Genomic DNA, 72,089 nt, shown 5'->3' with positions numbered 1-72,089 from the left:
AATCATACCACCATCCCCTCATTAAATACTTGTTGCAGATGTATCGTCTGGAAAAAAATCAAAGGTTCCTTCCAAGATCTACTCTCGTTTAGATTGGCCTGCCCCTTTCATATCTGGAGTTGAAATATTGTGGCGAAGATTCAACCGTAAAGGAGCTTTAGTCCATTATCTCAAGAATACCAAATTCCTTAATCATTGAATGAGTAGATTTACGCCACACATGCAACCAAGGGTTTGACACGGGCATTGACCCATTGTTAGATCTTTTAGTGTCCTCCTTAGGTCATAGGTGGGCCCACAGACATGAGATGGGAGACAGGTTATTCCTTGCCTTCGTGCCAACTTTTGTGGCAGAAGAACCTAATCCAAGGAAACATGGTTTCCGAATAGGAAATCAACAAAATGAAAAATTATAATAAAAATGTGTGTATACATGGAGCCATGAAAAAATCTATAGTTTTGCACCCCTTGATTTCCTTGATTACCATATAGTCGATAAAATTCTCATGCCTGCAGCTTGAGAAGATTAGCATGACCCTTGCGCAAGTATAACATGCACGAAAAAAGCTTAGTAGATAACTCCTCAAAATATAAACATTTATTCTTTTTTTACCTTTTAGAATTACTAGTGCTTGAGTCGATGTTAATCCCTATTGTATGTATTCAGCCGCATATGATCGATCTTTTTTTTAAAAGAAAAAAAAGAAAGAAAAAAATTGAAGGTAGCCCCATTATAGATTAACTTCCAAAAGACAATTCCAATCTCAAAAACTCAACCTAAGCCAGAATTATAGCATATGAAAGATGCAGTAGCTCTGTTGTTGTTTAGAGCGTTCATTGGAATTGAACTAGAATGTAAATGGAGTCATTGTAACTAGAGATATTTGCCCTATGTGGCTTCCGTTTCCAGGCAAACCTATTACTCGCAAATTGGGTTTCTACTAATCTCATCTTTAAAGATATCGACAGGCGTTGACTTCAGTGTGTCAATTTTAGGTCATCTTATGCGGATTGTGACGTAGGGGTCGCATAAGAGGGGATGTTGGTGTGAAGCTGCTACCTGGATTTGTTAGAGAGGTTTAAATTCATTGACCCGTGAAATAATTTGAGGGTCTCCTGGTCTCATGATGGCGAGATGGGAGACTGAAGGATGGGTTGGACCTACTCTTCGCATCTCCTTTCCCTTCGGCCATCATTGCAATTGGAAGAATAAGATTAGCTTGTTCATACTTGCGTGTCCCTATACACACTACTTTTTCTTTCTAGTTCTCAGATAAGTTTGCTTTGTCCGCAAGCGTAAGCTAATAGTGTTGGCTCCTCTAGTTTAATGTGTATGAGATTGTTTTGGGTGCTTACGGCTATCGAGGTTCACCTCTGAAAACAAAAATGTGAGACAATTTGGGTCACCAACTGTCCCATTCCATTCAATAAAAACGAAAATAGTGTTAATGATAATATTCGTGAATGGTTTAAGGACAGTATAGCATGATTGGTTCTTTTTACAGAAGAATATAAGAATGAAATGCTGTTACAGGAAGATCCCACCGATGTTTATTAAATACAACTTCGCCTAGTAGATCCTGGGGGAAGAAATTAAAGAGAAGATTAAGTGAAAGAGCGAGACTCTGAGAGAAGTTTATCAAAGGTTCCAATGTATAATTAAAGAGAAAATTATTCCAAAAGATGAAATGTCATCTAACTTTGATAAAGCTAACACCTTGTGAGGGTCCCAGATCGCATTTCAGATGTTTTCATTATATACAACAGAATAAATAAGAGAATATGGTGACTCTAATGGAACTATGAAAATTATTGAGTAAAGCGGATTGAAGGTTTTGTGAGGACCCAATCTAGCTTGCTCCTAAAACAATGGCACAATATTGGAAAAGAGACTATACGTGACCAGATTCTAAATTGATAAAAAAACATAAATAATAGCAATTTGAACAGATATGATAATAGCATATTTGTTGCTTCTGATCAGAGTTCATTGATGTAACTCCAATACCAGGAGTTAACCACATTTGCTGAAGTCAGGCTAATAAACTTTTTCTTTCGCCCTCTTTTCCTTTAAATATTTTATACAGTTTGGAACCAAAACAATATATATATATATATATATATATATATATATATATAAAATTCAGTTCTCAGGTTTCATGATTTAGATATATCAAAAGAGATATGTGCAAGAAGATTTAGAAAATAATCTGCAGGTATAAAAGTCCTTGCACTTAGAAAATAATCTGCAGGCATAAAAGTTGGAGAGATGTGAAGGACACTTTATGTTTTAATTAAAATGCATAATTTGACTTTGGAAGTCCTTTATACCTTATTTGAAGCACATCATATGCTTCGTCCGAACCTTATCTTCTTTATATTTCTGGTGAAGGCAAGCCGCTGATTAAGATGTTTAAGTTCACCCTTGCACTGCATCTTATCACAGACAAGCCACCACCCACCAAAAAAAACTATTTGAGGCAAATTTCCAAACCTTCTTTCGTGTAAATTAAGAGTCTCTGGCCTAGAGTAAACAAAGGAACCATGATGAGAACTTCATCATCAGTTCAAGACAAAAAGGCTTGCCCTTTATTCTCTCACTAATCCATGGAATAGACAGAATTAGCTCTGGAACTGAAAATCCACTAAAATCCAAAGGCTTGTTACAGCTGCTCCGGAAGAATACCATATTCTATAGAGAATTTCACCTGCCTTCAAGGGAAAAAATAAATAAGTACAGCTCTCATGGTACGACTTTGGGTGCCTAATTTGAGCAGCATTTCCGGCATCTTAATTATTATATTAGGCCATATTGACGGAGACACCCATTTAGAAACAATAGCATTTAGTCTGCCGGATGAAAAATATTGGGATGCTAGTTGTCTGCTTAGGTTGTCAGGATCTTTTGCTCTCTTGGATTATGCAACTGTTAGGACTAAGATTCTTTTGGCCAGCTGTGGTCCTTGAGGGATTAAAAATCAAATAGATGACCAGATGAGTCCAAGTGAGTCTTCAGCTCTGGACTAAGCCTCGTTGTATAATATTCAAGATAGGAACTTCTTGTTTTAGAGAATGACAAGTTAACATGAGTGACCAATATCCAAATCACATGACTGGCCCTTGCCAAACTGAAGTCATTCGGGTTAATTTAGAGAACTAGACATATGTTTAACAAAAATGCAAATGATTAATACTGTAATTATAGCTGATTTTGTTTCCGGGTTGCAGATATATTGGGTCCATTGTGGTGCCATTTGCACCAGAGGATCTGAATTTTAGATCATATAAAGGACTTCTCGATTGGGTTTCGGTCCGAAGTCCAAACCCATGGTAGTTACCTTATGTGGGCTGGGTCTTTTATAACTTAAGTCAGAAATAATTGGTGATGCAGTTGGCTGACAATAGATCAGGCCAGGTCAGGCTGATCTACTGAAGGAGACCTAAACTTCAGATCAGACTTTATAATTTAAGTGAATCCAAATTCTTACTATCAGGTAAGGTTGGTACAAAATCATGGATTTGGTTATCACTCAATCTTGCTGGGGTAGGTATAAAAAAATGTTTTAAGCTTCTTTTTTTTATCAAATTGAACCCTATTCAATCGATTGGCATAACCTATATGGTCCTCGATGCTTAACAAGATTTGCCTACGGACCATTTCAGGCTAGGGTCAACAGCAATAGAGAGCCCTGGTTCGGATGCAAACAATTTCTCTTCAATCATTGACCGATTTGTCAAATGAGCATAAGAATAATATAGGGTTAAGGCCTTCCTAAAATATCTCCGTCGAAATTTTTTAACTGGTTTGCAGATGTCGGCTTCCCAGATACCTTAATCCAAGAGAACAAATTTTGCTGAATATGGTTTTGGTTAATCTAAGTTTATAGTCATGTCAAAAAATCTTCAACATAGATTCTCTTTGGCATGCAAGGTCCTCCATCAAAGGAGGATTTGGAAATCTATTTCCTCGAGGAGATCTCACACAAATGGATGGCCCTGGTTCATCTAGCAGTCATCTTCTTTCACAATCACCTCCAAATGTTGACTAAAGAGAATCAGGCACGCCTTAACCTTCAAGAGGATCCTTGTTATGAGAAAATATGCTTCTTGTGTTTCTCCTATATGCTTTTCTCCCAACCCTTTGCTTGGGACAAGTAACATGAGATGTCAACAATATGTCAAAATGGAAGGAGTCTTGCACCAACACTGGCACCGTCAAGAGCAACTTTAGGCACATCTGATGCACATGAAATCAAAAGAAAAACATCTTCAGTGGGTCCCACCAAGAAAGCGTTGTGTGGGGTGCGGTTTAGCTGGATGGATGTGACCTCGCAAGAAAGATGATGTGGGGAAGGAATTTTGTACCGAATGCAGCATCACCTCAAGTGGGTGTTGAATGACCATGATACGCATGGCAAAAAGCTATTTCAACCATAACATAGGATGATGCAGCACAGCAAAGCATGCCACCAATTTGAGGGGAAGGAATATTTGATTGATGGCTATGATCCCGTAGTCATGAGCCTTTTTAGAAATTAGATTCAGGTACTCAAAAACAATATTCAAAATTTTTGTCCTTCCTGTTTAAGAGAGGTGTGTGAAAGTCTAGAAATGGAATTCTTTTGATCCTTGAAATCTCTTTTAAGTGTTCCATGAGCATACATTTCATGAGCATACCCTGAAATCTGCCTTATCCTGCCAACTGAGTTGTAACTTAGCAAAGTTTAAGCAAAGATAAGCCAACCACCTTTCCCTAAAACAAGATCTCAACCATCATCTGTACTACGTCCCTTTTCTCTCTCATTAGTAGATATTACGAAGTAGATGGTTGGGCAATTCATTGGTCCAACAGTATCTAGTTACCGGGATGCATTATATAAACAATCATATCATGCCTAATAAATACCCATACAGCTCCTATATTGTTTCTCCCAACTCTCGTTATATATTTTCCTCTCTACCAAAGGATTTTAAGGGACTGAATGTAAGTTGACCGAAATACATGTCATTTCTATAAATAAATGGTGTGCAATCTTAACACATCCCAGGCAGGGCGGCAAGTGGATTGGGTGGACCTGGACTGACCAAAACATAACAAAACTAACAAGATCCATGCCCATGGTTAAAGACCGATGGATCGGGCATGGTTCCCAAATTAGGACCTAACTTCCAATCAGACCAGGTAAGGATCACATAAAATTAAACTGAGCTAGATCGAATCCAAATATACCCAATTTGACCTCCAAGAGTTAATTCCAAAATCCAGATCTCAACTTAAAAACTTATACATCTGAACATAACAAAACTAACAGGATCCATGCCCAAGGTTAAGACAAATAGATCGGGCATGGGTCCCAAATTAGGATCTAACTTCCAATCAGACCAGGCATGGATCTCATAAAATTAAACCGAGCTAGATCAAACCCAAATGTGTACCAATTTGACCAGCATGAGTTAATTCCAAAACCCAGATCTTAAAAACTTATCCTCAAACCAGCAAAGAGATCAAACCAGACCTAGGCCCAGCAACTGATAGTCTAGAAGTTGGTCTAAATCTTAAACCCAGAACCCAACGGGTTTGGTCTGGGTCAAGCTGGACCCAGATGTGACCCCACACTTTTGCAGTCCTAACCCCATGAAGGATGGTAAATTGATAAATACGCATTTAGTTTCTGGTTATACTTCTATCTTTTTCCCTTTCTTAAAACATTGTCTAGAGGACAGAGCCAAGATTAATCATATTTACTGTTGATTAGAATGTCTCATGATGCAATGAGTCATACAGGTGCTGTATGACTGTCGTCAGCTCGTGTTTGATCAAGTCCTATAACGAGCGAAACCCTCGTTTTGTGTTGCTGAGACATGCACCTAAGGAGAAATTGCCACCGAAGTACAAGTTGTAATTCTAATGGGAGCCATGAAAGCCTTATAGCAGCATGCAAACATCTAGACACAGTAGGGTTATTGCATCGTATATGGTATATGGAGGTTACCCCCTCACACAAGTATAGAACATGTACGCATAGTTGTTACAGGCGATTGCCTGGAGCCCAAGTGGTCGCGTGGCTGCCCAAATAGGCCTCCAGCACCTAGGCGAGGCCTACCTGGGCGGGCCATTAGGAGGTGAATTCGGTGCCTGCTTAGGCAAGTGGGTGTCAATTGCATGGCCCATCACCATTGAGTGCCCGCTTAGCCCAAGCTAAGCAAATCCAATCAGATATATTTCTCACATTTAACATGATACAAACCAGAACAAAATTGGAAAAGAAAAAAGAAAGGGGAATGCAATCTTTTGATTCTCTCGGTGACCATCTTTCTGCTCTTCGCTCTTTGACCTAAAGGAAAGTCTCAGCCGACAAATTGGGAACGAAGGCAAGTCTTGCCTTGGCCCTTGAGGCAAGACAACAACCCTCCCCATACACGCGCGTGCGCGCGCCATTTTTTTTGTTAGGAATATACTTGCTACCATTTGACATCTTTTCTTTATTTTGCTTTAGAAAGAGAAATTATGTACAAATGATACAATTGCAATAAGCTTGGGAGTTTTATCAAGTTCAAATTAGAACTTATACATTACTTGTTAGCATGTATGCTACGGTCATGTATCATGGATGATTTATTGAAATATTGCAAGTTTTGCACAACACTTGAAATATATCCAGGCATAAATCATTTTATGAATTTTGCACAAAGTTTGCCGCCTGGGCAGTCACCTAATCTTGGGTACTCTCCTAGGCTGTAGGAGGGTCCATCACCTAGGCTATGTGATAACTATGCATGTAGCGGACAATCTAGAATATGAAAAGGAGAAACTTTCTGGATATAATAGAAACAACTAGAGAAGCTTATGATAGAAATTTGACTGGAACTGTATATAAGAAAGCATAGAGTTAGAAAATAATCTGATAGCACGAAAACTACAAATTTGATCTTGTTCATATAAAATTAAAGATCAAGAGTAATGTCACATGAATCAGATGAACAAGCAGCCAATAGTTGATGTAAACATTGATTAAGAGGATGTCAAAATTATCTTCTATCTGTATAATTTGCTTCAAAATTTTGGCATGTAAGTACAGAAATAAGTTATATTATAGAGGTGATGTAGCAAAGCTGTTGCGCACATCTTTAATTAAAAAAAAAAAAAAAAAGGAAGACACCTTAATAGTTATCTCATTATGTACATATCAAGATTCCTGGTCGTTCCATGTTGGCTAAAAGATAGCCATGCTACAAAAACTTAAATACCAATCCTCTAATGGTCGTAAAACAGCAAAGGAAGATCAGGCCAGTCAGGAACTCCCATCATGAGTAGCATTTAAGCGATCCTCCACATTATTTAGTTTATAATCACCTTAATTGAAGTAGACAAACTGGCTTGTTTGGGCGGAAGAGACCCATTCAATTGTTAGGAAGGAAACAAAGCAATGGAATTCCTGTCTGTCAGTTCCTTGCATACATACTAAGGCTACAAAATAGCATGAAAAAAATTTTCAGCCAATTGAATGAGATTTTGGCAAGAAATACCTGATATGACAACAATTAGAACCATTAGCAAACTTTAGTACGAATGAATCATTTTAAATCAGCTGTTGCAAATGAGATGGATTCATCTGTCCATGAACAATCGACGCATGAACAAGATCCAGTAGAGACTAATTCTTTAACTACTCTTAATTAAAAGCAACACATAAGTGACTATATTCAAACCAGGTCCGTGAGAGTCTATTGACAATTAAAGCAGAAGTAATTTATACATACATGTACAGGCACAATATATGCAACAATTAACATGGGCAAATCAGCACCAAAGGAAAACTAACCTTTGTGGTGAAGTATTTCATTTCATCTGATTTGATTACAACTGTCCTCTGATTCATGTCTGAGCAATTTATTGTTTCAAAGACCAACATCAGGCCTCCACTAATAATGAATATTTCCAGTCTGACCCAAAAAAATAGCAGGTATGGCAGCATATCCTGAAAGTAAATATAAGGATTTCTATTACATCAAGTAGCATCAACAAAGCAGAGACTTTGGTCAACAAGTATGATGTAAACAGAGAAACAACAGCTGCTCACAATAGCTCATACATATTTGAACTAAGCACATAAAATCTTTAAAATGTTATAAGTTCCTGCCATTAGCTAATGTTAATATAGTAATATGTGGTACCTGCATATTGTGTTTCATGTTTTGAGCTTTAATCAGGATGTCTGAAACATAGCTAATACCAAAGACTAGAAAATCTCAGAAAGTATACATTGGCAATATACACAACCAACATAAACTAAGTCATAAGGATTGATTATCAAGCACAAATCTCAAGAAGATATAAAAAGATCTTATAATGTGTCCCTCAACTTGCCAAGCATATGGTGCTAGCATGCCTTGCTTATACCAGTTAGAGAGGAAGAAATATTGTGAACGAAATGTAAAAATTTTACTTGTAAGGACAAGAACAAGCTAGATAGCTAAAACACACTAATCAACTAGAACAAAAACAACAGATTCCATTTGAAAAATGGGGATCAGTCCTCTCATGGGTGACAAAAATCAAGATAAACCAAGATCATGGTTTGCCTTGGCCAAGAAGGAAGGTGGGGAAATTTGGAAAGGTTCACAATTTCTCAAGATCTTGGCCAATATTTTAGAACAAACGTTGAAATCTAAGCTGATATAGTAAGAGGCATTGGTTCTGAAATTTATTAATTAAAATATCAATTTACAGAAGTAAAAAATGTGATTGGAAAATATCGGCCAGTACAGATATCCACCGGACAGTATCTCAGAATATATTGGTTCATATTTGCTGCGATAATACAGGCTGAGATTTTCTATATTTCATATTGGGTCACAGTAGTTTCTCAATCTTCTTGATCCATAAGCAACTTGGGAAGATGGGAGCTTTAGACTGTATCAAGACCATCCACCAACCCAACACAAAAATGGTATGTTAGATTGAAGTGGGATTAAGTGTAACTGCAAAATCCACGAACAATTGATTTTCCCTTTCAGATAATATGCAGCAGGTGGACAATTAAAGCCCTGTCAGACTGGAGGCAAAGATTGATACACGTAGTGTGCATGAATGATTGATAATTATGGTTTCAATTAGAGTTTCTAGCTTTGCCTCTTATGATGTTACCAAGTTCTCACCATAAAATTGAAAAACTTCTTCCCCTCAAAAAAAAAAATCACAACACAGAAAACATTAAGGATTTGATCACTTTGCAGGGCACAGACTCCATGAAATCTTGCACAAGGCTGAAAACCTATACTGCAGAACTCTTATTCCGACAGTTAAAGATGCCTAAGCCATAAGGAAACAATATTGACTCTTCTGAATTTTTGATCTTTCTAGCAGCAGTCATCTAGGTTTCTTTAGAAGTCTAGATAAAAGAGTAAACATAACAAAACAAAACAAAAAAAAGACTTGCATTCATAAGCATGTTGTCCATAAAAATAAGTATTTAGATAAGTATTATCTTTTCTCAAAAAAAATACAGTTTTCTAACAATTAATTCTATGTATATAAAGGATTAAGTGAACCTTTAATGGGTATTTAGGAATTGAAGCAGCAGCTTGAATCCATGTGACTTGGTCCCTAAGTGACCAGATGTGCTGCCTGTGCTATGAATCCCGTGTCTGTTTCATGTATCGCAGAGCTGAGCGCAGCATTGCTCTAGCTTTCCTATCAGGTGTGCATCCAGATGAAATCATTTCTTCATAGACAGCTGGAACCTGTTCATAGTGCATGAATGAGGACACTTGTAAACAGGATCGTAGACAAACTTAAAGAAAAAAGTAACTTCATTATCAACTAAGCATATTATAGGAATAAGAAAACAAGTACAGAAGTAGACATAATGATGAAATAAAAAGGTACAGAAGTAGACATAATGATGAAATAAAAGTGCAACATCCTGACTATCATAAGATAGTGCATGCAATAAGCTACACCCCTTGTTATGCATGTGCTGTTACAGGATCGTAGTACAAGGGTTAAGATGCAATTCCTTCAAAGTTCTCTTATTTATAATGGAGTTAAAAAGCACAGATCAATGAAGATCACGAAGTCATCACCAGCAATATGCAAGCAGCTCTAAAGGCTCATCACAGATCTTCAGGATTAGACAAATTATGCTCTCATACTCACATTTGCTTTAATTTGATCTTCAAGGAAAGGGTGAGGATAAGAGGTCAGTTTTGAAAGGAGGACCAAGCATCTACCATGCTCTCATAAACCACTTTGCAAGCTGGCCCCTATGTGTATATCAAGGGTAGAGAGGAGGTGAATACTTACCTTCATACAAAATCACTTAAATCTAGTGCCACATAACTAGTGCATCACAAATAAAAAAGCATCCCGTGAATCTAAAATTATATTGGAACCTCTTGGGTGTAGGTATAGTCACCAGCCAGACCTGCTTCAACACAAGTAGGGGTGGCAATGGCTCAGGTCAGGTCAAGTTCAAGTAGGGTCAAGTAAGGATGACAACAAGCAAAACCTTGACCCATACTCAAACCGACCCGACATGGGGTCAAAACCTCTCGATCCATACTCCCTTGTGGTCAACATCCATGACCCAAAATGATCCATTTGACCTCACCAAATTCATTATGCAAGGCTCAATCTCTAATGGACCCAACCTAACATACTGAATCCGATCCTTACAATATTGCTGGCTCCTTTCTAAGCTGATATAAATAATTAGTATTAAAAAAAGAGCAAGGACTTGAAATATTCTTATCCAAGATATTGACTTAAGCCAACCTAATTTTTTTCAAACCAAATAGAACTCTACCCTCATAATCCAAGTTGGTTCAAATCCCTAATCCATACCCAATCCATTAAAAGTTTTTGTCTGAAAATTTGACCCAAACCCATTCCTAATTAAAAAACATCGGGCTAAAACTCAGCCCAAATAGAATCAGGTCAGCTTGGCTTTCTGGATAGGCCAATTTTTACCATGCCTGACACAAGTTTCCATGCAACTATAAGCTTTTATGATACAGTATGCACAGCAGTCTTTGGATAATTACAAGAACATTATCTAATACATAGTAGGGACTCCTCATCTACAATATATAAAGAAAACACTTAAAAACTAGACATGTGAAGCTAGGGTCCACAAATGTAAAACCATTCCCCCAAAATGTTCATGCCCAAGTTCTCTTAGAAAAATCTTTTAGCATGCGCATTGCATGCAGTGTTCTGAACCTGCTGACCTAACCCAACTTGTTGTCATTGTCAGATCATGGTTATTAGTCCAATTGTGGATCAATCGCAGTTAAAATGGGTCAATCTTTTATCTGCTTCTCCCAGTTTCAATAGTTACGATGGGGTCTACACTTCAGATTTGTTGTTGAACCAAACCAAAAAGAAGCAGAGAGGGGGGGGGGTACTAAGAAAGGAAGAAGGGATATGTTGTCAGTCCATCAACTCGTTCTTCATGGATTATTGGAGGCATCATCCGCTATGGATCGCTGGCCCTCCTCCCATATCTAATTAATAGTTGTCCATCTATCTGGAGACGATGGACATTCTCCACCATTGATGCACAAGGAGGACATTCTTCATCATGGATTTGGTGACAAAATGTTGTTGATCTAGCAATATTGAGCACCTCTACTGCGAATCTGGTGACAATGGGCTCCTCCATCACAGATCTAGCAATGGAACCACATATCCAACAATGGTTTTCGGTGACAGCAATCAGCTATCTTCCATGGATGCCATAAGAGGGGCTCCTTCCTCCTCTCCCCTTCTCATGGATCTCATGAAGGCCTCAGTCTTCTCTCTCTCACTTAGATCGAACCCTAATAAGGTTTATTCATATTTAACATATGAGTTGGAAGGGTGAACAGCAATCAGAACCACACAGGTGGTGCAGCTCAACCATTTGATGCACCTAAACAGATTTTCAGATATCCAGGTTTTTTGGTGGGCCGACCCAGCAAAGCTCCGAAGTGATGGTCCAGCCAAGTTGATCGGGCTCAAAACATTTGCATGTGCTGACAATAGCCAGTGGCCATTAAGACCTGGGATGAGATCAGACACTAGAGAAAGAGTACCATCAAAAAAATAATAATAAAACCATAATCACAAGTTCACTATCTAGGAACAACTTAGCAAGATTAGGAGGTTCAAAATTCAGAAAAAATCTGACAAATTCAAATAAAAAGTTTGAGAGAAATTTATTATATTTATAAAAAAGTATAATGTTTATAACATTATTTATATTATGTTATATAAAATACTATATATAGCAATGATATATGATATTATACGATATAATATATACTTGATTATATATTATATATGATAGTTGTATATAATATACATATATTAATACAACATATATGACTGATCAAAAGTTAAATAGGAGAAGATTTTTCTTTAGGGAACAAAAATAGATGATGAGTTGTGGAACCATGGAAGGATGGGGCAAATGAGATGAAGAGAAGGAAAAAAAAGAATAACGATAGAAGAGGGTGAGAGAAAGAAGTAAAACAAAGAGCGATATAGAGTTGCTTTTAATGCTTCTTTCAAAAAAGAAAAGCAGAAAGAAAATTGATTCTCAACTCAAAAGTCAAAACCCAATTTCTCAACCCTAATTTCCTTTATGACTGCAGCCAACTTTAGCACCTCAAAGCACGAGCATGGTGATGAAATCATTTCTAAAGTGATTATCAATGTAATATATATCTTATTATATACAAGCATGGTCCAGCCAGTTTCCTTGTAGCTGGATAGATTTTACGTTATTTAATTTTGTTTATTTTATGTTGACTGGGCTTGTTTGCATATTGTCATTGTAGGGCCTTTTTGGGATTTTTTTTTGTATGATTTTTTTTGTTATTTCTTGACCCTATATATATATATATATGAGTCCATGCACTTGTTTAGGGCTAATGAATGATTAAATGAAATTAGCCTCCTTTCTCTAAAATTCTGGTGCACAGCCATGGCCAGAGTCAAGTGAAAAGCCTAGTTCTTCTTCCTTCCCTCTTCTTCTCTTCTTCTTCCTTCTTCCCTCTCCTCCGTACAGTTGTCCTACATCAACTTTGGTATCAGAGCAAGCCCGGCTTTGCCTCTGTTGCTAAAGCCTCGAAATTCAGTTTACGGATGGACAACCCCCAATCTCTTTTCTCTACCTACTGCACAAGATCATTGCTGGAGCCCTCGCACCGCAGACACCGGATCGTGTTGAAGGCCGTCGCACAGCGCACGCTGCAAAGGAAAAGGAAAATTTTATTTTCCTTTTCTCTTCCCTCTCTCTCTCGACTCTCACACGAAGAAAAGGGGAATAGCCCCTTCCTCTGTTCCCCTTTCTCCTCCCAACGTCCTGACGACAGAGACCGCCGCAGCGGCCTACACCCCAGTTATGACCACCGCATGCCAGATTCGGGAGATAAGGAATCTCCCGCTGCCGAGGAGCTCCACTGTGTCCCTCCCCAAGCCCGTTCGCACGCCTCTGCAGCGCGCCGAATTCGGGGAAGAAGAGGCCCTGCGCGTCGTCACCGCAAGCCTTTGCTACCGAACCACCGCCACTTGCGGCGCCGCACTTGGCCACCACCGCAGGTAATCCTCCCCACTCAGCCCACAAAAAAAACCCGAATCTAATTGGGTTGAAAAAAAAAAAGAGAAAAAGAAGACGTGACGGACCCGTAACGGATTATTAGAGCGGGTCATCCCCGACAACCCAAATCCTAACGGATCCAAGTTAAAAAAAAACAAAAAAAGAAACATGCATGTTCATCTTCTTCCTCCTTTCGCTTCCACTTCCGCTTCCGCCACCACCGCCCGAGCGCCGCCAGCCACCTCCGCCTCCCCGTTCTCCCCCCCCCACCCCCGTCCGTTCGCAACGCCGCTTCGCTCTTGCCGCGACTGGCCGCAGTGCCGCTCCATCCCCATCGCCTCCGTCGTCAACGCCTCCGCCATCAACGCCTCCGCCTCTCTCGTTTCCTCTATCGCCACATCCACCTTCTCCTTCCCCTCGCTCGCCGCCTGAAACCCCCACCGGTTCCGCATCTCTCAACTCTCTTCCTTCCCCCCCGAACACCACTCTCCGTGTTTCCCCAAGCCCAGCCACCCGTCACCCTCCCGATTCTTCCCCTCTTCACAAGTGGGAGCCGGCTGCAACCCTAAGCAGGGTCGGCTCGACAGGAAAACCCTCACGATCTCCCCCCCCCCTCGGGCCCCCAGCCCCCTCTTTTTCGGGCCCAACAGGCCCTACCGCACCCGGTCCACCCCCATCCCTCTTTCGGTTCATGGCCAACAGGCCCACCCCTCTTTTAACAGGCCCACCGCCCTCCTTCCACGCCCCACTAGGCCCATATTGCTTCCCCCCTTCTTCAGCCCGCCGGCCTAACAGGCCCATCTGCACATCTGCACAAATTCTTTTCCCCTCATCTGCCGGCCCACAGTCGCAGGCCCGCAGGCCATTCAGGCCCCACAATTTGCTGATTTTCGCTCCACCGAGTTGCTATGATCAAACCAGATTCGCGTCGATTGGCGAGCCGGCTTGCCGCACTTGGATCATCGCCCTCCACCAGATCAGGTTTGTCCCCTCCTGAAAATTTAGTTTGCTTGCTTAAATTTGGCATTTAATAGTTGTTTTTGTGCTTGGTGGTATACCCTGAACATCCAAAACACATGCTTTCACACACCTCCACAAAACACAAAGAAACCCTAGTAGTAACCCTCTTTATTATTAATTGTAGAGCTAAACCCTTGTTGGGAGACCTACGAGGCCCTGTGACACCCGACAACCCACTGGATACCTGAATTATTTGACTACAGCTACTTGTTGGCTTGCATCATTTACTGGTTTCCAGTTTGGAATATTTCTCTGCTAGGAAATAGTATTGAGTTATATTAAGCATACATATTGAAATTTAAATTCATTGCATGCATTAGGTCTACCTCGAAGTCAATTTTGTCCTCATTTGGTAGGGTAGTACCTATTTGAGTTCATTCATCATATGTACCTTTGTAGTGGTCGTGTCGTCCCGCATTCCAAGGCCCAATCTACCATGGATGCCCGCATCGTTGCCCTAATAAAGGCAGTCGAAGACTTAACCACGATGTCTGCCCAAACCAATGCCCGATTCGATTCAGATGAAACCTCCCAATCATTGGATCCAAAGAAGATAGTGTCACCCACTACCCAGGTCTAAACCAAGAGGATGAAGCCCTAGATCCACAAGGCTCTAATCAGCAAGATAATTTTGACAATATACCTTTACCAGGCCGTCCCCATACCTACCCTCACCCTAGAAAACTGGGTCTCTTCCATAATGCTGAAAGAGGTCACCGCCATAATGTCGAACCCAGGGAGCCTCGAGACCACAACGATGATGTCATAAGAGGTATTAAGGTTGAAACCCCCACCTTTGATGGTCGTCTTGACCCAAAAGCCTTCTCACACTGGGTGCACGAGATGGACCATTTCTTTGAGTGGTATAATTTGTCTGAAGAAAAGAAGGTTTGATTCGCCAAAATGAAGCTCATCTGTCGAGCTAAACTTTTCTAGCAAAGCACTAAACAACTGCTAGCTAGAAGACATCAACCTACAATAACTGATTGGGTAGAGATGAAAGAAAAACTTACAGAAAAATACCTACCCTTAAGCTACCAAGATGACCTCCGGGACTGATGGAATAATTTGCGATAGGGTAATCGGTCTGCTACTGATTACATCGCCCAGTTTGACGAATTTATGATGTGATGTAATGTGGAAGGAAATGAACGAATGGTCCTGAGCCGGTTTCGACGAGGTCTTAATGATGAGCTAAGGAAGAAACTTGTCCTTCGCGAAATATTCACCCTTGACCAGGTCTACCCTCGACCAGGCCTACATATTCGTACCAAACTATGAGCAGGTATCCAGGCCTACATTTGTTAGACGTTCTGACACTAGAGGGACTCCCGCCAGTGCTCTATAGGATCCCGACCTTCAATTGGGTCCACGCCACCTAGATCTTCTCCTTCCACTCCTATCCCAAGCAGGGACACTAAGGGCAAGGGGATTCTTGGTGAACCTCCCAAGCCTAGTTCTAGAATCCAATATTTTAAGTGCTAGGATTTTGGACATGTCGCCTCACAATGTGCAAATAAATCTCTTGTTATTAAGGCGCAAGAACAAGAGGGTGATACAACCAACTTGGAAGAACAAGTACATGAACCAAATTTAGACGACATCCATGACGTCGATGACGAACATAAGGAAAGTCCCGACACTTTAGGCTGTATCCGGACCACGCCTCCAACAGTTATGACCGAACTTGCCCAGTACACCATGAATGTAGTTAGGTGTGCCCTCGCCCAACCTACAGAGCATGATGACTAGAGAAGAACTTCGATCTTCCACACTTATATTAAGCGCGGAGATAAGGACTATAAGGTTATCATTGATAGCAGGAGTTGCATTAATACAATATCTTCAAACATTGTCTTCCGTTTGGGTTTGACTCTAGTTCCTCAGACCCAACCTTATAAGGTCTAATGGATTGACACGTCCTCTATCCAAATCAAAAAAAGGTGTCTCGTACCAATTCAAATTTTTTCTTATAAAGACACTATCTGGTGTGACGTGATCCCGATGGATGTGGGTCACCTAATATTCGGAAGACCTTGGCTGTTTGACCTTGATGTCACCATCTATGGTCGATCTAATTCTTGCTCATTCATATTCGAGGGCAAGAGGATTAAACTTAACCCCTTGAGGCCCAAGATGCTTGACAAGGATAAGAAGAATGAGCCAAAGAGCAAGAAACTCCATATCCTGAGCTCCTCCGAATTTGAAAGAGAAGTCATTAGCGATTCTTTGGTGTTCGCTTTACTTGTCCTAGAAAACCATCTGAATCCACAAAGCGAGTTACCATCAAAGGGTCGGTTTATCCTTGAAGAATTTTCAGAAGTTTTTCCTGAGGACCTCCCGAATCATCTGCCACCTTTGCGTGATATACAGCACGCCATTGATCTGATTCCGGAAGCTACTCTGCCTAACCTACCCCACTATCGAATGAATCCTTCTGAGCATGCTGAGCTGCAAAGACAAATTAACAAGCTCATACGAAAAGGGTTCATTCGTGAAAGCTTAAGTCTGTGCCATACCTGCACTCCTCACTCCAAAGAAAGATGGCACGTGGAGGTGTGTTGACAGCCGGACAATCAACAGGATCACGGTTAAATACTGTTTCCCCATTCCTTGACTCGACACTATGCTGGACATGATGGCAGGCACCACGATCTTCTCCAAGATTGATTTAAAAAGTGGATACCGTCAAATTCGAATCCACCCAGGTGATGAGTGGAAAACAACTTTTAAAACAAAAGATGGCCTGCATAAATGGTTGGTCATGCCTTTTGGCCTCTTGAATTCTCCTAATACTTTTATGCGGGTGATGCCGCAAGTCCTGCGACTTTTATGAGCAAATTTTTAATCGTGTACTTTGATGACATCCTCATCTACAGCTAATCAAAGGAGCATCACTTAGATCATTTGCGACAGGTATGCACAACCCTGCGGAATGCGAAACTGTATGCTTACTTTAAGAAGTGTTCATTCTTCACTTCTCATGTCAACTTCTTGGGTTACATTATCTCCTCGGAGGGCTTGTTTGCTGACCTTAATAAGGTCACTGCGATAGTCGAGTGGCCCGAGCCCAAAACCCTCAGTGAGGTTCGCAGTTTCGTGGGCTGGCTACTTTCTGTCGTCGTTTCATTAAGGAGTTTAGCATGCTTATGTCCCCAATCACTGATTGCCTCAAGAAAGGCGACTTCCATTGGACTAACACTACTGCTAAAGCATTTAACGACATCAAGAAGAAGATGACTGAGGCACCAGTTATGCGCCTGCCCGACTTCAGTAAGGCTTTTGAAGTGGTGTGTGATGCATCCGGCCTTAGTATAGGTGGAGTGCTCAGCCAAGAATGCCATCCCATAGCATATTTTAGTGAAAAGTTAAACGAAGTTAAGCAGAAATATTCCACCTATGATAAAAAATTTTATGCCGTAGTCCAGGCCCTCCAATATTGGCGCCGTTATCTGCTACCCAATGAATTCGTCCTTTACTCTGATCATGAAGCTCGTCGCTATCTCAATTTCCAAAAGAAATTGAACTCTAGGCATGCCAAATGGGTTGAGTTTCTCCAGGAATATACGTTTGTCCTAAAATACACATCAGGTGCCTCCAACACAGCTGTTGATGCACTGAGCCGTCGAGTGACCCCACTCTCGACCATGTCTGTGAATGTCACGGGCTTCGACAGACTCATAGAGGACTATCTATCTTGCCCTGATTTTGGGAAAATCTACAAAGCCCTCGCTGATGGACAAGGACCCTCAATCGATGAGTTTCATCTTTAAGATGGTTATTTGTTTAAGGCAGCAAGGCTCTGTATCCTACGAACATCAGTAAGGAATTGTTTGCTGTGGAAAGTACATGCAAGTGGCCTTTCCGAGCATTTCGAACAGGATAAGACCATGAACGTCAATTCTTCTGACCTAGCCTAAAAAGTGACGTTGCTAAAATCATTGGCCAATGTCGAACTTGTCAATTAGCCAAACACCGAAAACTGAACACTAGCCTATATATCCCTTTACCGGTACCAGACCGTCCGTGGCATGACATTATTTGGACTTCGTGCTTGGTCTTCCCCGTACCGTCAAGAAACATGATTCCATTCTTGTAGTCGTGGACCGTTTTTCAAAAATGGCCCACTTTATTCCTTGTTCAAAAACCTCAGATGCCTCCAAAGTGGCCAAACTCTTCTTTGATGAGATTGTCAAACTCTATGGCCTTCCAAACACCATCGTGTCCGACCGAGATGTACGTTTCATGAGTTACTTCTGAAAAACTTTGTGGCACATGGTTGGTACAAAACTCAAATTTTCCACTGCTTATCATCCACAAACTGATGGCCAAACCGAAGTAGTGAACCGAAGTCTTGGTAACCTCTTACGGTGCCTTGTGGGCGAACACACTCGTAATTGGGACTTAGTTCTTCCTGTAGCACAGTTTGCATACAATAATTCAGTCAATAGGTCCATAGGCATGAGTCCATTTGAGGTCATGCATGGTTACAAAGCCAGAAAACCTATAGATCTTTTATCCATGTCACCACATGTTAAAATTTCTGAGTCTGCATATGCATTTGCACAACAAATTCATGAATTACATCAAAAAATCCACAAGTGCATCCATGCAAGTCGTGCTCAATATAAACTACAAGCTGATTCCCATCGGCAGGATAAGATAGTCCAACCTGAAGATTATGTTATGGTACGTATTCGGCCGGAGCGGTTTCCGCATGGAACCGTTAAGAAACTGCAGGCTCGTAGTGCTGGGCTATTTTAGGTATTGCATCGGGTTGGCACAAATGCTTATGTTATTGATCTTCTATCTGATTTTGATATCAGCTCTGCTTTTAATATTGAAGATTTGGTTGCTTTCAAGGGTCAACCGTCCATTCCTGATGATTCTTTCACTGAGCCCTCTCTTGAGCCCGATGATTCTCCATCCCTGATTTCATACCATCCCCACTTTCTTTGCCTCTCCCACCAGCACAAAAAGAACTCATTGATGCCATTTTAGACGAGCAGACCATTTTATCCAATGATGGAAGCATTCAGGGCTTCTTGGTTCGTTGGCGAGGACGACTGGAGTCCGATTTCACTTGGATCACACGGGAGGAGTTTCAGCAGATTGATCCGAACCTATTAAAGTACTACCAGAGCTACACTGAATCGTGTTCGTCGAGGTCGACTTCTTCTCATCTAGAGGGAGTTGGTGCGGACATCAGTACCGGACCGCCTGTAACGCGAAGCCACGGTCATCGCAGAAGAATGGTCCAGCCAGTTTCGTTGTAGCTGGATTGATTTTATATTATTTTATTTTGTTTATTTTATGTTGACTGGGCTTGTTTGCATATTGTCATTTTAGGACCTTTTTGGAATTATTTTTTTTGTAAGGGTCTTTTTTGTTATTTTTTGACCTTATATATATGGGTCCATGCACTTGTTTAGGGTTAATGAATGATTGAATGAAATTAGCCTCCTTTTCTCTAAAATCCTGGTGCGAAGCCATGGCCAGAGCAAGGTGAAAAGTCTGGTTCTTCTTCCTCCCCTCTTCTCTTCTTCCTTCTTCCCTCTCCTCTCTGCAGTTGTCCTGCATCAAGAGTTGGATTACACACTTTACATTAACTCCTTTTCAAGGATTTAATGTTTCAAAATCAACGATGAACCATTCAAATTGAAGATCTGTCGCTGAACATGATCTACACTCTAAATAATGCCTAGAAACCAAAATTCATGTGTTTTTCTGTCTCTAACCTAATCATCAAATAAATATCAACATGGAGGGTTTTAACAACATGAAACTACCTTTTATTATTTAGTCATTTAAATCTTGTGAATTTAAATCCACCCATGTTTTAGGATATTTAGATCATGATCCATAAAGCAGATTTTCAATTTATATGCCCTATCATGTATTTTACCATACTAGTGGAATTGATACCATTCATTTTGTACCGATTTGTTGCAACGGTTAGAGACCACCCAAATATATAAATTTTGACTTCTAAGCATTTTTTTTAGTATAGGTCATGTTCAACTATTTGGATTTTCAATTTGGGTAGTTATCACTAATTTTGAATCATTAATTCCTTTTTAAAGAAGTTAATATAATCCGACTCTATATGCAAGATGATATATATTTTACCATTACGATATGATATATAAGTACGCCACACCATACCGAACCGGACGGTATGAGGCATATTGTACTATACTGGTACCGAACCGATATGCGGTACCGAACATTCGGTACACTGAATCGGCCTCCATACTAGACGTATCAACACAATAATAAAATGACACCGATATGCATGGTACATCATAGAGTATGAAACTGGACGGTACGAGACGTACCGTACTGTACCAGTTCGATATTGGTACATGGTATAGAAAGCGTGTCGGCACTTGGTACATCGAACTGGCCCCTTTACCGAGCGTAACGACACAATGGTAGGACGGCACCAATACAAGGCCCGGTACCAAGACAGCATGCCTTGATGTATACTATTTATTTATTGTCGTAATATATACTAATATAGTATACAACTAAGATTGCAAATGGGTTGGGTTGACCTGTAACCCCACCCGACCTGCTTATATGCGATCCGGACCTGATTTGAGGATACGTGGGGCCAGGTCAAGCTACAAATTTGGACTCATTCCAAATTTCGAGTCGGGTCTGGGTCTGGGTCTAATTTGGACCTTCTAACCTATTAACTGATCCAACCCAACCCAACACAAGTTATGTGGTTTTTGTGGACAGACTTCAATTGTGATAGTTTGATGTTAAGAATGTAAATTGATATTGCGATTGATTTCGCATTCTACCCATACTCTGTTTCAATCTATTAAATATGTTTAAATATAACATAATCCATAGGGAATGCTTGATTTTTGGAACTCTTTTCAATTATTTTTTGAGCCTTGTTGGAAAAAAATTGTCATGCTGAATATATCATAACATGCTTCCAAAGAGATTCATATTTTATGATAAAGTTAGAATTTTCTTTTGTCCAAATTTAACTTTCACTTTAGAACTCCATATGTGTTTTTCGAACCCGATCCCGATCTAAATTCTTTGGTTTCGGATCAAGTTATACATGGACCCGACCCGACCGATGACCCGTTGGGTCAAAAATTTTAGCTAGGGACCTGATCCGACCCGACCCGATATTCTATTGGGTTGGGTGCGGGTCCAACATTAAAACCCAAATAAGAAACTAGGTCAGGTCGGGGACCCTGACCTGACCCGACCTATTTGCACCCCTATATACAACTGATTCAACTTGAAAAGAAGATGATTTTTCTTTGAGAAAAGCAAGGGATGAGTTGCGATTGTGGATGGTTGGAGCTTAGGAAGGATGAGAATAAACGAAAGAAAAAAAAAAGGAATGGTGAAGGAGAACATAGAGAATGGAAGAGAGCTAGAGAGTAGCTTCAAATGCTCCTTTTCAAAAAAAAAATATTTTGATTCTCAAGTCAAAACCTTGCTTTCCCAATCCCAATTTACTCTATGATCATGTCCCGCTTCGGGGCCTCGAAATGCAAGCATGGAGGTGAAATCATTTGCAAAGCACTTGTCAACATGTTATTAATGAAATTTGTAGGTTCACGAATTACTCACAAATATCATGAATTTCGTGATATATTGATGACAAACTCATGCATTGATGAATTATTCATCAAATTTTTCGATTAAGTTCTTGAACATGAAAAATTCACGAGTTTTACATAAGTTTGGCAAATTCTGTAATTGTAGGTAAAACTAAGTACAAACCAGAACCACTTGCTTCAGTGATCTAGTTTATATAAATTCATCTGCTTTGACCATCAAACTTGATAGATCTATTTCAAGAAATTTAAATCAGACAAGTCAACCTGGTCTGACCCAAAAACAGTAAGATGCTAGGCTAATGATGCATATCAAAATAAATAAGCATAGTTCAGACAATTGACCACTTAGAAATGAAAACAAAAACAAATTCAGAATTTACTAATGAAAAGAAGAAAACAAATTTCACATCTGGTTCAACAAGATAGACCATCCAATGAACAAGTTTCAAAAACAGACATTTTATCGGTTTGAGGCGAACTCCTAAATCATGTGCATAGCAAGTGATGCGGAGCAGAGATTTTCTTATGTACATCTTATAGCTTGTGAAATTTCATTCTAACTGATATGGACAGCATGTGAGCATGGAATACTTACATGAAGTCAAGTGCTTAGCATGCAGAGCAGAGCTAGCATTTATTCCTTGAAGGGGCCAATGTAATTAATAATTTGAAAATCTCTACATTACAAAGGTCAAACATTTAACTTAAATCTAGAATTCTAGCTGTTGGATATATTTATATATCTTCAGTTCTAAATATTTTTCTTTTTTATGGGACAGTATGATCTCAAAATTTACTACCGAAAAGGTGATGTCTGTCAAGTGCTACCTAAGTTTTCTAAATCATCAAGATAACATAACAGACTAAGGCCCTGTTTGGGGGAGCTTTTGGAGGGCCAAAAAGCACTTTCTGGCCCTCCAAAAGTACTTTTAGCTAAAAAATGGTGTTTGGTAAATTTTTCAAAAAGCTGTTTCAGCTTTTGTGGGAAGCTGAAAACAGCTTTTGGGGGGAAGCTCCAATTTGGAGCTTTCCGAAAATGCTGTTTTCAGCTTTTTCGGAAAGCTGTATTTTTGACCAAAATACCCCCATTTAAAAAAAAAAAAATCCTCCCAAAAACCTCTCTCTCACCGTCTCTTCCTCTCCAACCCAACCCCACTCCCTCTCCCCCGCCGCCGCACCCTCTCCCTCTGCCCCGCCGTCGCACTCCCTCCCTCTCCCCCGCCCCTATGGTGGGGAGGTGCCGAAAAAGAGGAAGATGGGTGGTCTTCCCCTTCCCACGGCCGCCGCCAGCGACGATGTCACCGTCACGGAAAGGGGCTGTGCCAAAGAAGGAGATCCCACGGTGGGGAGGAGCCGAAGAACATGAAGAAGAAGGGGGCGCCCTCCCCTTCTTGCAGCCGCCGGTGGTCACGACCCACCCCCCTCCCGTGTCCGCCACGGCTCGGCCCGGCGCTGTCGGCCTCGCGGGAGGAGAGAACTTTCCAGGGGGCCAGCCACGGCCGCCGAGACTGCTGCGGGCGCCGCCGGCCACGACCCGGCCCCCTCCCGCGGCCGCCGCCGGCTACGGCCCGGCCCCCTCCCGCGGCCGCGGCGGCCTGGCCCCCTTCCGGCGCCGTCGGCCGTGCGGGAGGAGAAGAAAGGAGAACGGGAAAGAGGAAGGAAGGAGAAGAAGTGAAGAAAAAAAGAAAAGAAAAGGAAAAGGAAAAAAAAGAAGAAAAGGAAAGGAAAAAAAGAGAAGAAAAGAAAATTTAAAAAATAAAAAAAGAATAAATAAATAAATAAATATTTATATAAATGAATGAATGAATGAATGAATAAATAAGATAATAAATAAATATATTTCAACATTATTAATTATTTACACTAATAATTATAATATTTTATACCTTTATTATTGTATTATACTATAAATAATATATTATATTGCATTACATTATAATACATTAATATGTTATTTTAAATAATTTAATATTATGTTATATTATGAGAAATTAATTTATACTAATAATTATAATATTTTATACCTTTATTATTGTATTATACTATAAATATAATATATATTACATTATATCATAATACATTAATATGTTATGTTAAATAATTTAATATTATGTTATATTACCAAATATTAATTTACTCTAATAATTATATTACTATTATGCTATATTATAATAATATTATTTTATATTACAAAAATATTATACTATATCGTATATTTATATATTAATATATGTTATGTTTTATTATGTTCTGTTATATAATACTATGTAATGTCCTTTATGGTAATTTTATCATACAAAAGTACTTTCTCAGTTTGTTTACCAAACACAAAACAAAGTACCACAGCACTTTACGAATGTAGTTACCAAACAGCAAACAACTTTTTATAACAACTCTACTTCAGACAACTGTACTTCCAACAGCTCTACTTCCAACAGCTCTACTGCCAACAGCTCCCCCAAACAGGGCCTAACGTTATAAATTCTTGGTGTTGTGTGCTTTAAAAAAAGAGAAAAATGTTATTAAATAAATAAAATTTATTTCTATGCTCGGGAAAGGACTGTAGTAAACAATAGTTCAGTTTGATCTGATCCAAACAAATGGTATCAAAAAAGTATCAACTTCATGTTGCTAAATAATTAAATATGAGACTGTTGTGATTGGATATCTAAGCTTATTAATTGTAATAGTAGGAATATTATTGGTAATCAGCTAGACTAACATGCCTTAATAACCATGTGAATACATAAGATATGACCAAATGACAAAGACTACGGAATTTAATAAGTCTAATCTATGAATAAATAATGAATAACTCCCAAAAAAATGTCAGTCAGTTAAAGCAAAGAGAATACAACTTTTTTTCTTTTTCCCCTTTTCACAAGAAAAAGAGCAAATGGCAGTGCGTGGAGTATGGATCTTAAAATAGTTCTTCCCATTCTTTTTACTACAATTAATGGGAGTGACTTTTCAATGTAATGTGCATGGCACATTATGGAGTTCGATCAACTCCTCTTCTTTTTCTTTTTTTTTTTTCTTTTCCTTCACTTAATGCGTGCATGAGAGAGCTAAAGACATGTCAGCTCTGGACTTTGGAAAGCAATAGCCAGATTTCAATGAAGAATGGATGTGATTGTAGAGACTAGAAATGAATGGGATCTTGGGATGAAGTTATTTCTCCCTCCCTCTTTTGGAAAGAATGAAATTTGGCACCTTTTTTTCCAATTTGGGGTCCAAATTTTAAGGAGGTGCCACCCCTATACATATCTATCATGGGGTTTTCAGATCCTTGGGAGGGGCCAGGCCTCCCCTGGCTCCACCACTAGTAGCATGCAGTTTAAAGTACTAACCTAACATCATATGGACAAGTTTGAGAAGGCTACTGCAAAACTACAAAACAAGTACATTTGTTAATCAAAAAATAGAGCAGGACAGGAGTCATTACTTTCTCAAACTTCTCAACTCGGATTAGAGCTTTCATGAGCGTTGTATATGTCACAACATCTGGCTTTAGATCCTGCAGTCATAGACAAAATATGAAGTTGTTAATGCAAATTCAGATTCAGGATAAATTTGACTTCTGGGGAATACACAAACTGAGAGGATGTATAATGCATGCTAGCAAAACCATGCATACAAAAAGGGGGGTAGATGAAATAGGTAATTACATTTTCCTTCATAAACTGCAGTACAGAAAAGGCTTCAGTATCTCTTTGATCCTCACCAAATGCATTGATCAATGAGTTAAGGACTATAATACTAGGTTTTATACCATCAGCTCTCATGACCCTGAATGCATTTATAGCTTGTTCTGATAGGCCCTGCAAAATGGTGCAAGTCAGTAAACATGATAATAGAAATAAATGTGTCAACTCAAGTATCTAGAAACACAATCAGAAATTCTGTTCTGTTAGTTCCTTTAAACCATATGATATGGTAACTTTATATGGTGATAACTTTCAAATGATGTGATTTTGATTAGGTTATTGGGTAAATATTTCACCACAGGTGACAGGTAATAGAATCAAAATTCCCTTTGCCACTATCTAATACCAGGCTCCACCTTTTCCCTCGGACATGGAACTGAGGCTAAGAGCAGGAACATCATCCAGAAAGGTATTGATTCAGATAACTTGTCACAATTCAAATTTCACAGGAAATGAGAACATAAAAAATAGGTTATGGTTCAGGAGTGAGTATAACACTATAGCATAAGCAAACTTGCTTCTAATAACTGGCCTATCAATGTTTAAGGTATAGAATGCTGGAATGTAACATGAGCATAATTGAGATGAGAGTACTAAAGTGGATGTTCCATCAAATTAAGACAATAGGGTCAGAAATGAATGAATCAGAAGAAGAGTCAGTTTGTCAATCAGTAGAGGATACGTCAATGAGAAACCAGCAGCAAATTTACAGAGTACACAGAGACCAAAATCCAATAAACAGCAATCCTTGGGATTGTATGAGAGTTGTAAGAGGATATGAAAAACACTTGTAGGCCTAGCCTTAGGAATAATAAAGAAGCGAAGATACATTGAGACAACAGAAAGTTAACAAGTTGCGGCTAAGTTGGTTAAATATTTACCAAAGTACGACATTATATCTAGTTCCAGCCCCAAAAAATACAACCTTGTTGTACATGTTTCGACCAATTGCTGGACAGAAGGGTTAGTACATTTATTGTTTATAATAAGTAGCTAGAACATATTATACTATGAAGCTATATAAATCAAGAAAGGATAGATAAAAACTAGGACCAGACATTACACTTACATGAAATTTCAATATATGCTACCAAAAAGTGGTCCTCAGAAAAGTAATTAAATCCAGTAGGGTTTTTGACTCACACTTAGTAGTGGATTATAAGTAACATTATAAGGAGTCTAATCATGAAAGATGCATTATTGATTTTATTATTTCCTTAATGGTATCTCGACGTGCGCTGCCTTAAAGGAAAGATAACACAAACAAAACATGTATGCAGTATCTAGAAAAAAAGAGATTTTTCAATCAATTAGATTGGCATTCATACATGCAACTGAGTATGATGCTACATATCATGGTATGCTGAACCGATCGGAACCGTCCAGTCGGTTCAGCCCGGCACCGGTCCAATACGGAAAATTATATCAGTTTCGACCCTTTCTGGGTTGAAAGCAAATGGTTCCATACATGTACCAGTGCGAACCGGCCCGGTTCGCACGGTACAAGCCGATACCGGTGCGATCCAGGCTGGTTCGCACCGGCCCAAGCGCGGGCGCCCCGTACGCCCTGCGCGCAGGGAAGAGCGTCAACGCGGGCGCAGGGCACACGTCCGCGTGGTTTCCCGCACTGGGAACCTCACGCGAGCACGGTTCCCCACCCCCCCGTCAGCGTGCGCTGGTCAGCAGGTCCGCACGGGGCTCTGCGCGGGATATTCAATGACACAGAGTGGCATTTAACACAAACGCGTGCGCGTCCGCATGGAATTTTTTTTTTCTTTTGATCTTCACTAGTACAGTATCGGTTCAATTCGATACAGTATCGGTTCAATTCGATACCGTATCGGTACCGATGCCCACCGGTATATCGGTACAATCGGTACGGCGAACCTTGCTACATATACTACATGCTAATTCATCCAAGCCAAGCCCTAAAGTGCATATAAGTTTTTCACAAACAAATATTAGAAGCCATTAAAGTATTAAAACAAAAAAAAGAAAAGAAAAAAGAAAAAAACCCATCACTGACAATAGCCAATCAATGTTATCACACATACCCTCTGCGCATATGCATTTACCAAGGCATGATACATGGTTGGAGAAGGCTTCAGCCCTCCAGTTTTCATGGCCTCCAGGCACTCAATCGCGTCGTTAAACCTACCCGACTTCCCATAAACATCCACAAGTGTAGTGTAGGTCACCACATTCAGCAACAATCCCTGCCCCTTCATCCTCTCCAGCATCTCCTTCAGTTCTTCCCACCTCCCCTGCTGCCCCAATGAATTGATCATGATATTATACGTTGTAGTGCATGGCATGCATCCTCCCTCCTGCATCTCCTGAAATAGCTCCATTGCCTTATCATGCCTCCCTGCCTTGCAATGTGAGTCAATGAGCGTGTTCCAGGTGATTGCATCTGGCTCAATCCCATCAGACCTCATCCTCTCAAAAGCATCCATGGCATGATGAAGGCAATTGTACTTCCCAAAAGCATCAATCATCACATTGTAGAAATGCCTGTCAGGTTGGACTCCGTTGTTCCTCATCTCCCTCAAGACCACAAACGACTTCTGCCATTCCCCTTTATCCCGGAAGCTCGCAAGGATCCTGCTGAACACGTATGAATTGGGTTGGACGCCGTTCATCTCCATCTCCTTGATCAAGATCCTCGCACTCTCCCACCGGCCGGCATTGGTGTATGCGTCAATGAGGAGGCTGTAGGTCCCTTCGTCGGGGGACACGCTGCACCTTTCCATTTCCTCGAACACCAGCTCTGCGTCCTTCAAAGCTCCGATCTTGACGTACCCCTTGAGGAGGGCGTTGTAGGCGCGGGTACGGGGCTGGAGCTCGGCCGCGGCGTGGAACTCAAGAAAGACGGCCTCGGCCTCGGCGACGCGGCCGGCGGCGCCGAGGGCGGAGAGGAGGGCGACAACGGCGGAGGTCTTGGGAGTGAGTCCCTGGGCCTGGGCGGCGGCAAGGAGAGAGAGGGCACGGTCGGGGTCGCCGGCGCGGGAGAAGGCGACGACGAAGTCGGAGATGAGGCGGGCATCAGGCTCAAGGCGTTGGGATAAGAGGTCGGAGAGGAGGCGGAGGAGGAGGGAGGGGTCCGGGGGGTCGGGGGAGCGGAGGAGGGACTGGAGGACGAGGGTGTAGTTTGGGTGGTCGGAGAGGAAGCCGTGGCGTCGCATGAGGGAAAGAAGGTGGAAAGCCTGGCCAGGGCGGCCGTTGAGGGCGGAGGCAGAGATGAGGGCGTTGAAAGTGAGGGCGGAGGGGGGACTGGGGGCGGAAGTGGAGAGGAGGAGGGCGTGGTGGAGGCGCCGGGAGCGGCCGAGGGCGTGGATGAGGATGGAGTAGAGGAGGTCGGAGGAGAAGCAGAGGCGGTGGCGCTCCAGCCAGGGGACGAGGGCTGCGGCGGAGGGGAGGGTGGAGGGGGAAGACGCCAGGGACTTGAGGAGAGCATGCCAGAGGTGGGCGGGGACGGCACGGTAGGACTCCGCCAGCCGGAGCTCCGTCGGGTCCAGCTGGGTCGGGGGGGCGGCGGCGTCAGCGGTGGGGGCGGCGGAAGCGGCGGAGTCTGAGAAAGAGGAGAGAAATTCGAGGAGGGGGGCGAAGTCGTAGCGGCGGAATTCGAGGGAGGTGAGGAGGATGGGAGCGGCGGAGGCCGCGGTGGTGGAGGTAGCGGAGATTGGGGGCGGAGAGGGGCGGCAGAGAGATGAAGCAGGGGGAGGGGAGAGGAAACGGGAGGCGGCGGGAGGCGGCGGAGGAGGGACGGCGAGCATAGTGTTTTCTTGGCAGAGAGGGGTGAGATTTTTCTTGGCGAGTGCTGGTGAGAGAAGGAGAGATGATTTGGCGCCTTCTTATCCTTTCCTTCTCCCGTTTCTTGATGAGCCGTTAGGGGAACCAGGTTGGTTTAGGTCAGGTGGGAAAATTCGGATCCCCTCCAATCACAGCTAAGGTGGGTTCGGGCCTTCAGACCTGCAGTGATTGGGTCAGGTCCAGCCTGAACAAAAGTGAAGTGGAAATATTTTATTTCTCCGTGGTTAAAGGAGGCTATCTTTCAATAGGCGCATGATCAACCAGAAGAGCAACATTTCCACCGGAGAAAAGAAAAAAAATAAAAGAAAATCAACCTTGAGTTATATATAAAAAATATATATAATATAATTTTGTTGGTTACATCCACCTTAGTTGTTTATGCTCCTTCTCTATTTAAAAGAAAAACAAGGTCATATATGTAATTGAAAGTGAGAGTATATATATGATTTACAAACAGTTTAAAATATATTATGCTCGTAGGATCACAGCTATCCATGTATCTTCATTTATCTAGGTGGACTTTTTAGGGTCAGTCATCAGAGTCTTGAGACTTTGTTAGGGAAAATTCAATTCTGATATTTTTCTTCTCCCTCCCTAAATAAAAACCATCGGTTTGAGGGACTTGATGTAAATGCTAATTCAATAGCTATCTTTCTTTTTTGGATAATTTTTATTTATCTTTTAAAATGGAAATGCCATCTTTTTCAAGTTGGACTCGGAACTTATTAAGTGCAAGCACTCAACACTATGGTGACAAAAACAAACATGCTGAAAATCAGGTATGTTTGTGCAAACACGAACATTTTGAATGATTATTTGGAGTGGATGCTGGCTCTAAAATTGATGTCATTGCCCTGGCTATCTTACATTTTGAAAATTTAATGGATATGGGTCGCAGGACATGACATCTAATACTCCCTCTTTTTTTTGATAATAACCTCCAAAACTTCCTTGATAAGGTTCCAAACACAACCTTTAGACTAGGAGCGGCAATCAGGTCGGATCGAACCAGATATAGATCGAATTGGATGTAGATCAGATTAAAAATTCATCAACCCAAACCCAATCTATTTAAAAATAGGTTAAAATTCAGATCTAAATCCGATCGGCCGATCCAACTCGCATAATCCATTTTTTAACCATGTCAAGTCAGGTTAAATGGGTTTGGCGGATTTTTAACGGGCTAATTAGATTTAAACAGATTAAACAAGTTAAGCAGGTCAAGTTAAACAAGTCATAAGCATATTAAGTATATTTCAAACATGTTAAACAGGTTAAATGGGTCATATAATGATCTAGTCTAATTATTAAACAGGTTAGAGAACGAGTTAAATGGACCAAAGACCTTAAATTAAAACACAAACCATTTAATAAACAGGTCTAGACAAGTTAACTTATTTATGACCGAAATCCGTTTGTGTAAATCTAAACCTGCTTAAACGGGTTGAATTGATAAGTTGGGTCATAAATTGCTACCCTTATTTTAGACTGCATCAGGTGGTGCAAAGCAAGTGAGCTAGGCTTCATCATGTCAACGTTGATATTGGAAGGAATAGTTCAATGATTTTATTTTAATGCATTTCTGGTGAGAAATCATAAATGTTTTTTTTTTGTGTGCGTGCGGGCGTGCGTGTGTAGCCTCAACGATCAGCCTGTAGAATATCTCGTAGGGGGAAGGAAAATTCAGAGATCAGGCCAGTGAACAATAGTAACATTACGCTCGGCAGCAGGATTGGCTACCTCTGCTACCTTCTTCCATAACATGCAATGCCTTAGCGAGTTCAGCTTGAGATCTGATCGTGCCTCAAAATGTCAGAGTAGCGGATGCGCATCTAGCTGTGAATTGGAGTTCTTTCTTATCCAATTGATGACTGTAGCCATGTCGTCCGCAAGGCAGACCTTCGTAGCTCCCAACTTGGTAAAAATAGTTCTGAGTCTTATCCAAGCTGCAGGCAATTCAGCCATGGTCGCGGTCGTGCCTTCCGGGTGCATTCTAATATCCCGGCATACGGGGAAGCCGGATACGGATTCGGGTTGTATCTTTCGTGCGAACATCAATCATTGGATCGCATAATAACCGCATCGAGAAATATGTAAACAGTGAAAGAAGAAAATTAAAGCGCTTTAAAATCTATGCAAGATGCGATCTAATGGTTGGACACCGCCCAATATTAATCAAAGATACAACCTGAATGAGACAAGCCGGAAAACATTACTTGGGTCGGCAGGTTGGATGGTCCTTGGCCTGGGTCCATCCAGCCCAACATATTGACTGGGACTGGGGCAGTTTGAATTTGGGCCGTTATTTTATTTTGAGCTCTGTTTTTATTGAGCCGTGATGGTTTAGATCTGTTGCTGTTCTCTTTCAGTGATTTGCTTTTTCTCATTCCATTTATATATACATAGGGGGAGAGAGGGAGAGAGAGAGAGAGATATGCAGTGTGTTTTGAAGTGCAGATCACAGGCACAAATAGGATTTATAATTTTTAACTTTTTAAAATAAATAAAATATACTAAAAAAATAAGAATAGCTTGTGATTGTTTTTTTATAAGAAATAGTAATATTAATAAAAATAACAACTAATACTTAATATTTAACAGCAATAGTTATAGCGCTGTTAATGTATGAATATCATTAATACTTGTATTAAGCAAGATTGAAACTGACGACAAATCTAATATCAATTTGAGCAGCTTCATTCAAGAAAGTTTATATGAGAGCAGGCGGCATGTATTGACGCAAAATGCTAAGTAGGGCAAGTATGCAATACATAATGTCAAGTGGGTTGCATGGATGATTGCACAACCTTTTACCAATAACGCTGTGTAGTTAAGGGATTGCATTTGCATATGCAGGCTCATATATAGCCATATGCAGCATATTTTAAAACAATGTGGGTATATTATTATCATGATGTTCTTGATAAGAAGATACCAAAGGTTTAGGAAAAAATCTTAACAATGTTATTTGACAATAGAGATCATTCTCCATGCTCTCCACCATTGGTAATTAATTAGATTTAATTTGCATGTTTGCACGTATGCATGCCCATGCTTGCATGCTATTATCATGTTTTGATAAGAAGACGAGGAATGTCTTAGGAAAAATTTTATTATTATTATGCAGTTTGACTATATCGATTATACTCCATGATCCCCACTCCAACAATATTTCAACTCAAATTTGATGATCAAATTTAGACATCAAAATCGGAAATGCATTGTTAATATAAATACTATACTCAATTACAAAGTGATTCAATATTAAGATTTGATTGAAGCAATGATCCTGTATACACATTTACTGAAAAATAGATTACCTAGAATTGCATGTGCTAGAAATCCCTAGTCACTTTTACCCAGCTGGATTACTAAAATTTTGAATTTTGAAATATTTTTTATATTATATTTGTATATTAATTATATATTCTATATGTTTTTATTTTCATTATTTCATTATATGCAATGTGCATAGGTTTAACTTGAAGTAGTAATTTAGTGGTACTATTAATTTGCATTAGAATATATACTATTATAATATTTTAATAATATTAATATCTAATACTTATATAATAATGTATCTATATTTTATGTTGTATAATATCTAAGCAATATTAAAATATAGAAGATAATAAATAACATGCATAGTGCATTTGGTTTGCGATCGGAATATGGAATAGATTGGAAGAAGAATCAGAATGACTACATTTCTTAATGCATTTAGTTCATGATTGTAATTAAAATTGGAATTGGAATTGGAATGAGATTTGAATACTAGAGGAGAGTCAGAATGGAATTTTGGAGAATTGGCTTCCCTCTAAAATAGAAATTAGGGTGGGATTCTCTGAAACCAAACAACTAAAATAAAAGTTACTCATTCTCATTCACATCCCCAAAATGCTTTCGACTTTTTTGAGATAGATTATCATGCAGTTTTGTGAGAAACCTACCTTTTTCCTATAATTCTTATGTCTTGAGTGGGGTTATACATAATAATTGCTTTTCCGGTTTCAACTAGTGCCAGCATGAGGCTTGCAAAGTCCCAAATGAGCAATACAAATCATATAGGTATTTTATAGTGTGTTGTATCTAATGATTAGTTTCTTTGCAAAGTCCCAAATGAAAAATACGCATCATATATGTATTTTATAGTGTGTTATATCTAATAATTAGTTTCTAAAGTTCGTCTAGTACCGGCAAACAGTTTGCCGAGACTACCTCAAAGTTGCAATGAGAAACTTCCACATCATATATATATATATATATAATACGTCCACTTGACGGTGGTTCATTTGTAATAATTATCGTCTCAACTTTTCACTAGTCCCGGCGGGCGCGTTGCCGGGACTAGTTCAGTTTCGCATAAAATGACTATTTCATTAACACCCCTATCATAAAAGCTAATATTACATTCGAGTTCCTTTCGTTTCGTTGGCTACCTCATTCCATCCTTCGTCGTTACTCGTTCCCTCCTCACCACCGACCCGAGTCACCCGATCCCTAGGTCGATCGGCTTCGCCGACTTGCTCTCAAGCGCCGACGGCCGTTTCCCTCCGGATGGAATCCAAGAGAGAGAGGGGAGGGATAAGAGAGCGAGGAGCCTTCTTCTCTGCGGATTAGAGGTCTCCTCCTGAAGTGCAATTAGGGCTTGTTCTTCCCCACTTCTTCCCCTTCCCTCAAGCTCTAGATCTCTTGGAAGAGAGAGCTCACGTTTCTATTATCCAAAAATGATATTTTTAAGAAAAGTATACCCTTTCCCCTTTCTTTGGATTTAGATTCAATTATTTTAGTTAATTCATGATTATTGGCTGCACTGTTGTGAATTACAAAATTTATGATTATTGGATGTAGATTTGTTAATTCTCATCGACAAGTTGTTCTTGTTTTGGCGATCACAATCTGTCCTGTTCGCAATTACTTATAGTGCAACATTCCATTAACGGGGTTGAGATTTTGATTTTTCGAGTGAGCTGCTGAGATATGTTCTTCTGATGTTGATGGGAGAAATTAGATGAACTTTTGATATCTTTTTAGACTGGTTCTTGCTTAATATTATCTGAGATCTTTATTTTTTTTTTTTATGTCGGTCAATGAACACAACTTGCTTGAGTTAATTGAATGTACAAAGCACGGGACAATGTTTATCATCTGAAATTCATGTACTACAGGTTACTAGAATATTTGCTGTTTATCTTTAGGTGAGGATACTTTTTTTGTGGATCTTTTGCTGCACAAGCCACTAACTAAATTATTATCACAAAATGTAAAAGACAAAACTTTTTTGTTGGGGGGAAAAACCGACCACCCCACAAATACAATTAAAGCACCCAAATCCGGCAGCAAGCCTGAGCTCATGCAGATCGAGCTCATACAAGCCGAGCCGAGCTCATGCAGGCCGAGCTCAGAAGACCGAGCTCATGCAGACCGAGCCCATACAGATCGAGCCTATGCAGACCGAGCTCATGCAGGCAAAGCTCATGCCCACGTGCTGCAGCCACCCTGCAGCAGCCTCACCGCACCATGCTTTGCTTGCCGGCCACGCCACGACATATCAACCAGGGGCCATACCCTGCTGCGACTGTCAACAATTAAATGCGCACGATCTCCACGGACCTCCAGCTTACTCAAAATCTTAAGCCATCCACGCCAACCCGTTGACTCACTCCATCTCGTTCAGTCGCCCACGGCAACTCATTAATGCGCATAACCATGCCCAATCATGACAGTAACCCATTAATTCGCCCCGTCACATCTCAGGTAACCCTGCACTCCTCCTATAAAAGGAAACCTCTTCCTCCTAAAAGGGGGCTTCTGGCTTCGGACTTTTATTGACTATTCCTCTCCAAACTCAAGCCCCCCTCTGACTTAAGCATCGGAGGGCCGGCGCCAGAAATCCCGGCCACCGTCTTCTTGCAGGATCTCCATAGAATGCCGCCTGCCGACACGCCGCCCACCGGAGCTCCTCCTTCTCAGCCAGTGGTCGCCTCGGGGTCCAATTTCCAACAACAGTTGGCGCTAAAGGAAGGGCCTGAGTCGTGGCCATGAAGCTGAGTAAGGGAGCCTCTAATGCCTTCCGGCATCGCGTACCAAGTCCTAGACACTCAGTTCAGAACTCACCATCAAGGCCTCCGGCGGATTCAGTCCCTTAAGTCCAACCAGAGCAGTTTAACACCCTGGTGCAGCAAGTTCAAGCCTTGGCTGCCGTAGTCCAAGGCCTGCAACAAGTGGAGGCCCCTCTTGTGCCGCCTCCACGGGTTCACGTTAAGCAGAGGAAGAAACTTTCTCCCGAGCCATCTCGAATCAGGCACGGCTTCCGCTGCAACGACGTGGGACATGGAGGGAACCAAGTAGCCCGAGTCTCACATCAACAAGTTGGAGGGGAAGAGAAATAAAAGCTGAGGATGAAAGCTACGTGTTCCCACTTCTTTTGTTCGGATCATCAAGGCCTGCAGCAAGTAAGAGACCAGCATATACTCCCTCATGGGTGTAAGTCCTCAGGACGGCGTTCGGTCATCAGGCCAGGAGGGCCCTTTTGGTAGCAGGACTAGATCCCGCACCGAAGGAACAAAACCATAGGGGGGCGTGGTACCTACGTGGACCCTCCCAGGGCGGACAATACCTCACGACGGAAGGCCGACCTTCATTTTCCGCAACCTTAACGGCTAGTGCTTTCACTGAGAGCCGAGCTCCGAAGTCCGAGCTCAAAAACCCGAGCTCAGAAGGTCGAGCTGAGCTCATGCAGGCCGAGCTCATGCAAGCCAAGCTCAGAAGACCGAGCCGAGCTCATGCAGGCCGAGCTCAGAAGATCGAGTCGAGCTCATGCAGGTCAAGCTCAGAAGTCGAGCTCAAAGGCCCAAGCTCAGACAGAAGCCTGAGCTCAGAAGGCCAAGCCGAGCTCATGCAAGCCGAGCTCATGCAAGTCAAGCTCAGAAGACCTAGCCGAGCTCATGCAGGCCGAGCTCATAAGTCGAGCTCAAAAGCCCGAGCTCATACAGAAGCCCGAGCTCAGAAGGTCAAGCCGAGCTCATGCAGGCCGAGCTCATGCAAACCAAGCTCAGAAGACCGAGCCGAGCTCATGCAGGCCGAGCCGAGCTCAGAAGACCGAGCCGAGCTCATGCAGGCCGAGCCGAGCTCAGAAGACCGAGCCAAGCTCATGCAGGCCAAGCTCAGAAGCCGAGCTCAAAAGCCTGAGCTCAGACAGAAGCCCGAGCTCAGAAGACTGAGCCGAGCTCATGCAGGCCGAGCTCAAAAGCCCGAGCTCAGAAGTTCGAGCTCAGGAGATCAAGCTCAGAATGCCTCCTTCAGAAAGCCGATGCTGAGCCAAGTCTTGAGGGACTTCGAAGTTCGGAAGCCATTAAAATGTCTCCAAAAGGTACAGGACGCCACTTTGGTTTAAATAATTTCAATATTTTACCTATCTCCAGGTCGGAGAATGCAAAAGACGACCTACGGGTATCTCTATCTCCAACGTCGCCCCACTCCAGGTGGGGGTGCACGATCGCCAACGGACAAGGCCATCTTCGGTCTCCATCTCCATCAAAGACCCCGACCAAGCTCGGGAAGCATCGCGGGGTCGACAGCGAGCCCAAGCTCCCTCGACCTCGTGCATGATCCCCCGACTAAGGTCGGGATGCTCCGCTGAGTCTACAGCGAACCCAAGCTTCCTCGACCCCGGGAAGCGTCGCGGGGTCGATAACGAGCCCAAGCTCCCTCGGCCTCGTGCACGATCCCCCAACTAAGGTCGGGATGCCCCGCTGAGTCGACAGCAAGCCCAAACTCCCTCGACCTCGGAAAGCGTTGCGGGGTCGACAGCGAGCCCAAGCTCCCTCGGCCTCGTGCACGATCCTCCGACTAAGGTCGGGATGCCCCACTGAGTCGACAGCGAGCCCAAGCTCCTTCGACCTCGGAAAGCGTCGCGGGGTCGACAGCAAGCCCAAGCTCCCTCGGCCTCGTGCATGATCCTCCGACTAAGGTCGGGATGCCTCACTGAGTCGACAGCGAGCCCAAGCTTCCTCGACCTCGGGAAGACATTCGACGACACTTCGACGACATTCAACGCCATTCGACAACTCCTATGACAACACACCCCGATCTGCGTGGGGGCATCCTGCTGAATCGACTACAAGCTAAAGAAGGCCGCTGAGTCGACTGAAGCACTTAACTCCAATTGCATGAGAGGTACATCGTACTTGGCACATACATCTCCATAGATATTTGGCTATATTACAGAATGATCGACGACTAGACTACTTCCTTCGCCCGAGCCAAAAAACAGCTCGAACTCGAAAGTCGAGGGGTAGTGTTGGGGGAAAAAACGGACCACCCCACAAATACAATTAAAACACCCAAATCTGGCAGCAAACCTGAGCTCATGCAGACCGAGCTCATACAGACCGAGCCGAGCTCATGCAGGCCGAGCTCAGAAGGTTGAGCTCAAAAGACCGAGCTCATGCAGGCCGAGCTCAGAAGACTGAGCTCATGCAGGCCTAGCTCATGCAGTTCGAGCTCATGCAGGAAAAGCTCATGCCTACGTGCTGCAGCCACCCTGCAGCAGCCTCACCGCACCATGCTTTGCTTGCCGGCCACGCCACGACATATCAAACAGGGGCCATATCCTGCTGCGACTGTCAACAATTAAATACGCAGATCTCCACAGACCTCCAGCTTACTCGAAATCTCAGGCCATCCACGCCAATCCGTTGACTCACTCCATCTCGTTCAGTCGCCCACGGCAACTCATTAATGCGCACAACCATGCCGAATCATGACGGTAACCCATTAATTCGCCCCGTCATATCTCCGGTAACCCTGCACTCCTCCTATAAAAGGAAACCTCTTCCTCCTAAAAGGGGGCTTCTGGCTTCGGATTTTTATTGACAGTCCATCTTTCTCTCCAAACTCAAGCCTCCCTCTGACTTAAGCATCCGAGGGCCGGCGCCGGAAATCCCGACCACCGGCTTCTTGCAGGATCCCCGGAGAACGCTGCCTGCCGACACGCCGCCCACCGGAGCTCCTACTTCTTAGCCAGTGGTCGCCCTCGGGTCCAATTTCCAGCAACATTTTTAATGTAATTTATAAAGACAGATAAATTTTTCGACATTTTAACCGCAATCTACTATTTTTTCATGATGCAGACCCCATCCATCGTAGACCTTGTGAGGCTGGCATTTGTTCACTGGATCCTTGTCACTTGGTTTTAGAACAACCAGTCTTTCCTACTTGAGTGAGACACACTCTTTCTTGGAGTATGTTTCCATCCTGTATGCATATTACCTGGTTCCTGATAACCTCTTTTTACAGAGTTAGCCCGTTTTCAAACATTTGTGGACTTGATGACAGGATAGTGCAATTGTTCAATTTCATCCATATTAATTGTTTCGCCGATTATCTTGCTGACTATCATTGCAAGCATTTTCTTTAATTTTGACATAATAACTGGGGGAAGGCTTAATCATTTCCTTTCTTATTTTTATGTTTTGTCCCCTCCATTATTTACGACCCTTCTGCATCAACCTCAGAGCCCTACCTTCTCTGTGCTTGTTTGGTACAATTTATTGCATATAATCCTTTCTCTCTGGCTTCATCTGCACATAAATCCTACTTTTGCCTATGCTCTGTACATGCATTTGCTGCATAACGTATGCATCTGACCTCCATGTTTTGCTTCGAGCATGTAATTGTGCTCCGTGTGCTTCTTTATACTTCTGGCCATGTGCACAAGATGGAGCTACTAGCACATGTTTCACTATGAGATTTCATTGCGCCTTGCGCTGCACATCTTACCTCTACTTTGTGCGCAACCAACCAGCATTCACCTCTCTATTGCGTGCTACTTGCACCTTTGTGCAATTATGTGGCTGCTCGAGTTGCTACTTTGCCTGGGGTCATGTGCTTGTTTACTTTCTTACATTGGAAAATCCTTTAAAAATTGTTTGATTGTGCAGCCTCTCTTCTCATACCCATGTGCCTCTCTGCATAGTATTTGGAAAATCTTGCTTCTGTGCCTCCATGCATGGTGCATGCTCTATTTATATCCTTGTATCTGTGTTTCTACTGCAACTTGAGCAATCATGTAGCCTTTTGCCATGCTAGTCTGCTTCTATCTGCCATTGCATGCTTGGACAGTCTTCTTGCCTTGGACATGTTTGTGTGATTGTGGAGCCCTCTTATTATACGTTCGTTCCTATATATGCCTCATTCACAATATCTTTCTTTTATGCCTCCGTTCTCACTATTTTCTCTATTTATATCCTAGCACCTCTGTCTTTTGTGCACCTTGTGCAATTACATTGCCTGTATCCTTGCTAGTGTGCTTTTGTATGCCCTTGCGTGCTTGGGTAGTCTGTTTCCTAGGCCATTTTTTCGTACCCCATCATATTCCTTTAATTACTCTCTTCTCGCACCCTGCCTCTAAGTGCATCACTAGCAAACTCTTGCTTTGTGCCTCCAGGTTTGTTGCGCTTCATCTATAACTTCACCAACATTTCTGCTGGATCTTGTGCAACTATGTGATGTTTTTCCTTGCTAGCATGCTTCCTTTTGCTCTTGCGTGCTTACATAGCTCCTTACATTTCCTCTCCTCCCATGCCCATGTTCTTAATCATGCATCATTTGCAAACTACTTTCTTTTTTGTTCCTTCATGCCTTATACATGATCCATTTTACGGCCCTGCACCCTATGCGCTTTTGTGGCCCCATGCCTCGATAGCACGCTCCTGTCTACCATTTATGCTTGTGCAAACTCTCACCTCTGCACCATTATGTGATTGTCATAGCCACATGCCTCTATGTGCTTTGTTTGCAAACTCTTGCTTCTGGAGCTCCATGCTTGTATCTTGGGTGGTTGTGTGACCTCTTCCTTGCTGTGCTTGTGTCTGCCTTTGTAATTCTCAGGCAATTTCTTTCTCTGGTCACATCCTTCTGTGCACCATGTTGTGCTTATGGAGCCTCTCTTATCATACTTGTGTGCTTCCATATGCCTTGCTTGCAAATTCTTGCCTATGTGCGCCTCAGTCTTGTTTCTTGGATGCAATGAGCATCTTTCCAACAGTACTTGTTATATATTCTTACAATAATTGGCATGGATCTTAGCTTTATATCCTCAAAATTTTGTATGCCATGATGCACAACATACGTCTTTTCTTGCTTGTTTCATAAAAACCACATTTGTTCTTTGCATTTCCTTAGAATTTTTTTTTTCTTTCTAATCGGATGTTTTAGAGAGGATGTTCCTTGGTTTTCAGAATATTCTACTTAAGATGATGCAGGTACTTTCCTTCAGGATAAAAAAGAAAAAAAATGAAAGATGCTACAGGTTCTCTACAATGTTGCTCCTCCACCTCCTCGTTGATTCTTTTCTTCCATTGAAGCATCAGATATGGCTTATGCTACCTGTCAAGACAAACTTGAGTTCAAATTGTCAACATGTCATTATTGTTTTAATATAATTCATAGGCATGAACATTGTTCCTGCTAAAACTCAAATTCCAGGGTTTAGGGTTTAATTTAAAAGAAGAAAACATGCAAAGTCCCACATAATTTTGTTACTACTTCTAAAATTATTTTATACACACTTTTCTTTTGCTTCTTTGCCCTTGTCTTGTTAACTAAGTTTCTGCCAAAAAACTGAACTTAATTTAGACCACTCAATGATCTAGTGAAGGATATGGCTGACCTTGATACTGTGCTGAAAAATCAGAAAGTTTGAAAAAATGTTTGTGAACCTGAAAAGCTTTATATTCTCATTTCTTCCATCAATTTCTTCTGCAGACATAATGGTATTGTAATCCAGACAGATTCTTCGAGGATACGACCTAGCGTGCAAGATATATGTTAAAAAGCATGGAGTGACAGCTTTCTCATTAAGCTTTCAGAAGCTCTTTTTTTCTTTATGTAACTTGGAGGAAGATGAAACTTGTCCAAGCTTTCAGAAGCTCGATGTTTATTATGGTATATTGTATTTTAACATATCCATATATCTATTTTGGTATAGAACTCAGATTTTTTTTAAAAAAAAATTGGTTGAGCTTATAGAATTCATTTTGACGTGGAACTTGGAATCGACGAGACATTTGACTTATTACCACAATGAAGAAAAAAAAGCAAGGGAAGGGTACCCGGCATTGGTTTCAGGATCTGATCTTTATGCTTTAATGGACATCTTTGTCTGCCATAACATTGACGCGTGCATTAATTTTCTTCAACCAAAATGTTGATTTTTTTAAGCAAAACTGTGGTAAAAACCACCACACATTACAGAGGTAATTCTGAAAACGGCATCGTCTCTTTGTGAGCCTCGGAGACAGATCAGAGATCACTTCCAATCCTCTTTATGACTGGTCTCTCAGACCATGTCCTTTGTAATTAATTAGTTGTAATCGTCTCTACGGTTGATATCAGAGCTCAAAACCAACCAGATCACCAGGGCTACAATTTAGTCCCCATCTTGTTGGGTCCAAGTAATTACTGGACTAGGCCGAGCCAGAGTTTGTCCAAGGCCTTCTGGACGCTTAATACCTCGGATCTGGCTAAGTCCAGTCCAATTTCGATCCAATGCCATCCACCTGTAATTACTAACTCCCTAGTACAATCAAGTAGATGCATGCTTAAAAGTCATACATTCAAATTCTTTGAAACCTATATTACACACTGAAATACTATAAGGCTTGCACACAATATGCTTGATATATGTCATCTAAAGGTTTAGGCTGTTAATTTCGGACCCCGACCAAGGCACCTAAAAGAGCGGGCCAGGCGTGAGAGAATCGTGGTTCAGGGTCATCTGAAGTCAAGCACCAGATGACAAGAGCTCAGCCCTGGCCATCCTTTCTGGATGGAAATATAATGTCCCCATAAGATGGTCAAACTCAAAGTGGAAGCAACGGTCGCAACAGCAAAAGAGAAGATAATTAGAGGAAGAAAGGGGGTTTAACGTGATGGCCCAACTTCTCTACTTCTCCTCATAAATAAGTTCATCTCCTTCGGTCTCCTCCCTCTGCCTGCAATCGCTGTCCGCCTTTGCTCAACTATCTCCTTGTCACAAGGCAATCCATGCTCCTTGCCGGAGTTGTCGGAGTTTACTTCTAATGCATAAAGATATAGACAAGGGGACCAGGTGATCATTCATGCCTTTGCTAAAGATACAGAAGGGGTCTGTGGCAGGTGCCATGGTTCCCATTATCCAGTGTTTATAATAGTTGCTTTGCTGATGCCACCATTTTAATAGCTTACCAAAGGTGATCAGAGAGCTCCCATCTTTGACGAATGCTCGAATTTTTATTATACGATCCTTCGACGAACTTACGAAATGTGCACTACCTTAGATATCTTAAACTTCCATAGGGCAAGTCATATAGAGTTGGCTATCGGAAGGTGCCCCAAGACACATGAACATGAATTGGATGGACCAAGCCCACATTGATCTTCATGGGCTCTTCGCATGAAAATTGGTTCCATGCTTCTTGAGAGGACCGATCGAGTACCACGCTTGTCCGGAAGAACGAAGTTGATTGAGAGTATAGGTTGACGCAGGTGCAACATGAAGTTTGCTATCTTTTGGACGCGTCTGTGGATTTTGATTTCAATTGAAAGACTATTCTTTCCAAGCTGAGTAGTATGGCACCGTCAAGATATTTTAGCGAGTGGTGCATACTGTTACAACTAATGGTTGCTTTCCTTCCTTCTCTATGTTCCTAAAACAATAATCATCTGTTACCTTCCATGACAAAGGAAAGAGAGCTATGTACGTTCTGATGTGTGACAGGTGTCAATGTCTCGTCGGAATGAGTCAATTATTTCTTCCAATTGGTTGTGGGGGACCTTCAAGGCTTGCAAACTTAAATCTTCGATATTCATGCCGACATTTACCCTGCCTGCTTAGCATTATAGGCTCTCACATGAATGCTTTTACTTGCGAACTTGAGCATATTTCTGGTAATGTATGCATGAATTAGAGAGAGAGAAAGAGAGAGGAGTCCAATGGCATGGTGTCATAAGGGGTGGTTGAGTCAGAGGCGCCCTTCGTCCCACTTTGATGAGAGTCATAGGTTGGGGACAGGACTTATTCCCCTACACAAAGTGAGCGTCATTCATTGGTCGTGGACAAAAAGAAGCCCACCATCCTGAGACAATTATATGCCTTCATGTTGTGAGAGGGGATGAGCTCAAGGAGAGGTGGGCAAGACATGCAACTCATTTCTTTTTACACCCATTTGAATGGGGCCTCGAGTGCACCTCATATCGGGCCACTCATGTTTACAAAAAGGCAAACAGTGCTACTGACTGAGTGCCATCCTTCGCAGCTTAGTATTCCGGAGGGGGCAATCTTTCATGATCAAACATCTCACTACCTTCTAAAAACTGGCATGTAAAATAATCTATACGCACACTCTAGAGCACTAGCCAGACAAAAGCCAGAGAGGTCCATCCACTCTTACCATGGTCCACACCCCTTTTCCCCTTCTATCTCTCTCCACTATCTTTTATTGGAAGATGCGGTCATCACAAGTCGTACAAAGACGAGAGCAAACCCAACAATCTATACAATTATGTAAACCCAATTGCTTATGTTATGCTATATCTTCTCATTTCTTCACCATTCGTAGATGTGCTCGCTACATTGGCCTTATCTGATGGCACTTCCACGGAAAAGAAAGGATGAATGGACAATGTTATAAAACTTGTGCTTCCATCATTCCATGCAGCCTCTCCTTTTCTCAGAAATAACCACAGTTTATGTCCTGCAAGCAAGGATATTATTCTAGCACCACCCTGCTTGGTCTTATATCATTGTAGCACCATCCCTTTAGTTGTTTAGATGGGTAGAGTTACAAAGCCTTAGAAATGTAATCTAGTGATGGTGAATGAGTTAATGGGGCACTCCGTTGGTTGGGACGGAACCCCATCGATGCTCTCCTTTTCTTCTACCCGTTACACTGCCTTCCAAGTCTTGTCACTTCACATATTGTCAACTTTGGATCAACCTTATCCTCCTTTACCATACACAATCAATCAATGCTCCCATTCCTACGTCCTGTACTCCCAAAATTCCTCCAATGCTTGCCTTGGGAAGTGTCCTCATGCTCGCCCTGTGGGTGCCCCCTTTAAAATTTGTGAACATGCTGATTTGACAAGTGACGTACAGGGATATAAAGTCAGATATTCCTTTTCATCTAAGCGTACGTTTAGAGGACATGTCAGAAGCTCAACCAGTGTCATGTTCATCGCAACAGTAATATCTCGAGTGGCATCTACCTTTCCCTTGCACTGCCAATGAGATTTTACCACTAGTGATTTGGACGTGAAAAGCTTTTTGGGAAGGATAATTAATTCACGCAGAATAAGCTTATTAAAACTAAAATAAGAACAATAATCTTGTGCGGCGAAGAATTCAGAGAAATTTGGAGGGTTGGAGCAAATAAGGTAAGCCTCAAATGTCTGACGGTGTAAATGTGAAGGGGATGGGCGGCAAGATACGCTTCAACAAATGGAGAGAAGTGATGGGTTTTACAAACTAAGAATAGAATAGCGTGGCAAATTATAGATCCATTATTATGGGCATATGCAGCAAAAAAAATGTTCCGCTGTTGGGAGAGGGAGGCCAAAGATGTCAGTGTTTAGAAAATGTGAAGTTATCATCTGATAACTTGGTTGGAAGGGGAACATAAAGCTGACAGTAGTTGAAAATGTTCCTAAATATTTCTGAAGACATCTTTTAAAGTTGTGAACTGCTGTTTTGTTTCTCTGTTTAAAATAAGCTTCCTTGTTGCAGTTACTGCCTCCACTTGCAACGCTGGTTTAATTTCTCCTGCTTCCCAATTTTTATTTCTGTATCAGCAGTTGATGCTCTGTTTCAGCTGTTTTGAGACCTTCATCTTCAGCTTTTATATTTCTGCACTATTATTTTCAATAAAATTGGGTGGCTTCGCATCCCCTTCAATAATTAAAAAAAAGAAGAAATCAAAATAAGTATATCTTTTCAAGTTATGCACCCTCGTCATCTTGATGAGATCAGACTTGAATGATTGAGTGATTCTCTTTATTAATAAAGGATGCAGCTCCAAAGCTCTAGCCATCTTGCTTTCACTAAAATGTAACGCCAGTAACAAAATCTAGGGTATGTTTTAACACTTCGTTGTCATTATAACAATTGTTTTTATGGGATTTGCATACAATATGGAAACCCGCACCTTAAATGTCATGTGGGCTCAAACAATTCCATCATGGTCTCTAAAAGAAGAGACACACACACACACAGAGGGTCTGAAAACTCAATTTTTATTGATCGTTGTAATGGATTGGCCACCAAAAAAGTTGCTCAACTAAGAAAATATAAAACTTAAGAGCGGTTACAAGATCTGATCTTGCGAGGTTTAGGAGCATATTGTGATGTCCAGAGTTGGTAGCTGACACAAATTGTTCTGCTGTCTTTCCAACTTGCCAAGCAGAAGAAAATAACAAGCAAACCTAGAAACTAAAAATCAAGAGAAAAGAACGAGTCGAGAGAAAACAAAAAATGAGGCTTTCATGCCCTCAGGTCTCTGTCTCGTGTTTGTGTCACGTCTCACATGCCTTGTGCCTCCTATATTCCTGAGGGCCTACACTTCTGTCCACGTCCAAAATCCAAGCCCCAGGAGCATTTTTCTCTATCTGTCACCTCGAGTCTAATTGATCATACACCACGGAAATCGCAAAAATCTTGCGTGTTTTTCGCTTGCCTGTGGTCTTGGTTTCTCCCGGCCTCCTTTTCGTTTTGCTCTGCGACCTTGTTGGGCTCTCCATAAGACGCCAACATTTCACCGATCAACATTTATAACCATAGGTGACAACACAATCCATATCAACGAGCGTCTCACTGAAAATCTTGAAAGAACATAATTCATGTGATCTTAGTCACATAACAAGAAATATGCAAAGCAGTTTCTGGGCAAGCACTGGATTCCATCGCATAACATGGTTGCCAGTCATATGAGAGGCCATAGAAGCAACACATAACATCAATATTCAACAACTGGGAATATGTCAAGAACAATATGAGAGGCCATAAAAGCAACACATGATTTCCCCTCGTTCTATTATATTTGTTCATGAATCCATTCCATATTTTTTTCAATGTAGGTATCTGCATATATTCGTCGACATGTAATATACAATCCATCAAACTTGCGTCTATGCTTGTATAAACAGTTCATTATAGGGCTCAGGCCCACATGTATATGTATCTCACTAACTATGGAACCTCACCCTCCACTAGTCCCCAACAAATAATAAATGGTAGCCTGCCTTCCTTAAATACAAGAACCCTAGCTGACCTATGATGCCAACCTTGTCGGTCGATGACCTAAGAAACCCCAAGACAGAGTATAATGCAACATTCTTCTACAACGACGGGACGACCAAAGAGGTGCTTGTTTGTGGTCCTCATGTCACTCCTTTCGCCCGACATTGGTGTCGAAACAGTGAACAGATAAAGACACCACACCAGCACACCAATAATATTCTCCATCTAGAGGAGAAGAAGAAAAGAGAGGTCATGAAATCCCTTTATAGAACAGGGACTCGTCGCCCGTGAAACAGGAGGGGGAGAGTCGTAAATAGTTGGTGGAGAGAAGATAACAAAGAGCACGTTCAGAGGTCATAGTCGCAGATGCCCGCGTTCATCATGAAGGAGAGCCAAGGAAAGGGACCTCGAGAAGTATATATACAGCACAATTTCTGTCGCATTATTATAACCATCACATCCATGTAGACGTTGGCCCTCCCACCGGATCTGATGCTCTCGGCGGGCTTCCATGGCCTTGGGTTGGAGGTGCATCTTTTAGGCTGGTGCAGTGAATGCTTGAAGCTACAGCGACGGTTCGAGCTAGACAACAAGCCTCTGATGGCTACTGTTGAGAAGCATGCAGGGCCATGCTGAAAAGAACAGTGGAAGTACAGCTCCGACATGTCTTATGTTGCTACGCGCATGCGGTCGGTACGTGTTCCTAAAGCTCATGTATGCTTCATTATCCCACGCGTGTTAGCGTAAGCCTACCATTGTTCTGATGAGGTATTTCTTATTAATGCATGGCAGGGAAATCTTAGAAATACATATATATATGATACTTTCCAAGAAGATTCTTGCTATATTTCAGCTAGCAATGCATTGGTTGTATGCAAGGAAATATCTAGGGAGCTATGGTTATGGAGTTTGAAGTTAGAATTAAAAATAACTAATACAAGAATTGTAGAAACCTTCCACATTGAGTGAAGTGATTAAACACTTACCATTGTAGAAGCGACACCCATTAATAGCTCAGGACCACTGGACTAGGAGATAGCCCACACTTGACTATTACCAGATTACTGAAGTGATTAAACACTTGTTTTGGTGTGTAAGACTAGCACAGTACCACAAGCCCACCTCCATGGAAAACCATAGCTCTTTTCTGTGTTCATTCCATAATAAGCCAAGGGGACAATAAGATTTTAGGATCCTCGCACTAGGGAACCTGGCCTCAGTCAATGATATTTATCTATCATTTTCTCTAAAATATTGGTATGCTCTTGGCTTGCTTAAACAAAATAAACAAAGCCTAACATTAGCTAGGCAAGAGAGTTGGGCTGGCATAAAACAATATAAGAACAAGGTCGAAAGTTTCTAATGACACCACTAATTTAGTTGGAAGCGGGAGCTTTCAAGTATGCATGGTTTAGTAAAAAACAGTATCAAAACCCTGTATCTTTTGATTTAAGATGATGCAACCTGCACTGGTGCTCGAGCTCTGCGAAGCCCCAAAAGCCACCTAAAACTGTGACTAGGGCTTCAAGTATTCAAAGACGTGGTGTAGGATGGTAATTAAAGAGCTATTAAAGGGAGATTTGTTTCTTAGACTCTAAGTTAAATAGAAATTAAGAAGTGTTCTTGAATCCATCATTAGGTTAATTATATATTTCCCATGAGGATGATTGACTCCTAAAGAGCGGGAGAACGCATTCGCTTTATGATTAGATTAGTATTTTCATGTTGCAATTGGTGCGAGCACTGCCTTCCGTTGTAGTGGTTAGAGGAGACATTAAGTTAACAAGCATTTGTATGCTGCTTTTGATAATTTAATATGAGAATGCTGAATTACTATGAGAAATATGTTATTAGCTTTGCGGTAAGATAAAAACATAAAGTACATGCAGAGATAATACAACGATGTGCCGGGATAATATAAGTAAAAGTCTCTACAAATCTTGTATACTATATGTAGAAGTAAAAATTAAATATTAATGGACAAAGAATATAATCGCATGTTAAAGTTCGGTTAAAGAAAGGACTGGATATTAATTTTCAAAAAATGAAATATATGTGACTGGAAAAACATGTTTTTACCTTCTTCTATCCCTACACAGTGTGTACATTACTAGCGTATAGATTGTAGACACAGAGATCTAGATACAGAGAGGGAGTGGGGTTGTAATTATTTAGGCCCTGTTTGGGGGAGCTTTTGGAGGGCCAAAAAGCACTTTCTGGCCCTCCAAAAGTACTTTTAGATAAAAAACTGTGTTTGGTAAATTTTTGGAAAAGCTGTTTTAGCTTTTGCGGGAAGCTGAAAACAGCTTTTGAGAGGAAGCTCCAAATTGGAGCTTCCTCTCAAAAGCTGTTTTCAGCTTTTTCGAAAAGCTGTATGTTTAACAAAAATGCCCATATTAAAATATAATAATTACACAGTTTGTCCCTTTATAAACCTAAACCTAATAATTAAAATATTTTATACCTTTATTATTGTATTATACTATAAATATAATATTATAATACGTTATATCATAATATATTAATATGTTATTTTAAATAATATAATATAATATTATATTATGGGAATTATTTTATACTAATAATTATAATATTTTATACCTTTATTTTTGTATTATACTATAAATATAATATCATATTATATTATATCATAATACATTAATATGTTATGTTAAATAATTTAATATTATGATATATTATGAAAAATTAATTTATACTAATAATCATAATATTTTATACCTTTATTATTGTATTATACTATAAATATTATATTATATTATATTACATTATAATACATTAATATGTTATTTCAAATAATTTAATACTATGTTATATTATGAAAAATTAATTTATACTAATAATTATAATATTTTATACCTTTATTATTGTATTATACTATAAATATTTTATTATATTACATTACATTATAATACATTAATATGTTATTTTAAATAATTTAATATTATGTTATATTATGAGAAATTAATTTATACTAATAATTATAATATTTTATACTTTAATTATTGTATTATACTATAAATATAATATATATTACATTCCGAAATAATACATTAATATGTTATGTTAAATAATTTAATATTATATTATATTACCAAATATTAATTTACTCTAACAATTATATTACTATTATGCTATATTATAATAATATTATTTTATATTACAACAATATTATACTATATTGTATATTTATGTATTAATATATATTATGTTTTATTATGTTCTGTTGTATAATACCATGCAATGTCTTTTATAGTAATTTTGTCATGCAAAAGTACTTTCTCAGTTTGTTTACCAAACACAAAACAAAGTACCACAGCACTTTACGAATGTAATTACCAAACAGCAAACAACTTTTTATAACAGCTCTACTTCAGATAGCTCTACTTCAGACAGCTCTACTTCTAACAGCTCTACTGCCAACAGCTCCCCCAAACAGGGCCTTAGTTGTGAGATGAGAAGTCAGCTGATGGGATTGTGGGAAAAAGGGTACAAGGTCAGGAATTTGCGGAGGAGTGGGCTTAAACTATTGTTTTCCCTCCACCCGCTCCTTCCAATCTTTAGGTAAGGCAAAGAAATGGCTCCAAATGCCAACACGAAGGTCAACGGTCGAGTCTTCTTCTGTGTGACTTCCACCCCACGCACTCACACATATTCTCCCATAAATTATATTCTGCGCCCAATGTACCCGCACGGCGGTACACCAGGCTATTTCATTTCCACCGTGCGGACAGGACCGACCATCTCAGCATAAAGGGAGAAGAAAACACTCCATCCCCCATCTTTCTCTATCTATCTGCCTCTCTCATGACTTGAGGATGGGCACCAAATCTCATCTACTTCTCTTTCTCTCTCTGGTCCGATCTGGAAGAAGAAGATTTTTTTTTAACCTGCTCGGTTCAAATCTCTTGAAAGATAACTTGAAGAAGATGGAGAAATCTCGAAAGTATAGCTTTAAGTCTCCTTTTCTTTCATTAATCTTTGAAAAATAAAGTACATAGTCTCTATTTATAATGTGAAGTCCGCTCTAATATAATTTGGGTCGCATTCTTCTTTTTAATCCGAGTAGAATTTATTTTTTTTTCTAACATAGACATCTCTAATAAAAAAAATACTAAAAATTTTGAGAAGGTAGATCTCAATTTGTACATCAACTCTGCCTTCTGTTGCTTCGCTCGGTTCTTCTCAGATAGAGAACTACACCCGATCAAAGTCTTATCCGAAAAAATTTTCAGTTTAACCAGCTCGTTTCAGATTCTAATGGTAGAATTTTATCTTAGTTCAACATTCTAGTCGTAGATCTCAAAAAGATACCTAATTAAAAAAATGATTATCTCAATCGAACATCATACGACCAAGTTATAGTTTCCAAAAGTTTGGTTGTGATTCGGCTTTCCGATGTGGCGGATCTCACTCTTGAACCTTGTCCAGCCCCACTCATGAGCCTCCTTCCCCTTCTGTGCGAAGATTGCCAAAGGCGTCACCAAGGCTTCCTTTATTATCTTTATAGGCATTACCCTCTCCATCATCGCCTTCCCTATCCTTGCATGTATTCTCGCCAAGCTCAAGCTCCTCACAACTAACCTCAGTGGCATGACCATTGTCGTCATCGTCTCAATGACATAGTTCCTAGATCCTCCTCGCCATTGCCCTCTATAGTGTAAGCTCCATACTTGTCTCCCTCTGGGTTCTCTCTAGCATTGTCTTTGGGATCCCTGTCACCCTTCTCCTTCACCCTGCGCTCGCTCGAATAGCCCGCCTTCGAGATCAGCAAAGATCGAGACTCTCAATAGAGGGTCAAGATCGACACTCAGAGAGGCACAAAAAGAAGCAGTGGTCGGGAGGCGGAGGATGATTGGGAGAGGATGAAGTTCAGGACATAGGCGGTGCTAGCTTAGTAGAGAGCTCTATGGAAGGTTTTGTTCACTCGGAAGAGGAGGACAGGGTGCTCGGCTAGGGTTCCGAATGCTCAAAAGAGAGGGCGGAGTGTTCGGTCGAAAGCTTTCTTCCTTTTTTTTATCCTTACACTGAGGTGACAAGCTGGTCCACATGGTAGAAATGAATTAGCATGGTCCACACTCTCCTACAAATCTCTGGAGATGGAGAATGCTCGGGAAAGGGTGGAGTTTAGGATATAGGCGGTGCTAGCTCGATGGAAAGCTCAGCAGAAGGTTTTGCTCACTCGGAAGAAGAGGACCGAAATCTTTCTTCCTTTTTTTGTTTTCGATCCTTATGCTAAAATAAGAGCTGGTCCATATGGCAAAAATGTATTGGCCCGGTCCACACTCGATCTTCTGCGTGCTTTGCATTGGATCGCCCGTTTGCTACTCCCCGCGAAGCAACGGTCCAGGCATTTTGAAATTGCAGAGGCCGAATCGAGGCCGAGGAGGCAGAGATCGGGGGATTTGTTATTGGACGGCCAATGCGTCGCTCCTGGCGCGAGCTACGAAGCCGGGCCCGTTTGAGTCGAACCTCGTCTCGACTCGCGGTCGTGGGCGTCTTAGGCGGGTGCCGCGGCCACTTGTCGAAGCCAGCGCATCCCTTCGTATGGGCCCCGAATCAACGTCGTGCTCGTGACGTCACGTCGTGGGTCGAACTTTCTATCAATATCAATAAGTCGGCAACGCCCATCGCATAATATGCAACGCGTTGCTATTTACACCTCTTTTCCTCATAATTGACGCCCACTTTCTGGACCCAATTCAATTCACAATCAAGCCGGCCCAGGCTTCCCAAGAGTCCCCATTATTTATCATCTTGTCCGGTCCTTAGACCACCCACGCCCTCAATAAGCTGTGGGAGCAATAGATAAATGCACTCTCAATTAATGTGCTCTACACCTTTTGATCTTGCTAATCCTAGCCACATTTTTTTTTTTTTGCATAGTAATGCATCAAAAATATATCAATTAACAGTGCATAGCTTAGCTAGAATCTCTTCCTCTCTCTAAATGGGACCAATTGGAGAAGCAATGATAGCATAATTCCATTGTGCTTTTGTTCGAGCTTTCATTACGTGGTTATGACTAAGATCCACTGCAGAAGGAAAGAGAGACTGGAGTTCGATTTTGAGCAGATTCCTTTTTCAAAACATAGTCCAACTATCTCATGATCTTGTCATGATGTTCTTTAAAAGCTTGTCTTTCTGCTCAAAGATGGAGTTTAGCATGTACCCAGCCATGTGTCCCAACTTGTTCTTTGATAGACCATAATTCCATTCATTTATCGATTATAATTCCATGGGAACCAAAAACATATTCACCAAAGCCTTTGATAAATTCTCAATTACTCAAAAAGCTGGTCTTCTGCGTGTAAAGGCTAGCTCTCACCTCTCTCGGGGACAAAAATGATCATCCGAGTGCATGCATGGCAATGATTATGGTGTACCAAATTAGAGTCTTGCAACTGAGAGGATAAAAGGGAGTGGACAGTGGACGCTTGGCCATGCCCATCATAGGGAGCAAGAAAGTAGATAGGCTTATCAGTCTTTTTGTCCCCTGATCTCATCAATAAGAGAGTTCCAACTCAATCCCTGATTTGACACTTGCATATTGTACTAGCCATGCATGTGATGCCCTGTCACAATTACACGCATGAACTTTAAGGCTCATGCATGGACTGTCAGGTCCACCATTGCTTTGCGTTTTCTTGATTTAAAATGGAAAGGAAAGGTAAAATTTCTTGCTTTGATCCACCGCCCCCTTTGTCAATACATCTATCATATGTGCATGTGTCATTGGCCATATATAATTGGAGACACCCACCAAAATGTCTACACCTTATCAAGCCAACATGTTGCTATGCCTTAAGGGTGCGGCATTTGATGTTTCAAGTAATTTTCGATCCAGAAACTTTTGTGACTAATACTTTTCTCATCATCCTTTATTTTATTCTTTTTTCCAAACTAGTTGCCCACAGGAAGATGAACATGTATCCATTGCAGACCTAATTCAACTCAAAAATTTTAAAGGAATCCATATGGCTTTTCCATGAGACAAGAGAACATGGGGTGCCTAGTCTAAATAGGTATTAAGTTATTTTACTATAATATTACTGTTGTAGCAGTTCTTGGTGCAGAAGGTCTTTCCCCATAATTGTCTAGGTTTTAGTGAAATGACTTTCCTACTTCATGAGGTAATCATTTTCTAAGTTTTATAAAAATTAGTTACTCCACTTGCAGGTGGAAGATTGCTCAATTGATGTAACAAAATTGAGTGTATATTCCCAATGAAAACTAAAAATTTGATTGTCTCTAATATCTTATGTATTAGCTAATATTACATAATTTCAAGTATTGATTTATTATTCGTAAACGATTCTGAATAAAGAGTGGCTTGATTACTTTTGACATGCAAAATAAGAATGGTAACTCATACGCTGAATCGCCAAGCAAAATCTCCATGGCAATTGGGTTTTACGATTGGGTGTCAATGTGTATAATAACCGATTCAACAGTTCATCTTCTTATATGTGAGATTGTTGCGAGTATCATGGCCATTAGTTATTCATTTATAAGTGAAATCCTTTACTAGTACCACTAGATTGAGATAATATCCTTGCAAGAAGAGATTGTCTATTCTCAAAAAGATATGCTTCAACACTTTTATTTATTACATATCTTGAGAGAGCGCGCGCGCGCAAGAGAGAGAGAGAGAGAGATTATTTATGACATATCTTGAGAACAACACTAATTTTGCAGATTGGAGCCATAGCTAAAATAACTATGATTACAATAAGGTATTCTTCGACATGATCTACTGAGGGGTGCATATTTTACTATTGCACTTGGGAGACACCAGCAGCCGCAATATCTAAGTATTCATGAGCATTTTTCTAACTCCTGATTATAAGCCAAGACAATAATTGCAGTAGCTAATATTACTATAACATGTAATTTCTTTCATTGGTATTGCACAATGTCAAATAAGCCATGGATTTTTTGAGGAAAAAAACCATATGCTAGCCATTGAATTAACCTCATATGATTTTCATCACATAACACCAAGTTTCAAGCATCAATTAATACTTACACTTTATACATGTGTTTGTATATGTGCATACACAATGTCAAGACTAAATTTAATAGTTAAACTTTGACGATACTATAATATCGAGCTGAAGACGTGCACAAATATCAAAATTAATCCCATAGAAACATTGTCAACATAATTAATAACAAATTAAGATGAAGGTCACCTGCCACCCTGACTCTTGAGGGTTGTGCATCAGGTTGATACATCATTTAGCATTTTCTTTTTACATGCTATCAAATTTTTAATAAAAAAATTTAGAAAAAAAAGTGTAAAATCTTTAATAGTTTTTGCCAATCAATGATCCTTCTAAGGAACTTCTTGCTGCATGAAGAGCATGTCGAACTAGAATTATAGACATGTAGCTTGCCTCTTTGCTCTTCGAGATATTAACATATCGTGACATCTTTTCTTTATGTGTAAGACACAATAAATAGAACGAAGGGGTAAATACATCAATATCAACCATCCAACCAGTTCATGGGCATGCTCCACAAAAGCCTATCTATCAGATGGCATTAAAACACACCTAATTAACATCTCCTTTTCCAATTATGATATTTTTGACATATCATTCGAGGAATTGGCTCAGATTTCCATGTGGTAATTGTGTTTTCTGTTGGTATATAAATGGTAATGGTGTCTAATTCGGGATTTTTAGGCGGAAATTAATTTTCTTACTGAGAAAGGGAACAACTGTCTACCACAGATGTTTGTTATAGCAATTTTGTATCATTATACAAATATATATATATAGGGGCTTATAAATTGATTGATAGACATTTTTCCTTGTTTGCTTAGATTTAGCCTATGGTATTCAAGTCCAAATCTTGCTAGTATAATCCCATAAAAATAGTGATTTGTAACTTTAGATAATAAAATAAAAAATCAAATATTTTGGAGTTATTATAGCCATAAATATAATCGAGAAACAAGAACTCCACAACGAAAAATCTAAGATGGAAAAAACTAATGAAAAAAAAGCTCATGAATTTTTTTGCACTATTTTCATGTCATAAAATACATGAAAACGCTTTAATAAGACAGTTTCCTCGTTCAAAAACTCATTCTTTAAGTTGGCACAATGATATGCGGGCTGCGGTACGCAGTGGAGTTGAGTGACTTTATTCGGGTGTGTTTTTGAACTACCATCGTGTTGCTCAAAATACAGGAAAACTAAAATTTTGTAGACTACTATAGTTGAGTATTATTTTTTCATAGGCATTTCCTATATTATCAGTTATAAATAATATCGTTTTTCAAAGTAAATCACTGTTCATATAATTTGCTCTTGCTTGTTGCTTAACACCATTGTGAATGCGAATTTAAGGAGCACTAGGACATGACGGACTCTCATGATTTGGCCTCAATGATCATTGCTCCTCCTCATATTTTGAGGTCATTCCAATTGTATGAGATGTCCCATCCGTAACCTAGACATGAAGACTATGAAGAACATGTGAAGCTTGCACACTGTTTATTTCATGGGGTCGGTTAATCCAGAAAAGAAGGTCAAGATAAGTAGGAAGGAATAGAATTTTCAAAACTGACATTCCACTTCTACTGTATGGCTTGAAGCAAGAGTGGGGCACAGACCGGCCGTCTCCACGCACTCCCCTTTATTTCCTCCTCTATATATATCCCTCACCACCCTTACTTGCTTCCGCACACACACAAGCCCCTCTCCTCCCCTTCCTTCCTCCGTGCGCTCTCTCCTATTCTTTCTCCAAAATCATTTCCGTTCTCACAATCTCTCTCTCCTTCCTCCAACTCTTGCTTTGTCGCCACCACCATCACCATGCCAGAAGCTCCCAATCCCACTCAGGCCTGCGCTGCCGCCGCAGTCCCCGTCGAGCACCGGAAGGTTCTCGACTACATCGAGGACGTGACTGTTAATGCCGACCAGGTCCAGCGTCGCGTGCTCTCAGAGATCCTTGCCCAGAATGCGCCCGCCGAGTATCTGCGCCGCCACGGGCTGTCCGGCCGTGCCACCGCCGACCCCAGCGCCTTCAAGCTCCTCATCCCTGTCATCACCTATGAAGATCTCCAGCCAGACATCCTCCGCATCGCCCATGGCGACACCTCGCCCATCATCTCCGGCCGACCCATCTCTGAATTCCTCACCAGGTTCGTTAATCATCGCTTTCCCATCAGACCTTGCCGCCGATTAGTACACTAGCTGGTAATGCAGCACTAACTTTTTGTTACACGGTCTATTGTCTCGTCGAAGCTCCGGGACATCCGGCGGTGAGCGGAAGCTCATGCCGACGATCGACGATGAGCTTGACCGCCGATCACTTTTCTATAGCCTGATGACGCCGGTGATGAGCCAATTTGTGCCGGGCCTTGACAGAGGCAAGGCAATGTACCTCTACTTCGTGAAATCGGAGTCCCGGACCCCCGGCGGGCTCGTCGCCAGGCCGGTACTCACCAGCTACTACAAGAGCCGCCACTTCCTCGAGCGGCCTTTCGACCCCTACAACACGCTCACCAGCCCCAACGAGGCCATTCTGTGCCTGGACTCGTACCAAAGCATGTACGCCCAGCTGCTGTGCGGTCTGGTCCAGCGTGCCGAGGTGGTTCGGGTAGGCGCCATCTTTGCCTCCGGCTTCATCCGAGCCATCAAATTCTTGGAGAAGCACTGGCCTCGTCTGTGCCGCAACATCAGGACCGGCATGCTCGACCCCGAGATCGCTGATCGGGCCGTGCGCGAGGCGGTCGAGCGTGTGCTCCGCCCGGACCCCGGCCTCGCAGGCCAGATTGAGGCCGAGTGCAGCAAGCCCTCATGGGAGGCCATCATCCGCCGAATATGGCCAAATACCAAGTACATCGACGTCATCGTCACCGGCGCGATGGCACAATATATTCCCACCCTCGACTTCTACGGCGGCGGCCTCCCATTGGCGTGCACGATGTATGGGTCATCCGAGTGCTACTTCGGCATTAACCTTAATCCTATGTGCAAACCCAGCGAGGTTGCTTACACCTTGATCCCCACCATGGCCTACTTTGAGTTCTTGCCGGTCCGTCATGCCGGCAATGGCGCCAAGGACTACGATCAACGTGACTTGGTCGACCTCGTCGACGTGAAGCTCGGGCAGGAGTACGAGCTCGTGGTCACCACCTACTCTGGTACAAAACGATGGATCAAAACTTTTACTTCAATAAACACGGTGGCTTTTGGAGTTTCACTCCTCCTCAGCCTCCATTTACCTTGAAAGAAAAAAAAAACTTTTATGTCGATGCCATGATAATTTTGAACTTGTCGTGACGCAGGGTTGTATCGTTATAGAGTCGGAGACGTGCTTCGGGTCGCCGGATTCAAGAACAAGGCGCCGCAGTTCAATTTCGTGCGGCGAAATAATGTGGCTCTAAGTGTCGATTCGGAAAAGACGAACGAAGTGGAGCTGCATGCAGCGGTGAGGAGTGCAGCGAACCACCTGGAGCCATTTGGGGCGTCGCTGGTGGAGTACACAAGCTATGCCGAGACCTGGAGCATCCCGGGCCACTACGTGCTATTTTGGGAGCTGAAGGCGGGTGGGACGGCGGTGCCGCCGTCGGTATTCGAGGACTGCTGCCTGGCGGTGGAGGAGTCTCTGAACAGCGTGTACCGGCAAGGACGGGTGTGCGACAGCTCGATCGGGCCGCTGGAGATCCGAGTGGTGGAGGAGGGGACGTTCGACAAACTCATGGACTATGCGTTGAGCCAAGGAGCATCGATCAACCAGTACAAGGCGCCGCGATGCGTGCGGTCGGGGCCTGTGGTCGAGCTGCTCGACGGCCGAGTACAATCCCGGTTCTTTAGCCCCAAGTCCCCCAAATGGGTTCCAGGCCACAAGCAATGGAGCACGGATAATGGTGGGATCTAATATGGATCCTTCGAGGGCAAAAAAGAAGAAGAAGAAGAAGAAAACAAAGAGATGTTGGCCTTCAATCATGCTAGTCACCACCTTTAGAGCTAGATGGATCTCCTCTCTCTCTCTCTCTCTCTCTCTCTCTCTCTCTCTCTTCTCTTTTTTCCCCCTAGTTTTCTCCTTGTTTTGTATTAGGTGTTAATGAAGAGGAATCCATCTTGACTGGTGTCCAAAATGTTCATTTGAAGGGAGTTGTTATATCGCTTCTCCTTTTTAATCCTAATTTGGAGGATTGTTTGGATTTTTTTTTTTTTTGGTTTTTTGGGTTGCTTTTTTTTTTTGTCTCACACTTTCTAATTTATGCCAGGAATCCTGGTCACCAAAGACTCATGGGGCTGTTCTCAGAAGAGAACTCTGAGAACAAACCGCACCGGACCTTCTAATTTCTGGCAAGCAGGAAATAATAGTGTGCTCAACGCTTTGTAACGAAGTTTGGGCATAAGGTCTGACACATGGTCTTTATGAATTTTAGTTGGTGGATGGCTACCTTTCTCTGCTTGTTTTATATGTCGGCTCTCTTCTTCCAGCTTCAGCTGGCATTAGTTCCGTGCTCAGAATCAATGACGTGTTCAAATAAATCTAGAAGAGAAAGTCTGGCAGTCTGATCTGAGTTGGCGATTAGAATTAGGTACATTTAGAACGCTCCTTTCAAAAATTTTAGTTGTCATGGTTGATATAATTGGGAACATAGTTTTCTTTTACTTTGCAAATTGCCTTCCATATATAGTGTTTTACTTCCACAAAGCTTGCATGCAGAAGGGGGTGGAAGAGAAGGTCAAGAGGAGAAAACAGTGGAAAACTAGAGCAAGACTATAACATTATCTACCAGAAAATTTTTCAGAGACTGAGAAATGCTCAAGATCAAGATTTAGAATTTGATATCAGGAAACTGCACTACTATTCATATTTGCTAATTTTGATTACTAATTGACAAACAGATTGATGTTACTGATACTATCATATATTCAGAAATCTCACGTCAACAAATAAACTTCAAGTAAATAGGTGGGCCATGACTCCATCCTCTGTACCAAAAGCTAAATGAAGATTATATGAGGGGTAGCAGAAAGATTTCTTGAAGTTTGAATAGATGAGGAGGAAATCTGTTGTCCGTTTCCAGGCCACATACAATCCTATCATGGCGTTCTTCAGCTTTTCATGACAAGAAGGAAACAGATTCCTGACAACAACTGCCACATCTGGCGAGATATCTACAGTGCACGATATGTGTCTGTGGGGAAATCTTTTCCTTACATTCCCCGGCTTAAAGAGGATTCCTGTTGGGGGCCGGACACCCACAAACGGTAAACTTATCCAAACACCAACTCTGTAGTAATAAAGCAAATCAAATTTGGATGGGTCTGCATGCACCCTATGCAGCCTCATTCGGGGCCCAATGTTGTTGGTGAGCCTAATGAGAAAGCCCAATATCCTTTATCAATATTCTTGGGGCAAGTAAGATAATGTATTCTATTGTCAATATATGTTTCAAAACCACATATATCCTTAGGTTATACACTGAAAATTCTAAATTCCTTAACTATCGGCTATTGTCATGGTTGCCACATTAGCCAAGTCAGCCTCTGAGTGATCCAGTATTAAGGGCCCATAAAATGCCAATGAATCATCATGATTGGGCCGTCCTCCTAGAAAATGCTGTGCTTTCGGAAAACCCGCATGTTAAGAAGATTTTGACATTTTTATATTAAGGAAAATCAGCTAGTGGATTGGATAGCAAGCAAGACGTTTATGTTCTCAAAGAGAAGGAAGAATATGGAGTGATTTGGAAATTGCTAGAGTAGATGCCTTCCTACCATGACCAAATAGAAGTTTCTTTTGAGGTATAGGAAGAATTTCAAGTAGGATAAGAGTATTATTCAGTAGTATTTAATATTAGTTCAAGTAGAATTAGGATCTAGAAGCATGATAGTATTATTCAGGAAAACCTAATTAATATCATTCCACTTAGACTGATATCTTGGCGAGCATGCACCCTCATGCTGACCTAATTAACTACGAATGCAGACCTATATCCTTTTTTGTGCGAATTGGTCACAAATGAGTCATCAAAAAAAAAGGCACCCATCAATGGGCAATGGGCAATGGGCCTGGGCCTTAGAGAAGGCCTGGGAAAAGGACAAGAGACTTGTCGTGTATGAGAAAGAGAGAGAGGGAGAAGGGGAGGGCGGGGTGGCAGCAATGATGATGTGGCTGGCTAACAGTGTCGAGTAGGATCGTGTCAAAACGAAGATTACGGCAATCCACATGCAGCATGTCTGTCCTTGTGATCTTGCCGGCCACCTGAATGTAAGGTTTTCTTTTAATATTATTATTATCGCTTTATTTTTCTGTTTTTGATCTTAGATATTTAATTGATTATTTTATTCTCCTGCTTAAGGGTGTCAGCTGATATTTTTACTGAAAACTTTTAATTATGATAAGAATAGTGTTCGACATTTTATATTAAACTACTAAAATGTATGTGCTACGTGCGTGATGAAAATGTTTAAGCGTATGAGTACAATTCTTTAGCCATTTGATGCCAGCCAACCAATCCAATCCATAGTGGTAGAGAATTCAGAGGTCCAAAAATTGCACCGCAGAGAATTCAAACTCATAAATTATTGGATAAAATCCAGCACTGCAAGTTTACTTTTTAACCCCAAAAATTCCTGTAGCTCGATTGTAAAGGATCCAAACTATCCATAAAGGAAGATCTATAGTCAAGGCACACAAAACCCTGATTCTTAGTGTGGTTATTACTCTATTTCCTCTAAAATATGGTTATTGCTTAAAGGTGGAGAACTTTCGTTCCAGAATCTATATGCCTAGACCTTATTTTTTCATACGTAAAATTTGGTAGCTTAGATTTATTTTTAATGGTATCTCGTGCTTTCTTTTTTTCCTTTTTTTTTTTTTTACACTGAAGTATTATTAGTTAAGAGGGTCACCCTTGGTCTAAGGGTGTCCTACCCTACCATAACCAGAAAACGTGGGTTCAGGGAACAAAGCAACGCCGGCGGCCTACACGGGCCGGGTGCTGCCAGCGATCACGTGAGACGGCCGTGGGGCTGTCGTGGCTCCGACCAACCGCTGCGACACGTGCGGTGGTGTATGACCTCGGCTGGACCACGTGCGGCCCGCGCCTCGAACGTGGGAAACATCCCCTGTACCGCCCTCGTTGTCGGGTCCCACACGTGCGGGGAGGGAACAAGTTTGGCGTCGCGCCATGCCACACCTGGCCCCTGGGCAGCTGGCCTGGCGGTGGGTTGGTGGCATCCCTTCCGTCCGAATGCTTCGCTCGTGTAAGAGATCCACTGAGGGCACACGTGTGACAAGCTGGCAGTTCCATATTTTATTTTTTTACGGAAGAGGTTATTTGACAAAGAAAACCTATTAATAAGGGCGGCAATTTTCCGTCTAAAGATTCAATTGAGAGGAGAAAAAGATAAAAACAATCTCAGTTCTATTGTATAAAAAAAGAAGAAGAAGAAAAAAATTATTGTCCAAATATTAATTTTGATTAGGCCCAGGTGTCATGCTGATATCATCTTTAATTATATGGCCAAAAAAAAAAAAGCTTCTAAGTATCATGGATGATTATAAAGTCAAGTTATTGTTTAATACAAAATGGGTGCCAATCAAGAATATCAACTTTACCACCCGAAACCTATCCCACCTAAAACCAAAACTTGTCTCAAAACCTAGGAACATTTAGTATCTCCAATACATAGTGTTGCTGGTGGTCCAAACCGAGAACGATTGACACGGCGGTGTGAACGGGGTTCCGTTTGAGTTGCCTTGGTTGGAGTTGCTTGCGCTCCACCTTCCACCGAGAAACCTGCAAACAAGCCTCGCACCACCACGGGGGTGGTGATGGCCCTCCGACGGTCAAGTCAGAGGAGATTGGAGGAGAAGGAGAGATAATCGAAGCAAGTAAGAGAATGCTCTGGAAGTTCTTGCTTACCCTCCCCCTTCCCCCCCTAGCCGCATATATACCTGGCTGGAGGGTTCTCTGGGGATTGGCCATCGTGTGGCACGATGGGGTCGCCACTGACAGGGCCGTTACAGGGCGTCGTGGGGCAGCGCTGGGTACGGCCATGGCAGGGCGTAGTGGAGCTCCGCTTTGTACGGCTGTTACAGGAGATCGTGGGGCAGCGCTGGGTACGGCCATGGCAGGGCGTAGTGGAGCTTCGCTTTGTACGGCTGTTACAGGAGATCGTGGGGCAGCGCCGGATACGGCCGTTACAGGGAGTAGTGGAGCAGAAGGCCGCGGCGTGCCTCAGGGGAACAGTCCGTCGTTGTCAAGCGGTATCCGACTTGGGGTCGGATTGCTGGAACAAGGGGCAGCGGACTCGGGGTCGGGCTGCGGAGCTGAAGATATCCGACTCGGGGTCGGATTGCTGGAACAAGGGGCAGCCGACTCGGGGTCGGGCTGCGGAGCTGAAGATATCCGACTCGGGGTCGGATTGCTGGAACAAGGGGCAGCCGACTCGGGGTCGGGCTGCGGAGCTGAAGATATTCGACTCGGGGTCGGATTGCTGGAACAAGGGGCAGCTGTAGTCTTCCTGGGCGCGCGTGCCGGTCACGTGGGGCATGGTGGCTAAGTTCCCCCGTAACAGTAGCCCCCCACTCCCGAGCCTGGAACCAGGAGGGGAACGGGTGAAGGGAGTGACACTTCGAGATTGCCGCCATCCCTCGGAAAGGCGTGCGCGTTCCAAGTTCCCCGCCTTCTTTATGGCGTGCGGCGATTGTCGCTGACCTGGCAGTCTGCGGATTTCGGCGGACATCCTTCCTTAATGGCGTCGATTCGCCTTTGGGGCGCGAGCGATTCTTCGGCAGCCAGGCGTCCTCTGGCGTCATCGAGGCGTCATCCGCCTTTTCGCCTATTTATGGAGCGGGCAGAGGCGGCGCTGGCCGAGAAGAGTGCGGAAATCGGGCGTCAGGCGGTACAGGCTTATCGTCAGTCCGCCGAGTTCACCCGTGATATGTCGGAGGCGGTACAGGCCTATCGTCAGTCTGACGAGTTCGTCCGTGACATGTCGGACGCGGGGTCCGATTCCTTTATTTTAGGCTTCGAGGAAGGCCTGACAAGGGTGTCGGCTAAGTACCCCGAAATTGACCTGAGCGGGATCTCCCTTCTAGACTCCTCTCCGGCGCCATTGCCTGCTGATTCTCCAACCGTCTCCCTACCCCCTGCGGACGTGCCCGGCGTTCCCGACCCGGGGGTTCCTCCAAGCTGACCTTCTGTATTTTTGTTTTTTTTCTTTGTGTGTTGGCGTTTTGCCAAGTTGTATGGGTCTCGGCCCTGAAACAATGGATGTTAATGCAAATAGAGTTTCTTCATTTCACTTTCGTCCTTCTTCTTTTTAACTCTTGGTAGCGTCTCGCTGACTCCCGACTCTCAAAGTTCCTCCGGCGCTAGGCCAGGCATCCGAGGGTTAGGCCTCAGGAAATTCCTCCGGCACTAGGCCAGGCATCCGAGGGTTAGGCCTCAGGAAATTCTTCCGGCATTAGGCCAGGCATCCGAGGGTTGTGCCTCAGGAAATTCTTCCGGCGCTAAGCCAGGCATCCGAGGGTTATGCCTCAGGAAATTCTTCCGGCGCTAAGCCAGGCATCCGAGGGTTCTGCCTCAGGAAATTCTTCCGGCGCTAAGCCAGGCATCCGAGGGTTGTGCCTCAGGAAATTCTTCCGGCGCTAAGCCAGGCATCCGAGGGTTGTGCCTCAGGAAATTCTTCCGGCGCTAAGCCATGCATCCGAGGGTTATGCCTCAGGAAATTCTTCCGGCGCTAAGCCAGGCGTCCGAGGGTTAGGCCTCAGGAAATTCCTCCGGCGCTAAGCCAGGCATCCGAGGGTTGTGCCTCAGGAAATTCTTCCGGCGCTAAGCCAGGCGTCCGAGGGTTAGGCCTCAGGAAATTCCTCCGGCGCTAAGCCAGGCATCCGAGGGTTGTGCCTCAGGAAATTCTTCCGGCGCTAAGCCAGGCATCCGAGGGTTGTGCCTCAGGAAATTCTTCCGGCGCTAAGCCAGGCATCCGAGGGTTATGCCTCAGGAAATTCCTCCGGCGCTAAGCCAGGCATCCGAGGGTTGTGCCTCAGGAAATTCTTCCGGCGCTAAGCCAGGCATCCGAGGGTTGTGCCTCAGGAAATTCTTCCGGCGCTAAGCCAGGCATCCGAGGGTTATGCCTCAGGAAATTCTTCCGGCGCTAAGCCAGGCATCCGAGGGTTAGGCCTCAGGAAATTCCGCTCGTTGGTCGGCCAAGGCTGGCGCAAGCAGAGGCGTCCGGTTGGGGCTTCAGGCTAGTCTGCTCCCGGGATGATCATCGGGTTAGCCTGGCATCCGAGGGCCGAGCCTCGGAAAATTCCGCGCGTTGGTCGGCCAAGGCTGGCGCAAGCCGAGGCGACCGGTCGGGGCTTCAGGCTAGTCTGCTCCCGGGATGATCATCGGGTTAGCCTGGCATCCGAGGGCCGAGCCTCGGGAAATTCCGCGCGTTGGTCGGCCAAGGCTGGCGCAAGCCGAGGCGACCGGTCGGGGCTTCAGGCTAGTCTGCTCCCGGGATGATCATCGGGTTAGCCTGGCATCCGAGGGCCGAGCCTCGGGAAATTCCGCGCGTTGGTCGGCCAAGGCTGGCGCAAGCCGAGGCGACCGGTCGGGGCTTCAGGCTAGTCTGCTCCCGGGATGATCATCGGGTTAGCCTGGCATCCGAGGGCCGAGCCTCGGGAAATTCCGCGCGTTGGTCGGCCAAGGCTGGCGCAAGCCGAGGCGTCCGGTTGGGGCTTCAGGCTAGTCTGCTCCTGGGATGATCATCGGGTTAGCCTGGCATCCGAGGGCCGAGCCTCGGAAAATTCCGCGCGTTGGTCGGCCAAGGCTGGCGCAAGCCGAGGCGACCGGTCGGGGCTTCAGGCTAGTCTGCTCCCGGGATGATCATCGGGTTAGCCTGGCATCCGAGGGCCGAGCCTCGGAAAATTCCGCTCGTTGGCCACGCGCCTGTCGCTTGCCGCTCGACGGGATTTCTCCGTGGCCAGCTACGATCGTGTTTCTCCTCCTCTTCAAGCGTCGCCTGGGGAACACCAGAAGGGTATTAAATGCTAATTGAGGCGTTACCTGAAAAATCGGATCGCCAGTTGCTGCTTGCCAGGAGTGCCAGCTAAGCGGCCGCGATACGCGCGTTCTTCAAGGCGGATACGGCCTGGGCGCGAGCGGAGATATGTGAGCCGTGGGATACACGCCACCCGGAGCGTCCTGCATGAAGAATGCAATTAAGGAGAATGATGCTTAGGAGATCGTGGGAGGATATGCCTCGAGAGCTGGAACGGCTCCGGATTCGGTGCGCCCGCCTTTATTGCAGCCGCCCGCATCGGAACGACCGGGGGGCCGTAGTTTGGCTATAAATATATGTGCAGGCACGGTGGAGCCTGCCGAGCCGGAGCTATTCAGGTTGCCATGGATCGTGGACCTCCTCTCCGGCGCGTGGCTGAGAGACCCCTGCCGAAGGAACGGGAGGCGCGCCCTTCGCGACTTCCGCCAACTAGCCGTTTCATCTGGGATCAACAAGGAGGTTCTCCCCGGCGGAACTCCGCTCTAGGCGTTTCATCTGGGATCACATCTCCCCTCCTTGAAGTTCAGCCTCCCGATTGAGCTCTGCGCCAGACGCTTGATCCGGGACCGCGCCTCCATATGCTCTTCTCCCTTGTATTCTTTCTCTCCCCTAACACTGGGGAGGACCGGAATATCCCTTGGAGGCGGCGTTCCTCTGGAGGCAGCGGGAACTTCTCCTGCGGCGGCCCCTCGTCTTTTTCGTGAGACGTCGGTGGCGCCTCTGGGTAGAAGCAGTGTGGACTTCTCCTTCGTCCACTTCTTCTTCATCCGCGCCGGCTCTTCGTCTTTTTCGTGAGACGTCGATGGCGCCTCCGGTTGGAAGCACCCACTTCCGGCGGGATTGCAGCTGCTTCGGATGGAGGTTTCGGGATCCCAGATCTTCAGTTCCTCGGAGTCTCCACCTCTTCTTTACTTTCTTTACACCCTAATTCCCCTCTGGGAATTCCTTGTAATCACACGAGCACGCCATTGTAACCAGAAATTATTGAAATGAAAAGTGTTATACATTTTTGAACTGTCTTTCTGGCGCTGTCGTTCTACTGGTAATACATCCGCAGGTTAGCGGAATTCCAGCTCCTTGGAATTTCTCGACCGTCTAGGGCCTCCAACTGGTAGGAGCCAGGTCGGTTTACCCAGCGAACCCTATACGGGCCTTCCCAATTTGGCGCTAGCTTCCCACCTTCCGCAGGTTGAGATGCTTTAGCTCGCCTTAGCACCAGATCTCCGATTCTGAAAAGCTTCGGTCGGACCTTGGAGTTGTAATATCGGGCCACCCTCCGCTGATACATTGCCATCCGAACCTGCGCCATTTCCCTCGCTTCTTCCAAGAGATCCAGGTTCCTTCGGAGTTGCTCCGAATTGGCCTCGGGTCGGTGCGCGGCCACCCGAGGTGAGGGGAGTCCGAGCTCCACGGGGACAACGGCTTCCGTGCCGTAGGTTAGGCTGAAAGGCGTCTCCCCGGTAGGGGTCCGATGCGTGGTCCGATACGCCCAAAGGACATTCTCGAGTTCTTCGACCCAAGCTTGCCCCGTCCGACCGATTCGCGCTTTGATTCCTTGGAGGATTGTCCGATTTGTGACCTCGGCCTCGCCGTTGGTTTGGGGATGCGACACAGATGTGAACCGATGCTCGATCCCGAACTCCTCGCAGAAGTCACGGGAATGCTTGTTGTCGAACTGTCGACCATTATCCGAGATGAGGACCCAGGGTACCCCAAATCGGACGATGATGTTCTTCTTCACGAACCTCCGGACTTGCGCCTCCGTGATGGTGGCCAGCGGCTCTGCCTCCACCCATTTGGTGAAGTAGTCGATTGCAACGATCAAGAATTTCCGCTGGGCTGAAGCGACGGGGAATGGTCCGAGGATATCCATTCCCCACTGTGCGAAGGGCCAGGGCGCGGTGATCGGTGCCAAGGAGACAGAAGGGACTCTCTGGACGTTGGCGTGGCGCTGGCAGGCGTCGCATTTCCGTACATGATCCTTTGAGTCCTCCAACAAGATAGGCCAATAATAGCCTTGCCTCATGATCTTGTGCGCCAAGGACCTAGCCCCCAAGTGTGATCCGCAAACGCCTTCGTGGACTTCACCGAGGACGTAGGCCGCTTCTGAGGGGCGGAGGCACTTTAAGAGGGGGGCGGTGAACGAGGTCCGATACAACCTCCCTTCATAGAGTGCGTAGTGGGCGGACTTCATAACAAGTCGCCGAGCTTGATCTTCGTCTTCAGGGAGGATCCCTTCGGCGAGGTAGGCGACGAGCGGGTCCATCCAAGACGGCTCCGGATCAATCGCCATCACCGCTCCAGCCTCGCCGATGCTCGGGGCATCCAGGGTCTCCAGGTAGATTGCCCTCGACAAGTTGTGCGCGTCTGCGCCCACCAAGCGGGACAACCTGTCGGCCCTGGCATTTTCACTTCTTGGGACCTGCTGGATGTCGACACCGCCGAGGTCGGGAATGAGTGCTTGCACCTTCCGGACGTAATTCTGCATGGTCGGGTTCCGGGCCTCGAACTCCCCACGGACCTGCCCGACCACCAGCTGGGAGTCGGTGAAAACCTTCAGGCGCCGGATGCCGAGCTCCTCGGTGAGTTTGAGTCCCGTGACTAGGGCCTCGTACTCCGCTTCGTTGTTGGTCACTGGAAATCCGAACCTCAAGGCATACTCGGCTATCACTCCATCAGGACTGGTAAGGACCAGCCCGGCCCCTCCACCTTCGGGGTTCGACGACCCATCGATGTGAAGCGTCCAAATCGGGAGGTCGAGGCTGGGTGCTTCCGGCGGCCTAGGTTCCGCCTCCTGCACCGTGCACTCAGCGAGGAAATTCGCGAGCACCTGGGCCTTGATGGCGAGTCGGGGCTGGTAGCGGATGTCGAACTCACCAAGTTCTACTGCCCACTTCACCAGTCGTCCCGCATTCTCAGGATTGCTGAGGATCTGCCGCAGCGGTTGATCGGTCAAGAGGGTGACAGAATGGGCCTGGAAATAGGGGCGAAGCCTCCTGGTCGCGGTGAGCAGCGCGAAGGCGATCTTTTCAGCCTTCGTATACCGCGTCTCGGCATCCCGTAGGACCCGGCTGATGTAGTACACAGGCTTCTGGAGCTTTGCCTCTTCCCGAACCAGTACCGCACTGACTGCGGTTGGGGAGACCGCCAGATAGAGGTAGAGCATCTCCCCTTCTTGCGGCTTGGACAGCAGGGGAGGAGATGCCAAGTATTCCTTGAGCTGGTCAAATGCTGCTTGACATTCGGCCGTCCAGAGGAAGTCTTTCGGACGTTTCAACACCTTAAAGAACGGTTGGCAGCGTTCGGCCGATTTTGCCACAAATCGTCCGAGCGCGGCGACCCTTCCAGCGAGCTCCTGGACCTCCTTCACTTTGGTCGGAGGGGACATATCTTGGATGGCCTTGATTTTGTCCGGGTTGGCTTCGATCCCCCGCTGGTTGACAATGAAACCGAGGAACCTCCCGGCCGAAGCGCCAAAGGCGCACTTCGCTGGGTTCAACTTCATGCGAAACTTTCGCAAGGTGGCGAAAGTCTCCTCCAGATCTGCAATGTGCTGGTCTGCATGGCGGCTTTTCACCAGCATATCGTCCACGTACACCTCCATGTTCCGGTCGATTTGCTCTTTGAAGATTTTGTTGACGAGGCGCTGGTAAGTGGCGCCAGCATTCTTCAGACCGAAGGGCATTACCTTGTAACAGTACAGCCCCCGGTCTGTTATAAAGGCAGTTTTCTCCTCGTCCTGTGGAGCCATCATTATCTGGTTGTAGCCGGAGAAGGCGTCCATGAAAGACAGCAGCTGATATCCGAAAGTCGCGTCGACCAGTTGGTCTATCCGCGGAAGCGGAAAGCTATCCTTGGGGCATGCCTTGTTCAGGTCGGTGTAGTCGACGCACATCCTCCACTTCCCGCTTGCCTTCCGGACAAGTACGACATTTGCCAGCCACTCGGGATAGCTCACTTCCCTTATGAATCCTGCCTCCAAGAGTTTGTCTACCTCTTGGTCGACCACCCGGATCCGATCCGGGGCACAGTGTCTCTTCTTCTGCTTCACTGGTCGGTGGGTCGGGTCGATGCTGAGGGCGTGAGAAATGACCTCCGGGTCGATCCCAGGTACATCGGCCGCTGACCAGGCAAACACATCGGCATTGGCTCGGAGGAATTCCACCAACCGGGCCCGAGCTCCCGGGTCGAGATTGGCGCCGACCCGGATCGTCCTGTCCGGGCGACCTTCCTCGAGGGGAACTTCGATAACGCCCTCGGCCGGCTCCCCGTGCCGCAGGGCCACTTCGTCTCTGGCGTCAAGGGACTCGACACTTAGGGCTTCCACGGGCTTCTTCCCTCTGAGAGTTGCTAGGAAACATTGCCGTGCGGTCGGTTGGTCACCTCGGACCTCCCCAATCCCGGCCGCCGTGGGGAACCGCATGAGCAAATGGTATGTAGAGACTACCGCGCGAAGGGCGTTCAGTCCGGGTCGTCCGAGGATAGCGTTGTAGGCCGAGGGAACACGGACGACCAAGAACCCGAGCCGCACCGTGGCTTCTGCGGGTGCAACGCCCGCAGTCACAGGCAGCTCAACGATACCTTCGGCCGAGATAGCGTCTCCAGTAAATCCTATGAGGGGGGTGGATGTTTTGTGCAACAATTGTCGGGACAAGCTCATCTTTTGGAAGGCCTCGTAAAACAAAATATCAGCTGAGCTTCCACTATCCACAAGAACACGCCTTACATCATAGTTCGCCATAGTGAGGGAGATCACCATGGCGTCATCGTGGGGGGTCTGAACCCCCTTTACATCTTCATCACAAAAAGTGATTACATTTCCGACCTTCTGCCTCTTTGCGACGACTGTTGCTCCGGACGCCTTAGTCGAGCCCCCTGCATTCCTCTCGGGTCGGGGGCAGCCCCCAGTGATGGTGTGGATCACGCCCGCGACGGGTCGATTCTGCTCCCGAGGCTCCTGAGGGGCCGGGTCGGCCGGACGCGGGTCTGCAGGGGGGCGTCGGTCGTTCACATATCGACCGAGACGCCCTCGGCGGATGAGAGCCTCGATCTCGTCCCGAAGCTGGAAGCAGTCTTCGGTGTCGTGGCCGTGGTCCCGGTGGTACTCACAGTACGCCCGAGAGGGCCTCCTGCCAGGGATCTTCTTCATCTGTCTCGGGACCGGGAGGTTCTCCCGCCCCTTGATCTCCATGAGGATCTGGGCCCGGGGAGTCAGGAGAGGAGTGTACCGGTTGAAACGTCGGGGCGGGGAACGAGGGCGTGGGGCGCCGTGGTTCCTCGCCGGCGACGGGCTTCTGCGCCGACGTTGAGGCGTCGGGCTCCTCCTCTGGCGTGCCTCCTTTCGCCTTTTCTTCCCAAGCTTTGGAGGGGTCTCGGCGGCCTCCTTGCTCCGGTGGGCGGCCGCTTCCTCGGCGTCCGCATACTGGTTCGCCCGGGACAACAGCTCCGGGAAGCTCCGCGGCAGGCGCTTGTCCAGGGAGAAGGTGAGTCTGCCCTTTCGGAAGCCACGCTTCAGGGCTGAAAGAGCCACCTCCTGGCTCAGGTTCCGGACTTCAAGCGTAGCCTTGTTGAAGCGGGTAAGATAATCCCGCAAGCTTTCTCCCTCGTTTTGCCGGACATCGAAGAGGGAGTCGGAGACCAGTCGCCGCCGGCTACTGACGGCGAAATGGGTGATGAAGAGGCGAGTAAACTGGTCGAAGGACTGGATTGAGTTAGCCTCCAAGCCGGCGAACCACGCCCTTGCCGGGCCACGGAGGGTCGCCGGGAAGGCCTTGCAGAGGAGAGGATCTGATGCTCCGTGGAGGAGCATAAGAGTCCTGAAACTCTCGACGTGATCTCGCGGGTCCGCCGCCCCGTCGTAGGGCTCGATCGCCGGCATTTTGAACCCCGGCGGATTTGGGGTCCGCAGGATCCTCGAGGCAAGCGCCGGCTGGGAGGAAATCTCCAAGTCGGCGAAGGGATCTTTGGAGTGGCCCTTCAGGACCTGGAGTTGCCTGTGGAGATCGTCCACCCGCCGGTCCAGGGAGCGC

The 72,089-nt window shown here is 43.8% G+C and overlaps 2 protein-coding genes and 1 long non-coding RNA gene across 6 annotated transcripts; 2 read left to right on the top strand and 1 right to left on the bottom strand.

Moving 5' to 3' along the window:
* Nucleotides 1-7,014: 7,014 nt before the first annotated feature.
* Nucleotides 7,015-29,746, bottom strand: LOC103707165 (pentatricopeptide repeat-containing protein CRP1 homolog, chloroplastic). 4 transcript variants are annotated; one of them, XM_026804684.2, is made up of 6 exons: nucleotides 27,966-29,746; nucleotides 25,873-26,025; nucleotides 25,650-25,721; nucleotides 9,553-9,744; nucleotides 7,528-7,979; nucleotides 7,015-7,373 (listed from the first exon to the last, which is right to left on the bottom strand). In XM_026804684.2, the coding sequence occupies exons 1-4, from the start codon at nucleotides 29,685-29,687 to the stop codon at nucleotides 9,634-9,636; spliced, it is 2,058 nt and encodes a 685-aa protein (XP_026660485.2). In that variant the 5' UTR covers nucleotides 29,688-29,746; the 3' UTR covers nucleotides 7,015-7,373; nucleotides 7,528-7,979; nucleotides 9,553-9,633. The 4 variants fall into 4 exon arrangements, with proteins under 4 accessions (XP_026660485.2, XP_017698300.2, XP_008789774.2 ...); XM_017842811.3 differs by having other exon boundaries at nucleotides 7,015-7,613; nucleotides 7,824-7,979; XM_008791552.4 differs by having other exon boundaries at nucleotides 7,015-7,468; nucleotides 7,824-7,979.
* A 4,394-nt stretch (nucleotides 29,747-34,140) lies between these two features.
* On the top strand, nucleotides 34,141-41,722 carry LOC113462727. Its single transcript, XR_003385720.2, has 2 exons — nucleotides 34,141-34,469; nucleotides 41,494-41,722. It is a non-coding gene; the product is annotated as an uncharacterized LOC113462727 (long non-coding RNA).
* Nucleotides 41,723-56,337: 14,615 nt separating this feature from the next.
* On the top strand, nucleotides 56,338-59,406 carry LOC103707163 (probable indole-3-acetic acid-amido synthetase GH3.1). Its single transcript, XM_008791550.4, has 3 exons — nucleotides 56,338-57,176; nucleotides 57,280-58,181; nucleotides 58,326-59,406. Exons 1-3 carry the CDS (start codon nucleotides 56,848-56,850, stop codon nucleotides 58,916-58,918), a joined length of 1,824 nt encoding a protein of 607 aa, XP_008789772.2. The 5' UTR covers nucleotides 56,338-56,847; the 3' UTR covers nucleotides 58,919-59,406.
* The last annotated feature ends 12,683 nt before the right edge of the window (nucleotides 59,407-72,089 follow it).

The sequence above is a fragment of the Phoenix dactylifera genome, chromosome 4 (assembly GCF_009389715.1).
Source record: "Phoenix dactylifera cultivar Barhee BC4 chromosome 4, palm_55x_up_171113_PBpolish2nd_filt_p, whole genome shotgun sequence".
NCBI classification, from domain to species: domain Eukaryota; kingdom Viridiplantae; phylum Streptophyta; class Magnoliopsida; order Arecales; family Arecaceae; genus Phoenix; species Phoenix dactylifera.
This window is presented reverse-complemented; position numbering and strand designations above follow the sequence as displayed.

Coding starts and splice junctions, on each gene's coding strand:
- LOC103707163 (XM_008791550.4), top strand. CDS start 56,848: ATGCCAGAAGCTCCCAATCCCACTCAGGCCTGCGCTGCCGCCGCAGTC. Junction 57,177..57,279: donor ATCTCTGAATTCCTCACCAG/GTTCGTTAATCA, acceptor GTCTCGTCGAAG/CTCCGGGACATCCGGCGGTG. Junction 58,182..58,325: donor CGTGGTCACCACCTACTCTG/GTACAAAACGAT, acceptor GTCGTGACGCAG/GGTTGTATCGTTATAGAGTC.
- LOC103707165 (XM_026804683.2), bottom strand. CDS start 29,687: ATGCTCGCCGTCCCTCCTCCGCCGCCTCCCGCCGCCTCCCGTTTCCTC. Junction 25,722..25,872: donor TGCAGTTTATGAAGGAAAAT/GTAATTACCTAT, acceptor CTATGACTGCAG/GATCTAAAGCCAGATGTTGT. Junction 9,745..25,649: donor GAGTTGAGAAGTTTGAGAAA/GTAATGACTCCT, acceptor CACTATGAACAG/GTTCCAGCTGTCTATGAAGA.